Here is a 72,089-nt window from a genome sequence, read left to right on the forward strand (position 1 = left end):
AAGCCTTTTCACTTTGGGTTGTCATGAATCAGGAGGTTTTTCATTAGCATAAACAAAACTAAAAACTCTGGAATTTACATTAATAGGCTTGGAATAAATTGACGGGAATTTGGCAGTTGCTGGAATCCTAAGAGAAAGAAGAGACCACAGAGTACGGAAAACGTGAAAGAACAGGAAAATTATTCCATTGTTACAAATCAGATTTGTTGATTCCAGGGTCCACACGAAGGAAACTGCAAACTGATGCATAATTACTGGTAGTTTAGAAACTTATTATGAATGTCCTTGTACTGCTATTGTAGTGGCCCAAAGTTACTGGGGCCCCTCCAGAATGAATGTTGTATGTAGATTGTATTGTCTTGTACTTTGTCTGGTATAGCATCTTAAATGTGGGATGAATCAGCTAAATGTACTAATGTTTGCAGGAATGCGAGGGTTAACGTCTGCAAATGTGTTGTCTGTGTCTGGAAAAGTATCATTTTGTGTTGTGAGTTGGAAGTCATGTGATCATGGTTCATATATGTGGTTTCAAGGTGGAATACAAGAGAGTCAACTCTAGTCTAGCAAGAGTGAGCAGTTAGCAAGAGTCTGCAAGAGAGAGCAATGCTTTTGGACCCCCACAGACACTGATCAGTCTGTGCATGGATAATAGAAGAGGCTGAGCGTTTTTCCGAGAGTGGTCCTGGGACTACTACCCCCAGGAATTCTTCCCACTAAGCAGAGGAAAGAAGATCACAATGCAAGCACTGAGAGTGGCTGAAAGTGTGAGTGTTGACAGGTTGAGAGTCCGGTGGAGTGAGGAGATTGTTTTCTGCTGTTGTTGGAGTTATTATTGGGCCGCTCTCAGATCCGCAGACTTTTCAGCAGTAATCCTTATGTCTGCAATGCGGAACTAATGTTAATCTATGAATGTATCGATATGAGTGTTCTGTCATGGGACCAGAAAACAGAATCTCTGCCGGGATTGGATGTGTCTTATGATGTAACTGAAGGACACTGGACGGAGCGTATTGACTATACTGGGGTTCACCCGTCTTCTGTCAGGCCCTCCAGCGTTTTCCTGGACAAAACAACACATCACTTGCATTGATGCACATTCTTGTGTCCAGATTTGTTCCATTAGTCTTTAGGCTTTTTTTAAAAGCAAAAGTGCACATTTTTGGAGTATTCTCCAACAGCCACCTTCTCACAGGGAAGAATACCACACCAGCAGCAATTCCACAGGAAATTTGTGGTGTCAAAATCTGCAGAATTTAACCCCTGTATTACAAGGATTGAATGCCTCAGCAATAGAGATGAGCGAGCGTACTCGGATAAGCACTACTCGCTCGAGTAATTGGCTTTATCCGAGTATCGCTGTGCTCGGGTCTAAAGATTCGGGTGCTGGCACGCCCCTGCTCCCCGCTGCGACTCACCTGTCAGCCGCAGCGGCACCCGAATCTTTAGACCCGAGCACAGCGATACTCGGATAAAGCCAATTACTCGAGCGAGTAGTGCTTATCCGAGTACGCTCGCTCATCTCTACTCAGCAACATTTCATAGCACAAATAGACATGCTGTGTTTAAAGTGTCGCCACGGTGCCAATAACAGTGACACTGTAGTGACACATACCGTATTTTCCGGCGTATAAGTCGAGTGGGCATATAAGACGACCCCCAACTGTTGACTTATACGCTGGGAATACGGTGTAGGAAAAAAAAAATCAATACTCACCTCCTGCGGCGCTGCTGCAGGCTGTCGCTCCCTCCTACTTGCCAACAGAGCACTGCTTTCTGGAAGGGGGGTGGGGTTGAATGCCCCGCCTCCAGAAAGCTAATGCCCTGATTGGCTAACAGCACGGCGTCAGCCAATGAAAGCCGGCACTGCGTTAGCCAAACACAGCCATTCAATGAGATCATTGAATAGCTGTGATTGGCTAACGCAGCGCCAGCTTTTATTGGCTGATGCCGCACTGAGTTAGCCAATCAGAGCATTAGCTTTCTGGAGGTGGGGCATTCAAGCCCCGCATCCAGAAAGCAGTGCTCTGTCAACGAGGAGGAGGGAGCGACAGCCTGCAGCAGCGTCGCAGACCAGCGTGGGAGGTGAGTATTGTGTTTTGTTTTTTTCAACAGCTTATTCCCGGCGTATAAGACGACCCCCGACTTTGGAGAAGATTCTCCTGGGTTAAAAGCTCATCTTATACGCCGGAAAATACGGTAGTTAGCAACCTATCACTACTAGCTGCTGGGGACTAATCACAGCGATCCTGCCCTAGTGATTGCTGTGATTAGTCAGTCAGCACTGACTGACCAATCAGAGCACAGGATCCCCAGTTTGTGTTATTAAGGGCTTACTCACACAAACGCATTTATGCAGCGAATTATGTGTGCAAAATTTGCGCATAATATGCAGTGAATAGAAGACATTGATTTCAATGGCTTCGGTCACATGTGCGTATTTATCTGTATATGTACATATAATTATATATGTACAGCTGGTATACATTATAGATCATGTATATAGTGATATGGATATGCTGGTATAACCTGGATATCCTGTATATAATTATATATGCACAGCTGGTATAACTTATACATCTTGCATATAGTGATATGAATGAAGCATGCTGGTAGAAACTGGGTATCTCCTGTATATAATTATATGCAAACAGCTGGTATATGTTATACATCATGTATACAGTGATATGGACAGTGTTGTTATAGCCTGGGTATCTCCTGTATATAATTATATATTTGCAGCTGATATGTTATACATCTCCCTGTATATATTGATATGAACCATACTGGTATAACCTGGGTATCTCCTGTATATAATTATATATGTACAGCTAGTATAAGTAATACATCTCTTGTATATAGTGACATGGAGCATGCTGGTATAACCTGGGTATCTCCTGTATATAAATCTATATGTACATCCAGTATACATGATACACCTGCTGTCTATAGTGACATGGAGCATGCTGGTGTAACCTAGGTATTTTCGGTATATAATTATATATGTAAATATATAAATACTGTAGGAGAAATAGTAGAGGATGATGAGGATAAAACAAATTTATTAAATAGTTTTTTTTTCCAGTGTAGTCACAGAGGAAATGTAAACTTTCCACTAAATCACAACATTCTAAGGCCTGGCTCACACGGGTGGATTTGATTTGCAGAACCCGCGCAGGGGCACCAGCGAGGGAGATCCGCAAATCAAGCTGCCCATAGGGATACATGGGCGCCCGCATCGCAGCTTTTTAGCATGCGAATGTGAATTTTTTACAGGTGTGCGGGCCGCACATGCGGCAAGAAATTTGCAGCATGCTCTATTTTCCTTAATGGAAGCTATCCCATCCGTGGCGCACCCACAGCTGTCACAGCGGACGCGCCGCGGATCCACGAGAAAGCAGGGAATGAAAAAAAAAAGACACTGGGCATTGTAGGGCGCATCGGACAGTTTGCCCGGATGCACCCGTTGTGCTGAAGAAAGAAGATCTGGCCGCGAAAGAGGAGACCCACGTTGGATCTGGAGAAGTAAGAAGATGCCTTTTAATGTCTTTTTCTGCGGGCAGGCACGAATATGGCTGCGGGATTCAACAGCCGAATCCGTGTGTGCCCATGTGAGCCAGGCCTAACCCAGGAAGAACTGCAGAGCTGTCTTAAAAAGATTAAAATAGACAAATCACCGGGTCCTGATGACATACACCCCTGGGTTCTAAGGCAATTAAAGGGGTTGTCCCGCGAAAGCAAGTGGGGTTATACACTTCTGTATGGCCATATTAATGCACTTTGTAATGTACATTGTGCATTAAATATGAGCCAAACAGAAGTTATTCACTTACCTGTTCCGTTGCTAGCGTCCTCGTCTCCATGGTGCCGTCTAATTTTCAGCGTCTAATCGCCCGATTAGACGCGCTTGCGCAGTCCGGTCTTCTTCTTTTCTCAATGGGGCCGCTCGTGCCGGAGAGCGGCTCCTCGTAGCTCCGCCCCGTCACGTGCCGATTCCAGCCAATCAGGAGGCTGGAATCGGCAATGGACCGCACAGAAGAGCTGCGGTCCACCGAGGGAGAAGATCCCGGCGGCCATCTTCACCAGGTAAGTAAGAAGTCACCGGAGCACGGGGATTCCGGTAAGCACTGTCCGGTTTTTATTTTTAACCCCTGCATTGGGTTTGTCTCGCGCCGAACGGGGGAACTATTGAAAAAAAAAAAAACCCGTTTCGGCGCAGGACAACCCCTTTAAGTAATGTGATACATAGACCCTTGTTTTTTATATGTAGTTCTAGACAGGAGTGGGGAGAGTCACTGGATTTTGTGTATCTAGACTTTTCCAAAGCATTTGATAGTGTGCCACATAAAAAGTTTGTATACTCTTGGCAACATTAATTGGGACAATGTCCTTAAAAATAATAGTACAGATGACAAATGGGAGAAGTGTAAAAACATCCTAATTACCTCATGTGAACAGTTCATATCCTGTAAAAATAAAAGAACTACAAGCAAAAGAAAACCAATGTGTCTCAACAAGACTGTAAAGGGGGCAATAAGTGAAAAAAAAGTGTTTAAATTATTAAAACAAAAAGGCAGTGACGTAGCACTAAAAACATACAGGGAAAAAATAAATTATGTAAGGAAAAGATCAAAACTGCCAAGGAAGAGGCAGAGAGACTGATTGCCAAAGAGCAAAAATAACCCTAAACTATTTTTAAGTTAAATAAATGAGAGAAGGATTTGCACTGAAAGTACTGACCCTTTAACAAATATTGCAGGAGAAACCATAGAAAATAATGAGGGGAAGCTGAATGTATTAAATAGTTTTTTCTCAGGTGTATTCACAAAGGAAAAAGAAATGTCACATGAGATGCAGGGGGATAAAGTGACCCCCCTGCAAAATATCACCTGCCTAAGGTAGGAGGAAGTGCAGAGCTGGCTAAAAAAGATTAAAATCGACAAATCACCGGACCCAGATGGAATACACCAAAGGTTCTAAGGGAACTAAATGACATGATAGACAGACCGCTAATTCTGATATTTAGGGACTCTATTGAGACTGGGGTTGTACCACTGCATTGGCATATTGCCAATGTGGTTCCAATATACAAAAGGGGGTCTAATAGAGAGCCCAGTAACTACAGGCCGGTAAGTCTCACTTCAAAAACTAGAAAAATATTTATTAATGACCTGATGGAAGGATTGTACAGTAAAATATTGATAATTGCAGATGACACAAAACTATGTAAAGTAATAAACACAAGAGAGGACCCAAGGTGGTTGCAAGAGGATCTGGATAAGTTGGGGGCTTGGGTAGAAAAGTGGCAAATGTCGTTTAATACTGATAAATGTAAGGTTATGCACACAGGCAGGAGAAATACATGTCACCATTACACACTAAAAGGGAAACCACTATTTAACACTGACATGGAAAAGGACTTGGAGATTTTAGTTAACTGCAAGCTTAACTGGAGCAACCAGCATCAGGCAGCTGCTGCCAAGGCAAACAGGATCATGTGTTGCTTCAAAAGAGACATAGGGGCACATGATGAGAACATTGTTCTTCCAGTTTACAAGTCAGTAGCCGGACCCTTTGGGGTCAAAATTCCAGAATTGGGTTTCTTTTTTCTGTAGCATTTCGCCATCCCTATCTTTATCATGCTCATTTTCTTAATCTTCCTTAACTGGCCCTTTCTCTGTAACTGGCATTTCTTCAGGTCCTTGTGGGCAGTCAATCCTTACTGACTCTGCTTTTCTGCTCTCTGTAATTTCTTTTACATCATTTTCTTCACCGGCAGCTTTTGAGGTGTCTTTTCAGGGTGCGTGTCAAGGTTAGTGCTTCAGTCTCTTACTCACAAGCCTTTTCGTCAGCATGCTCACATTCAGTGACATATCTCACAGACCTGACCTTCTCTTCCGTAAGCCCCTGTTCACACGTCTTCTGTTTCTTCTCCAGTTTGGACTCAATCTGAAGTCGGTGACCAAGCTTCACAATAACATCTTCCTCTTCCTGCTGAAGCCTTGTTTTAAACTTCTCAAGTTTATTATAAGCCACTGCTTTTTCTTCATATCATTGATATGTAGCTTCCAACTCTTTGAATTTTTCTCTTTTCATCTTCACCAGAATCCAAGAACACAGAATTATTTTCTATTTTCTTCTCCATATCTGACACATGAGTCTGAAGTGTTGAAAATCTGCTTTGACAGGTTTCTCTTCTTTCTCTAACTGCTTGAGGAACACAATTCTCTCATCTTCTGTTCCCTTCAGGTGTGTACTAAGGCCAAGCTTCTGACTCGTCTCTGCTTGCACCATCTTCTGGGTGTCTTCAATCTGAGCTTCCATCTCCACCTGCAGTCTGTTCACCTTCTCAGACAACTCTGCCTGTACTTTGCCACCTTCAGTGATTTTTTACTTGTAGCTCTTGAAGCTGCGTCTCTACTGTGTTTCTCTTCCATTCAGACTCATGCTTGTCTTCCAACAGCACCTTCACCTCATAGGACAGCCCATTACACTCACTTTCCAACATTTCTTTCACCTTTCTGTTTGCTTTAACCATTTGGACAGTTCCCCCATAATTGGAGCATGATTCAGTTTAAGCTTTTGGATCTGGGCTTCATATTCTTCAGCTTCTTCATCCCAGCTTATCTGTAGCTGGGTCACCACTTGCTCATGCAGCACTTCTTGGGCTTCCTTGAAGTCCATATGACTTTCAAGATCTTTATTTGCTTCTCTGCCTGGTTGCAAACAGCTTTCTCCATTTTCCGCTTTTCCTTGAGCTCAGTTATCTGTGACTCCCATTCACAATTTCTCTTTGCTAACTGCATTTTCAACTCTGCAACCTGATTTTGCAAACCTGTATTTTGCATATGTACATCTGTAGAAGCTCTTTCTAACTTGCAACACATCACCTCTATCTCTTGGGTTCTTATTTGCATTTTCTTACAGTCCAGTTCATACTGCGCAGATTGCTCCTCCAGACATACTCTGTGAACAGCCTCATCTCTGGCTACATTTCTGAGGTCTTGTATCTCTTCATTGGCTTTTGAAAGATACAGTATCTCTCATATTTCTTTTTCTCACTTCTTAACTCTTTTAAGCCTTGCTCACACTGAACGGTTTTCTGTTCCAGCAACAGCCTGTGATAAGCTTCAGTTTTAGCTAATCTTATGAGGCGCTCATCCTCCTCAACCCTAACGAACACTGTCATTGCAGCATCTGCTTAATTAGGAGTAGCTTTGTCTCTTGCTCCTAGGTGTGCCTCTGAAGCAACTGTTTCAGCAGCTCCTCCATACCTGTGGGGGTTGTTTGCAACTTTTCACTTTCTTTTTTCTTCTGGATGACAGGGCCCACACTGACAACCTTTTCTATCTCACTAGAAGCAGTCTTCCTTGCACTCTTAGTATTACCTCTCATCCCAGCAGACATCTAGTTGCTACTTGCGACTATTTCAGTTTCACAGGACACTCCAGCGATAACTCCTTTCTCTGGGATTCCCGCACATATAGTACTATATGCATCATTTTCAATATTACTCCTTTCTTTCACTATAAGCATATTTGAACTCACTCCCAGATGGGCATTGGCTGCACTCCCTGTAGCAACCTGTTCACACCCTATCTTCATTTGAGGAACATTTCTATACATTCTAGTCATATCACACAGAGAACACATCCCATAATCCCTCACACATGATACTGCTGGGTAAAAAAAACTTTTTCTGTGCCACATTATCAGTAACACAGTTTTTGGACATATTTTCACCAAATACACACTGTGCCGCTTTCACTGTGTCATCCTGCACTGAAAATATTATTTCATGCAATATTTTTATCATCTTTGTGTCAATTCCTTCCAGTCCATATCGCATAGAACCACAGCAGGGCTCATTTTGGTGGCCTCCCGAAACCACTGCCATCTTGACTGTATAGTCCTATGTAGACAAACAAAAACACAGACAACCAACTTGCTTTCACGTTGTCCTCTGTATGGACCTTTGTTGCCCCCTCATGCAACCACAGTTTTGGCCTCCTGACTCTTTAACCGCTGCCTGCAATCTTTCGTCGCTGCTGCAGCAATCGCAGTATCGGCCTCCTGGCCCTTTAAACCACCGCCTGCAACCTTTTGTCACCCCGCAGCAACTGCAGATTCAGCCTCCTGGCCCTTTAAATGCTGTCTTCAGAAGCACTGCTCACAACAGACATCCTCTTTACACGCGACTTGCACTCTGCAGCTTTGTGCGTCACTCTGTGCCCGCATTCTCCACCATATTTGGCAAGCCGGGGTTACTTGCCTGTGGATCGCTGACCTGTCAGACTGGAATTGACACATGTGCATACTGATGCTCCAGAAACCGGATTTCTTTAAATCTGGCGCCTGTCAGTTTTATTCCATATCACTTCAAACATGTTCAGCATACAATAAAGTCAATTTGTACCCCACCAGGATGAGAGTTGAGGGTTGTCATCCCTGTCTGACTCAAGGCCTCCACAGATCCCCACTGGATCTCAAACTAGCAGCCCTTTCAGCTCCACTGAGCTAACATTCGCAGGGTCCCTTTCACTAACCCCACCAGGGCATCTAGAGGTCATTCTCCTCTTTCAGACACTTTTAACTTCAGGTTCTGCCACACCCACCAGTATTAACCCTTTCTGCAGGCCATCCTGTCTACTACCCTCCTTTATACACTCCTTCTAGGGGAGAAATGTAACTGACAATGTTTGTATGGTCATGTATGTATATATATTTACACTCCTCCTAGTTGGGGGGATATTACTGATGAGGGTATATATGCCTACACTCCTTCTATGGTAGGAATATTACTGACAATGACTGTATATGTATATATATGTATATATATATATATATATATATATATACACTTCTTCTAGTTGAGGGATATTGCTGGAAATGAGTGCGTGTATATATTTATATACTCCTTTTAGGGGAGCGATGTTACTAACAATGAATATAAATATATATGTAATGAATTTACTGACAACGGGTGCATGTATATTTATACACCTTCTAGGGGGGGATGTTACTGACAATGAGTGTGTGCGTATATATATATATATATATATATATATATATATATATACATATATATATATGTATATATACATAAATACACACTCCTTCTAGGGAGGGGATGTTACAGACAATGAGTATATACATTATAGGATCATAGAGTGTAGAGTTAGAAGGGATCTCCTTGGTCATCAAGTCCAACCCCCTGCTCAGTTCAAGATTCACTAAATCTTCCCAGACAGATTTCTGTCCAGCCTTTGAAGACTTCCATTGAAGGAAAGCTCACCACTTCCCATGGCAACCTGTTCCTCTAATTGCTCACCCTCACTGTCTAATATCTAACCTGTGTCTCCTCCCTTTCAGTTTCATCCCATTGCTTCTAGTCTTTCCTTGTGCAGATGAGAATAGGGCTAATCCCTCTGCACTATGACAACCCTTCAGATATTTGCAGACAGCTATTAAGTCTCCTCTCAGCTTTCTCAAGATGAAAATTCCCAGATCGTTTAACCGTTCCTCATAGGACATGATTTGCAGACCACTCACCATCCTCGTAACTCTTCTCTGAACTTGCTCCAGTTTGTCTATGTCATTTTTAAATCAGGATACCCAGAACTGGACATAGTATTCCAGATGAGCTCTGAGTAAGGAAGAGTAGAATATATACAGTATATTGTAGATATGTGTAAGGAAGAGTGCTGGAAGGAATGTACATTTCACCAAAATGCTTTGCCTGGGTGAGATAAAACAGTACGTCTTCCTTCTGGATCCCAGTGAGCTCAGCTGGACCCACAGAGGAAATCACTGAGAAATAAAAGGCTGCAAGTTCAGGCAGTCAGAGTCAGATGGAAGATATGAAGATTCAATATAGCACCAGCATTCTAAAAAAAAAATATCTCCTTTATTGAAAACACATTAAAAATGCCTATGTACACAGGAATAAAAAGTCAAGCTTACGCGTTTTAGCTGTCATGCAGCCTTACTCATAGTATGGCATCATATTGCATACCAAAACCTTAAAGGGGTTGTCCCGAGGCAGCAAGTGGGTCTATACACTTCTGTATGGCCATAATAATGCACTTTGTAATATACATTGTGCATTAATTATGAGCCATACAGAAGTTATAAAAAGTTTTTTACTTACCTGCTCCGTTGCTAGCGTCCTCGTCTCCATGGTGCCGACTAATTTTTGGCCTCCGATGGCCAAATTAGCCGCGCTTGCGCAGTCCGGGTCTTCAGCAGTCTTCTATGGAGCCGCTCGTGCCAGAGAGCGGCTCCGTGTAGCTCCGCCCCGTCACGTGCCGATTCCAGCCAATCAGGAGGCTGGAATCGGCAGTGGACCGCACAGAAGAGCTGCGGTCCACGGAGGAAGAGGTTCCCGGCGGCCATCTTCACAGGTAAGTATAGAAGTCACCGGAGCGCGGGGATTAAGGTAAGCGCTCCGGTAAGCTGTCTGTACGTCCCTGCATCGGGGTTGTCTCGCGCCGAACGGGGGGGGGGTTGAAAAAAAAAAAAACCCGTTTCGGCGCGGGACAACCCCTTTAAATAATTAAAGAGGATATGACATGGTATAGTTGTCCACCTCTCCCCCACATCTCCCAATCATAGACATTGAGATTGGTTTTTAAATTACACCAATGAATAAGTAAATATGCAGCAAGCAGACGTTGGCAGGAGTAGTCTGAGTGGGTGCGCTACCTCTGGCCTTGTCACGGTGGTTGCTACTGCACCTATGATGGTGACTTATGCAGTAGGTGGGATTGCAATAGGGTTCTTGGTGACAACAATTGGTGGTTTGTATAATGTCCGATGTGACACCAGTGCCTTTGGATAGGGTTATCACTCGCAGAGATGAAATAAAGAGATTAGTCCATGAAAGCATCAGTAAAACCGAAAGCATGGGTGCTGGGCTGCGAGGTTATTCATGGGGGAATGGAGGGGGTAGTGCAGGCTTTCCTGTGACACACTAACTTCTAACTTTGCGGGGACCAAGTAACTCACTGTTATGATGCCTGTTTCTTTTGCCGTCTCCAAGGGGTCTGCCCTGTCTCTGTTTCCTTCAGGGTTGAAAAAAGTTCTCTCTGGCCTCCTGCAATCCCCTCCTGCTGGCTCCACAATTAGGCCCCCTTCCTGACTGGGCTTCTCTTCCCCAGACTGGGTCTGCACCGCACTAGGCTAGCCTGGCTAGACCAGCCTAAGCTAGACTCTTCCTTCTCAATCCTAGCCTCTCTCTGTCTACCCTACCCCCTCTCTGTCCTTTATACTTCACCCACTAACCAATCCTGGGCTATGGGAAACCTTCCTACCCAATTCCTAGTTCTAGTTAGGGGTGATTGACAGGGGACAGAGCAGGTTAGGTTACATTCTGCAAAGTCATGCAGTGTTAGTTTGAGAAGACACTAGACATGAGCTCTTAGTGACCTAGACAAGGCCAATACATATAACAAAACATTAGTACACAGACATACATATTTATACACATATACACTCCACAAGACTTAGCTTGCGAATCTCTCGGGCTATTCGTCAGGCATTTTAGCCTGACGAAGAGCCTAAGAAGTTCGCAAGCTCGCTATTACATCATGTATTTTTGTTAGTCATTAAAAGGTATCATATCTACCATATTAATGGGTTTCTCTTGCTCGGAACAATCACATTTTAGTAAGTGAGAGTATTGGTGTTCAATAAGCGCCTTGACGGACAAGGGTTTGTTTTGTTTATTGCGAAAACTGTATTTGCTGTCAGTGATAATTGTTTTCCACTGAGTTTTCTGTCATCTCTGAATATCCAAGAAAAATAAAGTTATTTGGACTTTTACATTTGGGGGATGTGACATGTAGATGTTAGTGACATCTACACATACATATCTATATATACTCCTTCTAGGAGAGGGATGTTACTGAGAGTGGGTACACAAAATAAAATCCCCAAAATAAATATGACCAAGTAATGCTAATAAATTATTTATTTCTTCTTCTTGCCCGCAGCTCACAGACTATACAGTAATGACTCCTAATAGTGTTATAACATATAATGGACAAGACACCCACTATTATAGAGTATAATACTGAATGGCCTGTTGATGCATTAGACCGGTACTTCGCCTCAGTAATGGGCAGCACCTGCCTTGCCACGGGCAGCATCAGTGAAGTATTCTAATGGACAGGAAATCCAGTCCATGATGAGCAGCCGTCGTCCAATCTGCTCTGCCGGATAGTATAATATCCATCACAGACAACTTCCTCTGACAAGAAAAGTTATTATTTTAAGGCAAATAGTTATAAAGAACTGTTAAAACTAATTAGTAAAGATTTGTGCCGCTCTGCCACTGGCATTTCTTCTACTGGAAAGATAAGCATGAAAAATATCCCATCTAATTGTGAGCTGGAGAGTCATGATGTGAATTATGATCGTGACGCAGGAGCCGTCACAATGCTTCAGTGTTCAGCAATTTTAGAGAAAATAAATAGATCCGGTGTTAATAATGATTTCTCTTTTAATAACAGTGATATATTCACACTTATGTGTGGTGAATAAGAAGGGTCTGGCGGCTGAATACAATTACTCTGTAGTAGGTTCTCAGCAGCAAACTAACATAAAAATGAGTTCATATATGTTATCTCTCTCACTCTCCTCATAAGTGGTTCCTGGGATTCGGAATGTCAGGATACTTTTCCTCTGCTTTCATCACTTCACCACATAAGGGTTGAAGGTACTCTCTGTTACAATCGTGTGGGAAAACTAAGCACGGGGCTCACACGATTGTGACCAATAGAATGCACACGGGTTTCAGACAACTGACCCTGTGCTACAAGGGAGGATGACATGGCCTTACCTAAGCGGGGACATCGCCCCAATAAAGGGCGGCCCAGCGGTCTTCGGAACTGGGCCCTAGCTGATCCTAGGAACCGCGCCACAGAACAGGAGACATGCACATGCCACATAACGGGGACAGAACAACAGGACATACAGAGCAGAGAACACAGCATACAGAATGCAAACACTAATAGCAGATGGTAAGCTGAATATAAATACCAGGTATTAGTTGACTTTTGTACAAAACATGGAAGCTAGCGGGCCACTTCACGACTCCTGGGTATAGCGCTAGTCCCTACACTAACCAGGAGTCCAGCAGCACCAGACACAGTTCACACAGCAAGCTGCACAGGACAGGACATAGATCACAGGTCACACAGCACGCTGACACAAAACTGACAGAAAATAAACGTACAACAGACATGAACCAGCAAGACACAGATCACACTGCAAGCTGCAACAGGACAGAACAGAGCACAGGTCACAGATTACACAGCAAGCTGCAACAGGACAGAACAGTGCACAGGTCATAGATCACACAGCTCAGACTCAAACATATAGTGGAAACTAGACAGACTCCACCCAGAGCTCACATAAACACAGATGAAACTCACAGCAAGTCTGTGTCCTCATTCAGGGGGGATCGACAGTCAGCCATCGAGCTGAGATAGGGAACTGTGTCAGGAATCCATCAACTAACACAGAGCAAGACATAAGACGTTTGGAAGCCGCACCTGTACAGGGGAAGGGAAAAGGGGCACTGCATGTGCTGCAGGCTAGGACTACAGGTGTCCCAACCATCTTGGGGAAGCAGAGAGACACAACCGACCTACATGCAAACACACATCAGAGTGGGAACAAGTTGCACAGAACTGATAACAAGTTACACAGCACAGAAGTAACATGACTGCTCACCCTGGAACCCAGATAGACACTGACAGGAGCTGGGTTTATATGTGAGCTCAGACCCAGGGGATTGACTAGCAGGGGATCACCATACCCAGTTAGCTCAATCATTCACCCCACCAGTGAGATGTACTGCTGGGAAACATAGTACAACAGATCCCAGCAGCACATCCTGACACTCTCACTCCTTTCCCAACCATTGAAGATGACAGAAGACAAACACCACTTGACTAGACAAACTTGTTACTTTTTCCAGACATGTTCCAGCCACTTTCAGACATTAATCTCTTACATGCTGCAGCTGTGCAATACACATAGCAGCAGACAAGACACTTTGCACAGTGCATCCACATAAAAGACGTGACATGTATGACAATAATGGAGGGGCCAGATATATATGTTTCAGGCCACTACAGGACTATTAGGCACACTACCACTGCAGCGTTCGAGGAGCCTAGGAAATAGCGGGGTAGATGTTACCGTACGTGCGGCGGGGCACGTCCCCCCGGCTTGTTGTCCGGCTGCCGAGGGCGTGGATGGCTGGTCAGCGTGGTGCTGTTGGTGCACGCGCGCACCTGTAGTCACCCCTGTGCATTAGCACCTTTTAAATTGGTGCTGTGGTAGTGAGTGTCTCCCTCTCTCCGCCCCTGGGCGGAGGCTTGTGTTTTTAAGGCTGGCAGTGACCTGCATTCACTGCCAGTTATTTGGTTTCCTTCAGCGTGCTAGCATCCTGCCTCTGTTGGTCTCCAGCGTTGTCAGCTTGTTCTGTCATATCTGCCAGGTTCTCCCATCTGCCTTGGTCTGCTTGTATTTTTCTATTGGTTGTATCATCTGCCCATCCAGTCGGTATTCTACCTTGTTACATCTTGGTACGCCTGTGTCCCCTCTCAATCCATAGTGCGAGTAGGGACCGCCGCCCAGTTGCCCACCTGGGGTTAGCCAGGAGTGAAGGCAAGTAGGCAGGGACAAGAGGTTGCGGGTAGTTCTAGGGCAACCCGGGGTTGGCGTACCGGTGGGTAGGATACTGTAACATAGGGTAGTTCTGGCGCAACCCGGGCTGGCGTACCAGTGGGTAGGATACCGTAACATAATAACTGGCCGTTAAAAATTATCCTGTGGATTTTGTTTGGCTCTCCAGTGGAGACTATGAATGCCCTTGTTAGTCAGTTGCAGGGTCTAGTGGGCGTGATCCAAGACCTGTCTGGTCATATGGCGGCCCAGGAGCAGCGAGCGTTGGCGCAGGTTTCTGCCGCCCCGTCTATCCCTGAGCCGAAGTGTCCTCTTCCCAAGGTATTTTCAGGGAAGAGAAGCAAGTTTTTGTTTTTCAGCAGGCATGTAGACTGTATTTTCAGATGCGGCCCTGTTCCTCCGGCTCAGAATCCCAGAAAGTGGGATTGATTATGTCCCTACTGCGGGGTCCCCCCCAGACATGGGCCTACTCCTTATCCGAGAGTTCCGCTTGCTTGCAGTCAGTGGATTCGTTTTTCAGTAACTAGGAGGTATTTTTGATGAGCCGGATCGGGCGGGGTTGGCGGTGTCACAGCTCATGTCTCTACGTCAGGGGCAGCAGTGGGTATAGGGCTTTTGCTCTAGGTTTAGACAGTATGCTGGTGAAACCTCCTGGAACTATGGTGCCCTCAAAGATGTGTTTTTGTTGGGTCTTTCTGATGATGTCAAGGATCTACTTATTTCTCATCCCACTCCCGTAACACTTAATGAGGCGATGGAATTGGCAGTAAAAGCTGACAGAAGGCTGAGATCTAGAGGAACGTCAGGCATGTAAAACTAGGGAATCTTCCAGACCCGCTTCCACTTCTTCCAAGCCAATTCCTGATGCCAAGCCTATGGAAGTGGACCAGCTAAGGCCCGAGGAACGGCGACGGTTCTGGATGACTCACCGTCTTTGCTTCTACTGTGGGAAAGCCGGACATCGTGTAGCGACCTCTCCTCAGAGACATCTGCGACAGCAGTCTGGACTGGCGGAAAACTACAGATCCTAGGCGATTGTCAGGTAGATCGCCTAGAATCACAGGTACTCCCTAAGTTGTTGGTGCCTTGTCAAGTTGGCTTCCAGAATTTTAGTCAATCCGGGCAAGCCTTTATTGATTCCGGCGCTACCGCCAATTTAATTAAATTAAATTTTGTCAGACCTCTGATGACTGAATTCTCAGCGCTAAAGTCTCCCATACAATTCACTAGCATTGACTCTACCCCTCTGTCTGCAGGTGTTGTTCAATGGAGGACTTCCATTCTGCAGTTCACTGTGGGTGTTCTCCACTCTGAGAATCTGTCCTTCCTGGTTATGGAAAGGATGTCCGTAGATGTGGTGCTTGGTATGCCCTGGTTGGCATTGCACAATCCCCAAATTGATTGGTCCACCCGGTAATTGACACGTTGGTGGTTGTCCTGTTGTAATTACCTAAGTACTGTATCCATGTGCTCAGCAGATACCGTGCTTATGCCAGAATATTTGTCTGATTTTCAGGACGTATTCTCCAAGAAGCTGTCTGAGACTTTGCCTCCTCATAGGGAGTGGGACTGTGGTATTGATTTGATCCCCGACAGTCCCATCCCTAAGGCAGCCATTTTCAATTTGTCTGGGCGTGAGCACGAAGCCCTTAAAGGGGTTGTCCCGCGCCGAAACGGGTTTTTTTTTTTTTTTCAACCCCCCCCCCCCGTTCGGCGCGAGACAACCCCAATGCAGGGACTTAAAAAAAAAACCACTCAGCGCTTACCTTAATCCCCGCGCTCCGGTGACTTCTATACTTACCGGCTGAAGATGGCCGCCGGGATCCTCTTCCTCCGTGGACCGCAGCTCTTCTGTGCGGTCCATTGCCGATTCCAGCCTCCTGATTGGCTGGAATCGGCACGTGACGGGGCGGAGCTACACGGAGCTACACGGAGCCCCATTGAAGAAAGCAGAAGACCCGGACTGCGCAAGCGCGTCTAATTTGGCCATTCGACCATTTTAGACGGCGAAAATTAGACGGCAACCATGGAGACGAGGACGCTAGCAACGGAGCAGGTAAGTGAAAAACTTTTTATAACTTCTGTATGGCTCATAATTAATGCACAATGTACATTACAAAGTGCATTAATATGGCCATACAGAAGTGTATAGACCCACTTGCTGCCGTGGGACAACCCCTTTAAGTCCTATATCTCAGAGTCTCTGGCCAAACGACATATCAGGTCTTCCAGGTCCCCCGTCGGGGCAGGTCTCTTCTTTGTGGAGAAGAAGGATGGGACATTGAGGCCTTGTGTGGATTATCGGGGTTTGAATAAAATTACAGTGAAGAACCAGTGCTCCTTGCCCCTGATTCCTAACTTATTGAATCAGGTTATAGGAGCCCACTGGTTTTTCAAATTGGACTTAAGGGGCGCTTACAATCTAATTCGCATTCGAGAGGGAGATGAGTGTAAGACTGCATTCAACACCCCGTTAGGACATTTTGAATGTCTGGTCATGCCCTTTGGAATTTGTAAAACCCCCACTGTGTTCCAGGGATTTATGAACGCAGTCTTCCACGACTTCCTGGAGGTATTTATGGTCATATATCTGGATGACATTCTGGTGTACTCCCCGGACTGGGATTCCCATGTGCAGCACCTGAGGTTGGTTCTGACCCGTTTGCGTGAATACCAACTTTTTGTCAGGTTGAAAAAATGCATATTTGGTACTAAACAAGTGTCTTTCCTGGGTTATGTGATTTCACCCACGGAGATTCAAATGGAATCTGATAAAGTGGTTGCAATCTTCAATGGGTCAGACCAGACAACCTAAAAGCTCTCCAGAGTTTTTCGGGTTTCACAAATTTTTACCGCAAATTCATAAAAAATCTCAAATTAAAGCTTCCGTCTTTAAAACTGGCGCTGCGTTATGTGGGGTCCTTTGTCATCACGCGAGTAGTGAATCCTCTGGCTTATGAACTTGATTTGCCAGCTACATGGAGGGTTCACAGGGTGTTTCATAAGTCTTTATTGAAGCCCCGAATGAATGACGGGCGGGAGCTGCCTGTGATTGGCTGAGCACCTTTTTTTTTTTTTTACACTACTTTTAATTGGCTTTTCAGGGAAGGGCTTATGAAGCCCTTCCCTGAAAAGCCATTCACGGCTGCCGGGGCTCAGCGGCGACTTCTGCAGCTGTCCCCGGCTCTGTAGTACTGAGGTATCAGCAGCCGGGAATTTAAAATCCCCGCCTGCTGGTAGCTCTGATTGTGATTGGCTGAGTAGTTCAGCCAATCAAAATCAGAGCTACCAGCAGGCCGGGATTTTAAATCCCCGGCTGCTGATAATTCAGAACTACAGAGTCGGGGACAGCTGCAGAAGCTGCGGCTGAACCCCGGCAAGTGAGTACAATTTTTTTTTTGTACACTATTTTAAAGGGCTTTTCAGGGAAGGGCTTATGAAGCCCTTCCCTGAAAAGCCATTGACGGCTGCCGAGGCTCATCGGCGACTTCTGCCGCTGTCCCTGACTCTGCACTGCTGTTTTGAGCTATCAGCAGCCGGGGATTTAAAATCCCCACCTGCTGGTAGCTCTGATTGTGATTGGCTGAAGTGCTCAGCCAATCACAATCAGAGCTACCAGCAGGCGGGGATTTTTAATACCCGGCTGCTGATAGCTCAGAACTACAGTGCCGGGGACAGAAGTTGCGGCTGAGACCCGGCAGCTGAAGGGAGGTGATTTTTTTTTTTTTAATACACTTTTTTAAATGGTTTTTCAGGGAAGGGCTTATGCAGCATGATTCTCCACCACAGCTGTCATGTGTGACAGCTGCGGTTGGGAATTGAAGAATTCCCTTTGCTGCATCTGCCACAGATGTGGCAGATGTAGCAGCAGGGAATTCTTTTAACTAGTAGGGGTGAAGGAAACATCTGCCGCATGTGGCAGATGTGTTCTCCATGCCCACGGGGGTCACGGCAGCGGCGGAGAGGTACGTTTCTTTTATTTTTTTTGTTTTGCACTAAAATGTTTCTTTTTTAGGGAAGGGCTTATATGTAAAGCCCTTCCCTGAAAAAGAATGCAGAGCACCGGCAGAGCATTGCTGCCGGCGGCTCCATTGACAACAAGCACGCAGCTGTGGTCATGCGTTTTTACTCGTACCTAGGTGCGTACGTATGCACCTAAGTACGCACAAAAACACGCTCATGTGAACGCACCCTAAAAGTTATACTAGGTCTTAACCGTATCTAAGGACCCTAGGTACTACACACAAGTCTCTGTGTTATTACTCCGCCGCATTGATTAACGGTGTGTGAAAACAGCGGAGTCACAAGTGATATCTACTACAACCCCCCTCATCCCTTTATTGGCAATCCCAGCCAAAGGAGTTTTGAAGCTTGGCTTGCAGTTTACACTGGTGTTGGTTGTGTGTCATCCCTACAGGACCAAAGCATGGTAAGTGCCACCATGACATGTCAGCACTTCACCCTCCCAGCTCTTCAAGTTAGTCACGTGCCCAGGGTAACCCCTCTGGGGTGTTGCACAGGCTCCCTGAACAGTTCATCACCAGGTGAGCGTACCCCCGGGCATCCTCTGCTCTCTGGTAATGAACCGGTCAGTGAGCTCCCAGCAGTAACTTGGACAGGTCCCGTGCTGCCCCCTAGGGGAGGAGATGGTAGAGCCCAGTGACAAGGCCTCAATCTACCCCGCTATCTCCTCGGCTGTTGGCCCACTCCTCGGACGCTGCACATGCAAGTAGACTGGAAAACATTTTTAGGGGGGTGAGCAGTGTCCCGCTGTCTCCCTTACACAGGACAGCAGCTGAGAGATGATGGCCACACTAGATCCCACACCCTCCCAGACCGGTCCCTGGGGTCAGCAGCAACCCAGGCTCCACTACTTTTTTGCAGTAGGGCCTAGATCCCAGCGCTGAGCCCCTTCCCCTATCTCGTGGGACTCCTCCCAGGCCGACTCTCTCCCCTAGTGAGTGGAGCAGAAGAGGCCCTACCTGAAGGGTCCTCAGAAGGGCTCCCTAGCTGGCGGTGAACCCTCGGAACAAAATTGGGACTTAGCCTAGTTGGAGCATGTGTTCTCCTCGGTCTTCTCTCCCAGGCACCTGGTGTTTCAGACGACTTTGCGGACATCCTCAGGGCTTCAGCGATCATCCTTTGCAACCATTCGACACCCTGAACTGTCGCAGCAGCTCCTAACTGCTCCATCATCATGTCCACACCCATTGGTAAGATTTGTCTCCTCACAGCTCCTGACTCGATTCTTCTTTTTCATGCGATCTCTTCACCTCTGATGTTACTCATAGTTCTTTGCACACTATTGGCTCCGCCCCCTTCCCCCTGCGCTAGCTCCACCTCTTTTTTTTCAATTAACCCATTCGGTTCCCACTTCCCTGTTAGCCTGTCATGTCGGGCCTCCTCCAATGGCCCTACAGGCCTCTTTCTGGCCCTCACTAGAACGCAGCCTCACACACCGCAGGGACCAGAGCACATCACCAGTTTTGGAGCTCTGCATTACTGTAAGTGCAAACACACATATCTATTATAGCATTCCTGTCTGATGTATACTACAACCTGCACATAGTGCTGCTGCTCAAAGTACCTTATTCCCTAGTACAATCCATCATATATCTTCAAATGGCGTCACACAATATTGTAACAATTCCCATTATACCACTAAACATCCCACTGCGTCATCACATTCCCTGTATCACAGTCCCCGGCGAGACAGTCTTATCAGTCCGTCACTGTCCCTTCGTCATCCTTAGTACCTGGTCATTGGGTCCCTTCAGCATCTCTTGTTCCAGCGCTCCTCCAGCCGCACTCTATTCTCAGCAGCCGCCACCGTGTCCTCCGCGGCTGTCTGTTGTTGGCTGTCCTTGCTGTAGCTGGTAGCCCTTACACAGCCACCACTGCCCGCTATGTCCACCTCCAGTTGAGCAGCTAAAATTCCTAACATGGGGACAGGTCTTCTTATTCAGCCTCACCTGGGTCTGCAACAAAATGGCTCCTGCAGCACCCGACAAGCCCCGCTCCTTGGTACTGCTATGTGGCAACGGAGTGGAGAGCTTCCTCCAAAGTGCATCACAGCGCAGTGCTGCTATTATCAGCGCTCAACCAGTCTCCCTCCCAGATCGGGAGGGTGTGGGATCTAGTGTGGCCATCATCTCTCAGCTGCTGTCCTGTCTAAGGGAGGCGGCGGGGTACTGCTCACCCCCCTAAAAATGTTTTCCAGTCTACTTGCATGTGCAGCGTCCGAGGAGCGGACCAACAGCCGAAGAGATAACGGGGTAGATTGAGGCCTTTTCACTGGGCTCTACCATCTCCTCCCCTGGGGGGCAGCACAGGACCTGTCCAAGTTACTGCTGGGGGAGTTTCATAGGGTAACCCAAGAAGTGGTTTACTTTAATGTCCTTTTGTCACTCATGATGCCACCATTCCTTTGTGGTGAATCCAGATGTTTAAATAAAGCATCCAGACACAGGGATAACTTCTCAAAGCAGAACCGGGAATAGTCGGTTAAGCTCGTTTACTTGCAGAACTTTTTACAGTTCAACTTTACACACGCCAGCAAGAAAAATGGTGCAGAACACAAAAGTGGTTTGATAGGGAGGATTCACAGGTTAACATATGAGTCCACAATCCAAGTTATCTGCAGGGTTCTGTTCCCAGCCACTCTCCTTTTCTCTCTCTCCAGCTCTCTGCCAGTCAACACTCACATTTGGAAGACGGGCACTCAGCACTGCATGGCGGTTCCTACCAGGTGAATCGTGGAAAGGCCTTGGTGAATTGGGCCCAGGGCACGCACAAGGCAATCACTCAGCCCCTTCCATCTCCATGCACGAAACGATCAGTGTCTGCGGGGTTCAATCAGCAGAACTTCTCTCTTCCTTGCACTCAGAAGCACTTGCTAGACTCCTATTCCTAACTCAGACTCTCTTAGCCTAACTCCTGTAGGAAGACTCTGTTGCATACACTTTGCAATCACATATATATTACATGGTTACGACACACAACAAGATACATTTTCCAGACATAACCCAAACAGTAACCCTTTAGTAAACAGGAAGAGTAAATTCAGAGCTGCAGAGGTGCAATACACATCAAATTCATGCAACATAGAAGACACTGACAACACATAGGCACAAGACAAATGCATTCATACTTATGGAGGGGCCCTGTTAACTCTGGGCCCCTACACATGCACAGTTTGTCCCAACTAAAGGGAGGACTGCTGCTAGTGATGTAGCTGCTTCTTTGTACCATTGCAGCAAGCTGTGAAGATTCATGGGATTGTGTGCATGACGCCAGCGGAAGTGCAGGGAGGGGGGAGGGTGTCCTGTGACTATAGTCAGGTAAGTTGTGCATACTTTTAATAGTAATTCAGTTACAAAGCTGATCAATGTCACATAAATAAAGACTAGTTTGGGGACACGGACAACCCCTTTAAGAAGCTGCCCCTCCTAGGAAACACATTGCAGTAAAGTCAGCATGACATACTGGGGCTCAAATAAGCTGGATTGGTCCAAACGTCTACGGATAAGGATGTCTATACCTGAGATGCTAAACCTCAGTGATGCCTTCTTTTTACAAAGCTATGGAACATGGTGGCGCTATAGAAATAACAGCAAATCTAGCAGTAATAACATCCTTATCTGATGTCAGCAGAGGAAATGCACCTTCTGAGAGGGTCTGTAATCTGTAGCCTGCAAGGACAGAAACGTGTGCAGGAGAGCGGCTTGTGGAATAATTAGCGCCGGCGCCTGTGCTGTCCGCATGCTGCTATCTCGTAGGATCACAGCTTATCAGCAGAGGAAGCATCTTCTCCAGGCTGGACCTGATACACTACAACTTACCATAATAGTTGGCGTTTCTTTATCTCCATCTCAACGCACTACCGTCTTGTTTTCAGATGAGGAATCAAGCCAGAGATTATCTAACTAAGAAAGGGGTATCTGCTCATCTGAAGGGGTATCTGCTTATCTCATGGCGCAGCTTTGATATTCTGCAGGCCACGCTGCCTAGGAAGTCAAAGGAAAGACTGCCGGCAGCCAAAGCCGTGTGCTAATCACTGCTGGAGGCTACAGAGACTTTCTCTATGGGGTCTTTTTTGTGTGCATGTTCAGGGGGGCCATGCCCGAAAAAGCCGAATACTTTAATCACAGAACAAAACATCATTATGTGAAAAGTCTTCTTAGGAGTCATAAAGTGAGGATTCTGTGACATCGCCAAAGCGGGTGCTGGAGGCTTACACGGCAGCTCAGGCGGACCTGGAAATAACGTCTGGCTTTGCATTTCAATCTCTGAATTGTTAACAAAATTCTTGATATTTAAAGGTTTGTTTGGAGTTTTTCTGGGGTAGTTGACACTTGTGAAAATCGTGAGGCCCAGATGACGGACAGCTCCTACCCCACTTCCCTACAGTAATAATAATAATAATCACCTTTATTACATCTTATGCAGTACTCTACATCACTTTACATTACTATAATAGATATCGCCTTGCTATCTTATCATCATTTAGATTTCTGTCGTGTCGTGCCATTCCTCTGTGATTCCTCCTGGAAACATATGAATACATTGACAACTATTTGTTACTATTTCAGTTATCATTATGGCACTATCCAATCAGTGTTGACAGTGTCAGATATTATAGGGACGCAGACTATTGCTAAGCCTGGTTTAGACATAACGATTATTGCTCAAAAGAAGTCTTTTGAGCGACTTTTGAGCAATAATCGTTGTGTCATTTACAGGGCAAGGTGATCGCTCAAATGTTGAGCAATCAATCACCTTGCGCTCCGAGTGTGTATGCAGAAGACAAGCGGGGCCGCTTGTCTTCTGCATCCAGCTGTTCTCTGCTCAGAGCGCTCAGCTGGTATATAGTTGAGCGCTCCAAACGGGGTATGCAAAACACAGCTGGACCGCTGTGTTTTTCATACCCCGGCTGTGTTCACGGAACGGGATACAGCTGATACAATAGTATCAGCTGTATCCTGCTGTGAATTCCTGATAAGGCTGATCGCTGTCTTTCAGCATGCTGAAAGAGAACAATCAGCAACTGGTTAACAAAAACTGCACGATGTAAGTGCAGTTAGACACAACGATTATTGCTCAAAAGACCGCTTTCAGCGATTTTTGAGCGAGAATCGTTTCGTCTAAATCAGCCTCTAAGGAGAAGGGTACCATCCAGCTGTAAATTTATTAATGCATTTTTAGGACTAATAACAGAGGTACAATGCCATAGGATTGCAAGAAAGATGCTGTCATTTCATGGGGAATGCAAGCGTTTACTAAAACACACAGCAGAAGAATGGACAGATCCACCTTATGTGGGTTGTGCCAAGAGAGAAGTTATTTCCTATCCACAGAGATGGAATAACTTTCCAATCTGTGGGGGTACTGACCGCCGGGATCCCCACTGATCTAGAAAAAGTGGGACCCAAAGGACCCTGCATGAATGGTGTAGTGTTCGCACATTTGCACTGCTGTGCCAATCATTTCAATGGGAGCGCCAGAGATTGCAGAGCGCTTGAACTTGAATCAGTGGAGTGGTAGTGTCCATGTGATACCACCTCTCTATTCAAGCAGGGATCTTCTGGATCCCTATTTTTTGGATTGGTGTGGGTTATAGTGCTCAGAGCCCCACAGATCTCAAAGTCATCCCGTAACTTTCAATTTTGACATAACCCCTGGAAGCGGCCACATGTAGACAGATTACATTACACTACGAATTCTAGCTGCGCTGAAACATGTTGTGACATAAAGCAGCGGTACCAGAAACAGCCAAATTTCAGAGAGTACAGGAAATGGTAAAAAATAACAAAATAACTCTGTAGGAGGAATGAGGGGGGATCTCCATTCTAGCGATTATCGAGGGGCAGTGGCTCTCTGGGAGATGGGAGCAGTGAGGTGGTCTTATTACCATATTCTGCTATATCACCCCATTAACACTGTCCCTACATGGTACAATATTATAGAAGATTTGCCACAATTTACATGGTATCAGCTATCCACGGGTAATGCTAGACTGGGCGTCCCAGTGTTCAATAGGATGGAGCACCTCACTCCCTCTTTCTGTTGAGAGCTGCAGAGTGGGTGGAATGAGCGACGGTCAAGAGATATTCAAGTGAGCATGAACGGTTTGACTGAGGGTGCTTTCGCCCGTGTGAAACCATCCTTAGCCAACAAATGAGTGTTTTCTCATTTCTCAGATGTGTTTTTGTACTTTTACATGACCGATGAGCAGGTAAAGGAACACTCAGGGCTCCTTCACACTGGTGATCACGATATTGGTGCAAGAAAATTGCGGCAGAATCACAATTTTTTTCCTGTGATTTTTGAGCATCAGCGCTGCTTATTTTCACAAAAACATTGCTGACACTTGTGATTTTCTCACATTTTTTTTTTCAAATTTTGCTGCCATTTTTTAGCGCTAAAGTCGATAGGACTTTCTAATGTTAAAAACACATTGCATGAAAATTGCAAGTTGGTGCCTTACGATGCGATAAAAAGGTGGCTCCATAGGGAAACATGGAAGATAAAAAAATGCAAAACGCAGACAGATAGGGCATGCTGTGATTTTTATTTCTTGCAACATCGCATGAGTGAAAACATCGCAAATGTGAAGAAAACCATTGGAAATCATTGGTTTCATAATTCTGCGTTTTCACTCACTCTCACATTGCGCGATTTTATCGCCAGTGTGAATGTGCCCTAAGGCTAACGCTACCGAAATGTTGAGCTGTATAAAAAGTCCTCAAAACGACCCTCTAGTCCCAGACAAACAGAGATGGTAACACCTGACTGCTGTTATTGGCCAGTGCTGCCTCCTCGAGCAGCATGTAGTGTATCAGACTACCAATGCATTCTATACATGTAGTGGCCCAGCGGGTCCTATAGAACATTCACACCAACACTTGTCCTGTCTCACCTGTCTATGTGCCGTCCATGGACATAGAAGGTGTCATCTGTAGGAGAGACCCTGTTTCTCCCCTTCTCTCCACTAAGCCAAGACCTAAGCCAGATATCAGCTGCAGTCCCATTGGCTGATAGTCAGATTCAATATCACTGATGCAGAGTGCAAGGGCAGGAAAGCCACAACACAAGTCCCTATGCAAGAGTGGGAGAAGTCCAGAAAGCGTGGAAAAGAAACAGAGGAGATAAAAGGGAGTAACAGTGAGCAGTTAAACAAATGCAACCAAGAGTAAGAAAGGAGAGAGGACTGAGAGACTACAATTACTGGTTGTAGTCCAGTCGTGTCGGAGAGGAGGAGTTACCCATAATAGAGTAAGCCAACAGTTCAGCGTGTTTTCTTCCAAGGTCAAGCGAAGTCTAAACCTGTTCCCTTGGCACTCCACAGCAGAGGAAAGGAGAACCTTTCTGAGGTCCATCTTCTTCAAATAGTGAGTCATAGACACCCGGTGAATTCAAAGCCACGATTAGCCATTCAGCCATTTGTCCCTCTGCTTCATATAGAGTCAGTGAGCAGTTAGGCAGACTCAGCCAGGTGTGAGAGAGGAGACGTTGCAGTTCAGTCGTATCGGAGAAGAGGAGATACCCGTACCAGAGTAATCCAGCAGTGCAGCACGTTTCACCCAAGGTCGAGCGAGGTGTAAACCCGCTCCCTGGGCACCCCGCAGCAGAGGCAGAGAAGAACCTTTCTAATGTCGACCTTCTACAAACAGTGTGCCTTAGCTACATGATGAAGTCAAAGCCAGGATGAGCCTTCAGCCACTTGTCCCTCTGCTTCATATACACTTCACTAAACTTAAATCAACTCTTCACCTAAAGCAGCTAGTGGGGAAATTGTCTAATCAAACCAGTTCAGGAAAAAGGAAAAGGAGAGAGCATTGAAGTCAGGTCTTAATCAAATTAATATCTTTGTATTTACTCATCGTGTTCAGTTGCCTGCTTAGTACTGCATCTATTTGTATCTGTTACAAGCACCTCACCGGAGAATTGTAAATTCATTCCTGTATTTCAAAAATATCAAAGTTAGTAAATCTGTACACTACCAGATTTCTAAACTATTAATGGATTTGACTCTGATGGATTTGTTCAGCATTTCCCCCCGAGGGTCCAGTCAGAGTGTTGGCATCACCGTGACAAAAACTAGGCCTTCTGGCCACATGTGCTACAGTAAGTTCTTTGGGGCCGTTACATACACAGCGTGCACCAGGTAGTCTGAAGTCAGCCATCTTTATTTCTCCAGAACCGGAAGGGTCGCTTTAAGGACAAAAACACATGTGAGCATGAGCTAATACGCTCACCGCTACGGAGTGTATTAGCACATGAACTGGGACTTTCTTTTTTTAACTATTCAAACTCCACGCTATGGCGTGTGGGTTTGAATAGTAAACTATAGTGCCCTATAGAAAAACTACATGCAAGAAAGATAGGGCAAGTCCTATATTTTCTGGCGCGTAGTATTGATACATGAGAATCACGATATTGGGAACAAAACCATTCATATCAATGGTTTTGTTTCGGCCAGTCTTGCGGCCATGATTCTCATGACCACAAAACAGAACATAAGCATGCCCATCTGCTTAAGCCCTTACTGTACTGAGATAGTTATAAAATAGGGCTCGACAGGAAATAATAGATATTCAGTATACTTTCCAGAACCCTTACTAAAATCACTCATACATTAAGAACTGCAATGTCAGTGCAGGGAGGACAATTATTCGTTAGCTGCCTTCACTTTTATATAAACCCTACCGGTAGCACAAAAAAAAGGAAAAAGTCGTCACGCGTGTCATTTTACTGGGCTCTCGTAATTAAAGCATGAAATGCTAATTTATGTATTCCTGCTTTATCAAACACACATGTTGAAGGTTTCTTGGCTGAGGTTATGTTATTGCTGGACGGGCTGACATGGATGGTGACAGATCTCAGGTGACTGGCAGGGAGAGCATTACCATTCAAGCTATTTGAGGCAGACATCCAGAATGGCGTCCTCCAGAACTCTGCACATCACACGGCGGCACAGTGGGCGCTGCGTTTTTTTCTCTTATGGCAGAATGAAGACTTTATTTAAAGGGATTGTTCAAGAGTTTAAAAAATTAAACTGCAAAAACATTAAACCCCCCCCCCCCCCCCAAAACTTACTTGTTAGATCCCTAGGTAGATCCCTGCAGTGTATTTTCCTAGTATGATGATGTGCTACACCAGCATGTCACTGATGCTAAATTGCAGGCTGAACGCTGTGGCTAATAATTGCTTCCATCAGTCACGTCCTGTTACAGCATGTCATTACACCGGCGGGACCACCGAGCATAGGTGCTGCAGCATCAAGGGGTTTAATATGAAGGGAATTTTTCTAGAACATTTCTTGAAGCTACTTTAATTTCTTATAGGGAATGTGTCACCTACTTTCAGCCCTATGAGCTAAGCTTATGGACTGACAGGATGTGACCCACTGAGTCCAGGGTAAGTATAACACAGTGGGTCCTACTGTCAGCCCATAAGCTTAGCTCATAGGGCTAAATGTAGGTGACAGAGTCACTTTTTAACTTTCAGACAAACCCGTTAGGCCTAATACCCACGGGCGGATTTCCGCCGCGTATCACACGGCGGAAATCCGCGGCGTTGCCCCGCAGCTATTAGGTTCTATTGAACCTAATAGCGCAATGCTCACGGTGCGGAATTCCACCGTGGAATTCCGCCCCGTGAAATAACCCGTAATCACCCGCGGCATGTTCTATTTTCCGCAGGCGTACGAGCGGACGGCTTCCGTTGCAGTCAATGGAAGCTGTCAGTCACGCTATCTTCAACTGTAGCACAGCGAAAGATAGCATAAAAACGCTTCCCCACCCACTGATGCCCGCGTCATATGATGCGGCCGACGCGTCATGTGACGCTGCGGGTGTGTCACGTGACACTGCCGGCATGTCACATGAAACTGCCGGCACGTCACATGACACTGCCGGCATGTCATGCACTGTACTACGCATGCGCGCCGGCATGGGATGCGGGACGTCGGGCAGCGGATCCAGAGGGGAGTATAGGGTCACTGTGGAGGTGCCGTGACGGACTCTGCTGCGGAATTCTGCTTGCGGAACCCGTCACAGCCGTGGGCACTAGGCCTTACAGAGGATCTGTCATGTCCTCAACATGATCGGCTGCATAGCTTTTGCAGGCGCAGCCCCACTGACTCTAAGGCTGCTTTGCTTTTCTCTCTATTACTCCTAAGTCAAGTCAATTCTAATATTATCCATTAACAATAAGCGATGCAGACCATCTACCTGATAGATTCCAAGTGCGGTATCTGAATCTTATGAGACTCACAGGGGAATGGGAGGGAGTGGGAACAAAAGAAAAGCCACAATAGAGCAGCTGCAAAACTATGTAGCCAGCGCCACTGACCGAGGACAAGACAGGTTCCCTTTGAGGCTAGGTGGTGCAAAATAAAATGATTATTATCATCATCCTCTACATATACAGGGAGCACATAATATGCTGCGGTGCACCGTGGAGCTTATACAGATACTATTGCAGCTAAATTAAAGGGGTTGTCCAGTTGTAAACCATTGATGGGCTATCCTCGGGAGGGGTCATCAACAGCAGATTGATGTGTCTGTTGTTTTGGACTCCCACTGATCAGCTGTCCTCTGGGCCACTGAAACTATCTCTGCAGGAAGCGGACTGCTCCGGTCCCACTGTATTGTTCCTGATTGTTATTGCGTAGTGGCCCAGTACATGCTTTCCTGGCCCCCTCCATAATGTCATACATGTAGGTTTGCGGGTGCCTACCCACTAGTGTTTTTTTCCGCTGCGAATTCGCTCCATTTTTTTTTCCAATTGTCAATGGGACTTTCTAATGTTAAAAACACAACGCACCAAAAACGCAAAAACAGCAACTTGCATTTTTGGTGCGTTGCGTTTTTCACATTAGAAAGTCCCATTGACAATTGGAAAAAAAAACGCAGCGAATTCTCAGCGGAAAAGAAAACATAGTGGGTAGGCACCCTTATGTAGATGTTCTGTGCAAAACTGTCATTCTGTTATGTGTATAGCACAGCTGCAGCAAATGTTGGGTTAATGTCTGCAAAGTGTGAGCTGACTGTCTGTAAGTGTATCAATTTATGTCCTGTCACATGGTATGAATGAGGCTATAAATGTGAGTGCTTGAGAGCAGGAAAGGGCTTCCATCCTGTGTCCCATCTTCAGTTCCAGCTGAGAGAGCAAAGCACAGAGACACATGAGGGCGCCTTCGCTCTCATGTGTTGAAGATGGAAGAGAAGGAGAGGTTTCCTGGAGTGCTTGTTTCTGTGATGAGAATGCAGTGAACCCCCAAGAGAGAGAGTGAGTAACTAGTGAGTAAGACGTTCTCAAGGATTAGTGCAGAGGTACTCTTCTTTTCTCAATTGTTCACGCCCAAGCGTCCTGAAGTCTGGGACGACTGGGTGGAGGTACGCGTCTACAATTGTCACACACAAAGGCATCTTGAAGTCTGGGATTGCTGTGTGGAGGTACTCATCTTCAAGTCTGTCTGTATATAGCCATAACTCTACCTGCACTTGGAATACTGTCTATTCTTGCCTTGTATTTGTGGAGTTGCTACTCAGTAAAGTTATTCCAGGCCCTGATCGTTCCCAGGGACCTTCAGTACTCTATTTCTATCTGCGGCTCATTTATTCTCTACCCATGTTCATGCCGGTGGATACCGGAATGGTGGCATCACCCGTGACAACTGCAATCCCTGTTCCACCATCTATTGGGCATCTCTATGCCGGTAGTGTCCGGAAGAGGCCCAGCGCTGCCCTGGCCTCGGCTGTGTGCATTCCTACGGGAGGGAGCGTGGTAAGTTCCACCATGACAAGCCAGCATCTTGCCCTCCCAGCTCCTTAGCGTATGCCATGTGTCTGGGATCACCCTACAGGACGCTGCAATTGCAGGCTACATTCACATACATTTTGATGGGAACTTTGCCTGCAATACCACACTTTGCCACTGCAGTAGTAACAGAGCTGTCTGCTTCCTGTAGAGATCAGCTCAGTGCATAAGTGCACAGGCCCAGAGAACAGGTGATCAGTGGGAGTCCAATTTACTGTTGATCACCTATCCTGAGAACACTCCATCAATTGTTCACAATTGAACAACCCCTTTAATGTAGAGATAAATGCATGAACAGCTACCTTAGAATCTGGTAAATCATGGCCGGGTTTCTTCTGACTACATTACACACATAAACCTCAGCTGGATGCTGAGCAAGTAGAAATAACTTGTGGCTCAAATAAAGAATGATGAGACTGAGCAATAATTGGCATCAAATATGTTAATTCTGGCCTAAAAAGGGACAGATCATGTGGGTGAGCACGGCATATCTGAGAATGCCCAGATTACAAAGGAATGACCTTAGTCATCACACTAGATAAGAGCTTGGGCTACTATGGGTGTTTCACATCAGATATAACACTAACTTCTAAAGTGGGGAGCTTTAACAGAAAACGTTCCACCAAAAATGCCAGTTTTCTTATTCAAGTTGGGGCCTCTAATAAAGGGGCTCGGAGTCTAATAAAGAAGCGGGGGCTCTAATACAGGGGCTTGGAGTCTAATAAGGGTTTGGGGGCCCTAATAAAGGGACAAGGGGCTATAATAAAGGGGCCTTGGGCTCTCATAAAGGAGGGGGGCTCAAACAAAGGGGTCGGGGGCTCTAAAAAAGGAGCTAGGGCGCTAAAAAAGGAGCTAGGGCTCTAATAAAAGGGGGGCTCTAATAAAGGGGTGAAGGACTCTAATAAAGGTGCTAGGGGCTCTAATAAAGGGACTGGGGGCTCTAATAAAGGAGCTGGGGGCTCTAATAAAGGAGCCATTTAGTGTATATTTGCCTTTCCTTATGAATTTTCTTCTGGCTTTTTCCAGAAATCTCCTTGCCTCACTACATCCATTTGATATTAGTGCAGACGCTGGTAGTCTATACTGGCTGGTGGATCTAGAAGAATCATACATATTGCTGATGTTTCACATTCTCTGCTGTCTGACTTCATGCTGTGCATTACCTAAATTGCTGAATAAAAGTGCATAACCTTATTAGCATTGTGTGGACAGTGGGGAGTGATCACCTTAATTCACCAAATCCTACATGGTAAGAAGTCAGGAGAATTTACTAAGTCCTATTAGTCTGGAGCGTTCCTGGCAGATGCTGGGTACCTGGTGCTGAGGCTCACCTGCTCTGATGGATTAGTGTCTTACCCCAGCTCAAACCTAGTGAGATTATTCCCCATGACACTGAAACTAGACGGCTGCACTGCACTATGTTACTCTATCTCCCCCAAAGGCAGAGCCAAGCTTCCCTGCCTGATTCTAACCACAAGCCTGAGGGCACATGCAACTGTTTTTCAATTACTGGGATAAACGCAGACTTACACATAACTTAATTACCTCCTTCCGCAAAAAAACTGTAGTACTCAAGCTGGGTTCACATGTTCTATTAGAGCTGAGCCTGCAATACTATACCAAAGCCACTGCACAATGTACAGCACTATCTGCTTCTTGCTCTGTACACTGATTAACAGCTAATGGGTGTCCTGAGTGGTGGACTAAAATCAGCTACTGATGACCTATCCTGAATGAAGGTAATCAATTTTTAGAGCTGGCAAATCCCTTTGAGGAATTCAGTACAAGTAAATGATACTCTTTTCTATGGCAGTTCAATAATCTTGTTTTGATCAGTGTCCTTGACTGGTGGCCCCCTTTCCTTCAGCTGGCTGTAGTCCCCAATTTCCTCTATCTGTGATGTGCAGCAGACACAGCACTATGCCCTGAGTTAGGACATCTGTCACTGCGGCTGGTAGGGTGCATGTACATGCTCAACCTGCCACTTAAAGCGCCATTTTGCACACATAGTTTTCTCATCCCTATTTAAGGCACCTTTCCTTGCTGGAGGGTGCCTGAGCAATTCTGTTTAGGTGCTATTGTATTCTGATTGCCTCATGGTTTGACCTGTGCCCAGCTTTCCTGTATTCTCCTGTCCTTATATCAGCTTGTACTTTGACCACAATAAACTTGTTTGCAGCCTGCCCTGACCCAAAAGGCCCATTTACACACAACGATTATTGCTTAAATGGCCGAACGACTGAACAAATTGAGGACTTTTTTGCATAAAATTACACGTACAGATAATGGCTTGTAATCATCTCTATTTCCCTCATTAGCAAAACTAAACTTTAATAGAAGTAAAACTAGTTGTTGGTTCAGATGGGCGTGTGTTTATGTGAGGGATTCTGGCCAGCAGGATTTCATTGTCTTCTCCAGGCAGAGTAAGCAATGTATTCATTGTGTATGCAAGGCAAACAAAAACACCTCCCTCAAGTCATTAAGCTGCTCAACAGACTGAATGATTTCCATTCAAATGGAACGAATTTTGAACTGCCTGATGACTATTTTTATGCTGGCTAAAAATCAGTGCTAAATGACAAGTGAACGAATAGAGCACAACTGCCAGCATTTACATGCAACAATTATCGCTCACTTTCAGGTGTTTGAACAAATTTTGAGCAATAATCGCTACATGTAGAAGGGCCTTAAGCCTGTCTCACCGTTATACAAGAACTGCTCCTGTCTGCACCTTTGCTTTGCATATGGACTGTGTCTCTGCCTGTCCATCTGGTACCACACTGTGGTGCTTCTGATTTCTCTGTCTCAGCTGCCACTAAATTGAGACGACTCCTGGGGTAACAGCCTAGTAGCCCATGCAGTGAAGACCCTAGGTCAGTGGTGGCGAACCTGCTGGCACGTGTCACCATCGGCCACTCACCACATTAGTGAATGCAGGCATTCACTCAGCGCTGCTATCTGCGCTGATCCTGGCGCACACTGTGACGTCAGTGTGCAGCCGGGATCCTCCTCACCCGTCCCCCGATGTCTCCTACTTGGTTCCGCGAGAGCAAGGGGGAGGAGGCGTCCGACAGCACACTGACGTCAGTGTGCACCAGCGATCAGGCAGAAGAGGAGCAGCGCTTCCACGAGGAGGAGGTGTAAGTATATGGGGCTGGGGGGCATAAGAGCGCTGGGAGAACCGCTGGGGGGGGGGAGGGGGTCACTATTACTGCTGGGGGAACCGCTGGGGGGAGGTGGGCATTATTACTGTTGGGGGGCTGCTAGGGGGGGCATTATTACTGCTGCGGGAACCGCTGTGGGGGGGGGCGCATTATTACTGCTGGGGGACCCCTGGGGGCATTATTACTGCTGGGGGGACCACTGGGGGACGGGGGCATTATTACTGTGGGGGTACCGCTGGGGGGGCATTATTACTGCTTGGGGACTGCTGGGGGAACCACTGGGGGGAAGGGGGGCGTTATTACTACTGTGGGACCCCTGGGGGAGCATTATTACTGCCAGGGGACCATTGGGGGGCATTATTACTGCTGGGGGGCCACTAGGGGATGTCACTATTATTACTGCTGGGTGACCGCTAGGGGGGTGTCACTATTATTACTGCTGGGGCTGTCACTATTATTACTGCTGGGTGGCCGCTGGAGGGGGGTCTCACTATTATTACTGCTGGGGGGCCGCTCTGGGGGGGTATCACTAATATTACTGCTGGGGGGCTGCTCTGGGGGGTGTCACTATTACTGCTGGGGGGGTCAGTATTATACTGGAGGCCGCTGTGGGATGTCACTATTATTGCTGGGGGGTCACTATTACCGCTGGGGTATGTTTACATGCGGCAGAAATGGACAGGGCCGCTTCAAAATAGACAGCATGCAGATTTTGACTGCTTTTTGGATGCAGAAATGCTGCATAATTTTCCACAGCATTTTTCGCTGAGGACATTCTGCAGTATTTCCACATCCAAAAAGCAGTTAAAATCTGCATGCTGTCTATTTTGAAGCAGCCCGATCCTTTTTAGAACGATGGGGTAAAATCATACGTTGTGATAAGCCCCGCCCCCTGACATGTTGGCATCTTGCGATAAATAAGTGGGTTTTGGGTTGCAGTTTGGGCACTCGGTCTCTAAAAGGTTCGCCATCACTGCCCTAGGTGCTGACCTCTGGAGTAGTGCAGTGGCGCGGTGGGTCCACTCCTGCTGTTTGACAAATCTGATCCACTCCTCAGGCTTAGGGCCCTTTTACACGGGACAACTAGTTCCCGGTATAGCGCTGAAACATTAACTTTGTGTGTGTGGGGTCTTTATTGACACCTTCTATATCCACCGCAGAGGACGGAACGGGGGCATCACACGTGAAAAAGACTTAAGGTAAACCACAGGTTGGGTTACCCCTTGAAAGGCCTGCCCTCGGTTACTTGGACGGGTCCTGGGCTGAACTGAGGGTGGGAGATGGTAGAGCCCCATTATAAGTCCCAAACTCTACTCCACTGTCTCCTAGGCTGGGGCCCGCTCCTCGGACACTGCACTAGCATTGCTCAGTGAATGGAGGCGGAGTGGGTCGAGGATCCTTCCGGCTCCCCCATCTCACAGTAAACGGACTGTCGTTTATAAGTAACCGTCTGTCTGCTTACACGGACGATCCATCATTCAGTTTTATGCATGCAGAAACTGAACGACGAACGAGAAGCAAATAAATTGCCATTCGTAGTTCAGTCGGGGGAGCATTTAGATTCCCACTGGACGCAGTCTAAACAATTTATAAGCCGTGTAGAAGGCTCTTACTGAAGCCGCAATAAAGGAATTTTGCTGTATTTTATCATATTAGATATTCACCAAAACTATCGTCATCACGCTTGTGTTTGGAATGCGGCGTGACTCCTGAACAGGCAACGTTTTGACTCATCAAAGTCATTTTGACCTAAACAGCCTCCCTGTTTATCTCTCTGCTCTTTTTTCCACTCTCAGCACGATCATAAAATATTTTTTAAAGGCAGCGGAGACAAAGAAAATTAATTTGTTTTGCATTGGGAACATTCTCTGGCTTCCATAAAGCTATTTTGACCCGTATTTTTCGATGCACTCCGCCACTCTTAAATGTTCACCATGCAAGGAAATTAAAAATTAATCTTTATTTCCATCTTGGGGTGAAGAAAAACGTTAATTCTCCACGCCGAAATTATACGGGTAATGGCTCGCAATAAATTGTAGGTTTCACACGCAGCTAATCACAGTCGGCTCGGCTGAGACACCTTTCATTTTTTCTCACGTCACTCGGCTCCTGTAAAAAGGTAATTTATATGGCAATCTTTTTACGTTATGATAATGTAAAATCTGTCTTATGAGAATGTAAAGTCAGCAGCTGGGAAAGAGGGAAAAATATAGATTTAACCCCTTTTACATCTAACGACAGCGAAACGGCTAACACTGCAGCGAAGTGATGATAATCTTGGAAATGCATTTTGGCGTGGATTTACATTAACATAGATATTGTCAGAGAGGAAGGACGCCAGAAGGAGCGGATATAAGCCCCATGCACCGCTCTACAATAACATACTCTCCCTCAAGTTAAACCACCGCTTTTGAGGTCACCTTAGAATATTGGGCTACCGGGCATCATGGTGGTCAGTGGTCGGCACTGCTGGGGTCCTGGCGACAAATCTGACTACAGACAACATCTGCATGGAGTTTGTATGTTCTACCTGTGTTTGTGTGAATTGCCTCTGGCACTCCAAGAACACACTAAGGCCTCAATCACATGGAGATAGTACAGACAGCATACAGAAAATGCCCTAATATATAAATTGCAATTTTTTTAAAGAATTTTTGGTGATTTTTTTTTTAAATTTTCAGTCAAAATCTGTATTTTTTTCAAAATCCTGAAATCCTGCATTTTTCACAATGACCACTAGCTATCGTAATAGCTTGGCATAGCTCACCTCCTGCCCTCACTGTAATCCTGCCTGTGATGATAATGAGATGACAGCTGAGAAGTTTTCTCTACAAAGAATTCAGACTATTATTAGGCTTATTGGTCAGTGTGCAGGGAGGGGGAGGAGGTGAGCTGTGACATTGCCTATTATGAATGATTGATCCTGTGTTATCTATATATAGGTGTCATCTCTCAGTGTAGCACTGCCTGTAATTGGCCAAATACTGACATGTATGTACGCGATACAAAAGAATAGAAATACGGAGGCAAATATGCAAAAAACAGATTGTGCTGTGTTTTTGAAGAACAGTCGTAAAAATACGGCCATGGGATTAGCCCCATAGATGATCATTAGCTCCGTATTACAGTCCCCTCAACACGGACCTAATATGGAGCAGAAATACAGTTGTCTGAAAGCAATCTATGAGTTAAACACTATGCTAACTCATGCCATGTGGAGAAAAGGAGAAGAAAGCGAATTACAATTCTGGAAATGTGGAGAAACCGCAGCGGATGTGGCCGATACACGTGTCGCTTGCTGAGCTGCTCCTGAATTGAGGAAGGACAGACAGCAATTAATTGCTAGATAGTTTTGTTTTCTAAAATGAACTCATCCCTGCGGCTAACCAGCAGCAAATACGTCCTGTGCCGCAGAGCCAAGAGAACTTCATGCAAGCCCAACTGTGGAAGGACCTAGCAAAGATCGCTTCTCCGTACAGAAAACGCAGCGAGAAGGCAGAGCTGAAGTCGGCCATAGTAATAATCACTGCAGACAACGCTTTATAGCTACATGGTATAATAAGTGGAAACTCTGGCCACAAACTGAAATTTCAGCTTCTTACCCTGTAATCTGTCAGGCTTCTGCAGGGGCATCTTGGGGATTTCTCTCCGTTTTCTTCTCGGCCACAACTGAAGATTGTGCTGTGTAATGAACAGGTGTGTCCGACTTGCAATTTCCTTCCATGTTCTACACATGGACATCCCAGCTACAGCCGCAGGGCTCTTTCACACGAGCGCAGATACGGCGCGTTTTCACGCTCGGGCATATATACGCGCCCATGAGAGACATTGATTTTCAGTGCATCCATTCACGCGAGCGAATATACGGTGCGTAAATACGCCGGCAGCGTGAAAATTAGAACATTTACGCATCCGGCGTATATGCGCTCAGCCAAAAGATAGTTCTGGAACTATGTTTTGGCCAATATACCGTATTTTTCGCTTTATAAGATGCACTTTTTCCGCCTCCAAAGCGGGGTGGGGGCAAAGTTCCTGCGTCTTATAAAGCGTATGTGCCGAAAATTCGTTCCGATCACCATTTTTAGCGCGATCACGAATTTAAAGCGCGGACGCAATTTATTTAGCGCAATTGCGTGTTAAATTCGCGATCGCACGAACAAATGTGCGATCAGTTAGAAGATTTCTCTCCTCCTGTCAAAAAAAAAATCATTACTCACCTCCCTCCTGGTCCCCGGCAGAGCATTGCTTTCTGGACTCGGGGCTTGTAATTCCCCGCCTCCAGAAAGCTAATACTGTGATTGGCTAACACACGTGCACCTTCAGCCAATCACAGCCATTCAATGATGTCATTGAATGGCTGTGATTGGCTGACGGCGTGTGTTAGTCAATCACAGTATTAGCTTTCTGGAGGCAGGGATTTCAAGCCCTGCGTCCAGAAAGCAATGCTCTGCCGGGAACCAGGAGCGAGCGACAGCCTGCAGCAGCGCCGCAGAACGCAGGGGGAGGTGAGTAATGATTTTTTCCCCCCTATTTTCCTGCTCTAAAACGGGGGTGCGTTTTATAGACCGGTGCGTCTTATAAGGCGAAAAATATGGTACGCCGGCGGGTCCTATAGACTCCTATGGGAGCAGGGAGAGAGATGTGAGGGGGAGGCTTTTTTGCAGCGTTCAATGCTGCGTAAAGCTTACAGGTGCCTCTATATAAGCACTGGAAGGCATCCCGAGGATTTTGTCAGAGCAAGGGATTTCTAGGGTACGGTGCATTTTTCCGCTAAAAGCGACGCTCACAGTCGCGTGAATGGAAAAGAAAACGCTGTCCATGATCGCGGAAAAATGCCAATTCAGGCGCTTATGCGGAGTGGGCGTGAAAACGTAAAAACACTGTCACAGTATATGTGCTCATGTGAAAGAGCCCTAGCATAGTAACATAGCATGTTAGGCTGAAAGAAGGCAATGTCCATCTAGTTCAGCCTGTTTCCTCTTATTGATCCAGAGGAAAGCAAAAAGAAGCCCAACAAGCTAATTTAGCTCACTTGAAGGAAAAAAATTTCTGACTCCATATGCTAGTGAGAATAATCCTTGGATCAGTGCTTGAAAGTTCCTGCCTGACTCCAAGACTCGGATCAACAACCCCACTGGTTATTTACTGTCTATATCCTGTACTATCATAGCGCTCTAAAAAGACATCTAGTCCCCTCTTAAACTCCTCTATCGATTTTGCCATCACCATGTCCCCAGGCAGCGTTCCACAGTCTCACTGCTCTTACAGTAAAGAACCCCCTTCTATGTTGGTGATGAAACGTGCTTTCCTCTAAACGCAGAGGATGTCCTCTTGTTGCCGTCGCAGTCCTGGGTGTAAACAGGGTAAATAATCCCAGTTTTGATCCCAGCCCCTCTGGGTATTCCAGTCCTCTCATTCCATTTATTAGTTTAGTTGCCCTACTTTGAACCCCCTCCAGCACTGTAACATCTTTCCTGAGCAGCGGTGTCCAGAACTATACACAGTATTCCATGTGGGGCCTGACAAGTGTCTTATATAGTGGAAGAATAATGTTCTAATCCCTCTTCCCTATACCTCTTTTAATGCACCCCAAGAGTTTATTTGCTTTTGAAGTAGTTGACTGGCATTGATTGCTCCAGTTAAGCCTACAGTCCACTAGTACCCCCAGGTCTTTTTCCATCTCACTTTTCCCTAGCAGAACCCCTTTTAGTGTATATTGGTGACATGACATCCTTTTTTGCTGCCCATGTTCATAACCTTACATTTATCAACATTGAACTTCATTTGCCATTTTTCTGCCCAAGCCCCCAGCTTATCTAGGTCCTTTTGTAGCCGTACCTTGTCCTCCGTTGCATTAATTATCTTGTATAATTTTGTGTCATCTGCAAATATTGATATTTTGCTGTGCAGTCCCTCTATCAGGTCATTGATAAATATATTGAACAGAATGGGGCCTAATACTGAACCCTGTGGCACCCCACTAGTGACTGTGGTCCAATCAGAGTACGAACCATTTATTACCACCCTCTGCTTTCTATCATTGAGCCAATTCTTTACCCAATTACACACGTTTTCACCCAATCCGAGCTGTCTCATTTTGTATATTAGCCTAGTTCAAAGAAGAGCAACTAAACTGATACATGGAATGACGGGACTGGAATACCCAGAGAGGCTGTCAAAACTGGGATTATTTACTCTAGAAAAAAGACGGCTAAGGGGTGATCAAATAACTATGTATAAATACATGACGGGACAATACAAGGATCTCTCCCATGATTTGTTTATACCCAGGACTACGAGTAACAAGAGGGCATCCGCTACGTTTAGAGGAAAGCAGGTTTCATCACCAACATAGAAAGGGGTTCTTTACTGTAAGAGCAGTTAGACTGTGGAACTCTCTGCCTGAGGAAGTGGTGATGGCAAAATCTATAGAGGAGTTTAAAAGGGGACTTCATGTCTTTTTGGAGAGGAAGGATATTATAGGTTATAAATCTTAGGTTAATTGTTAATCCGGGTATACAGGCAGGTAGGAACTATTAGGGGTTGATCCAGGGAACAGTCTGATTGCCATTAGGGAGTCGGGAAGGAATTTTTTCCCCAAAAGGGCTAATTGGCTTCTGCTCTTGGGGTTTTTTGCCTTCCTCTGGATCAACACAGGAGGATAAAAGGCTGGACTAGATGGACATTGTCTTCATTCAGCCTAACGAACTATGTTACCATGTTACTATGAACCCATGTAGATAAGGAGTTACACTGTTGTTTTACTTGAAGTATTCCAGGAAGGCATCTCTCTAAAATCACTCAAATATTTTTCCAATTATTGAAGTGAGACTTACTGGCCTGTAGTTACCAGGCTCTTTTTTCTCTAAAGGCTTCCTCACATGGCTGTATGCGCAACTACGCTCGGCGCTATGGAGCGTAGTTGTGCAGGAGTGTTTTTTTTTCTTAGAGTATTCAAACTCCGGAAATCCGCGACATAGAGCCCATTGTTTTCTATGGTCGCAGATATACCAACAGCCCATACACAATTACATTGTGTATGGGCTGTGGGTATCCACATCATTGCTAAGTGACGGTGTGGGAAATACAAACAAACAAAAAAAAAGGTGTACTGCGCATGACCGTCTGCGTGAGTACGCGGTCATGCACAGTACAATTAAACGGCCAGACGCAGAGTTACGGACAGGCTCACAGCTAGAATCCGCTTACGGTCATGTGAGTCCGGCCTAAATAATACAATGCTGTGACTTCAAGACGTGGAGCAGCATCAGTGAGAGAACGGAGCAAGGGATGTATAGGAGGCGGCATGTGGCGTTATGTAAAGGCCATTTCCTGTGAAAACAGTTGTTGTCCGGCAGATGGGAAGTGCGCAAATGTACTGGCAGTGTGGGAGAGCCATCTGGTGGCCAAGTTGTCCCCGAATGCTGAGCGACACCCCTGAAGTGTCACCTGACACAAATGTCTTGAGCCCAAGTGAGCCTGCGCCCACTTTCAGCACCCCAAGACTCTGTTTTGTCTCAAGAATGTGACCTCAGTTGTCTTACTTCTTGGTCCGCCCATCTAAAGAAGGTGGCCCAACGAGTCCCCTGCTATTCCTGAATGCCTGAAGGAACCTGTGCCTGAGCCTTCTTTTAGGGTTTTACAGCCAGACCAACAATACCCTGACGTAGGACTGTCTTGAGCCATCAGGGCATATTTGTATTTACTTTCGCACTCAGAAGCAGCAAAGGATTGCAAACCCCCCAAAGAATAGAAGCTGGAACATTTTCTACATGTAGGTGCAATACCTGAGACTGACCACTGTCCTTTAGGGCAGATAGTTCACCCTCTAAGCCTCAGAACGACATTACTTGTGACCTGCAATCTGCAAAACTAGCTATCCGGAAACTCGTACGGTTAACCTCTTCCGCAGTCACTTCTGTCTTTATGCAGGATCTGGTCCAGGATTCCACCCTCGAGGTCTCTCATTGCTGTGTGCTTTGCCTACAGAATCAGCTCTGCTTTGCCTACAGAATCAGCTCGTATGAACACACAGTGAACCTGTAGTCTGCACTGCCAGCTCTTCCCAGTAGAGGTCCCTCTTGCTCAGTCAGAATCTGCAGCGTCTTTCTTTTGGGTACTCAAAGTCCAGCTGCAGGTCTTTCTCTTTTCCACCTTCTGTAAAACTGCTGACACACCAGAGCCCTACAGCCAGTCAGCATGTCGTCAGCCCATGTGACCTCCCTCTGAAGGTCCTGGTACAAGAGTGATACATATTTATTCCCTTACACAGGTCATGATCTTGTGCTGCCCCAAGCTGACCATACACATTAGACAGAAGTAGGTTGATGGATGAACAATCGATGTTAAGAAATGACACAGTAAGTATGTAAACCCCTGAAGGTCGCACAAGAAACCCTGTAGTTTTTCCTGCATTAATAAAAGCCTTATACAACCATGCGAATGAAAAAATGAAAGAGCTGCAGAGAGGTACGAAGATTTGTGGCATTATGGCCCAAATAGGTCTGTCATTAAAGGGATTTTCCATTCCACAACTACTGCTCAATAGCAGATCAGAGGGGACTACTGCCTGATACTCCTGCCGATCAGTAGATTTGAAGGACTTGTGGGCTGGCCAGTAGGCTCAAAATGTGTAGCGTAGTTGAATGGGAGCAGTACCATACTGGACCTCTGTTCTGAGCCTCCTGGCCGGATCGTGGCCACTTAACATCAAATGATCTGCAGACATTTTGAAAGCCTCCTGGTCAACCTGCTACTGATGAGCCTGAGGATAGGTCATCATTAGTACTGAATAGGTAAACCTCTTCAGAGGGTTAAGGCCCCTTTACACTCAAAGATAATCACTTAAACGGCAAAACAACAGAACAAACTGGCAATATTTTTGCATAAAATAACACGTGCAGTTAATGGCTTTAATCATCTGTTTTTCTCTATGAGTTGTTTGCTCAGCTGGGTGTCTGTTTTAGCGATTGTTATTGCATAAACACTTTGCCCAGCTGAGCAAACATCTGGTCTACACATTCCATTGTTCTGAGGCTGAGTAAGCATTGTCCTCATTAAAAGTACAAAACAAAGCCATCACTTAGCCACTGGAAAGACTGAAGGAACTGCATTCAAACTGAACGAATTTCTAGCCACCAAAGAATGGGTTTTATGCCAGCTTAAAAACCTTGGCGTTTATATGTAACGTTTATCGCTCATTTTCGGCCATTTGAATGAATTTTGAGTGATAATCGTTGCATGTAAAAGGACCTTAATTCTCACCCTAGGCATTTGTGCCCCCAGTTTTTGATGGATGTGTGCCCACCTCTGGGTCCCCCAACTCTAATCACGTCCATTAAGACAGCTGCTGAGTACAGCATCCAGGCGCATAATGAAAGACCGCGTGTGTGCGCACCGAAACAGAGCAGCTCCCCTATTCAATCTCCATTTGGATCAAGGTCCAAGCGCCTGTGGATATGTCATAGATATCTACGGTGGGAATACCCCTTTAGGTGGAGAAATCAACCCAAGTATAATTCAGTGCATGAGTACAGTGTCTTATTAGTCGGCTATTATCACCCCGTATACTGAATAACGCGCCAAGAGGAAAGACAACTCTTGGCTGTGGGCAGTGGCAGTACAAGCAGGCACAGAATTGCCCGTGGCCAGTCTCGCTATACCAGCTGCCCTACAGACACACAGATATTTTTTTACTCTTTACATTTGGCATAAGTACTAAAAGCCTGGAATAAGCTGGGAATGACAAGTAACTCTCAGCCTGCTTGGTATTAATGTCCCTCCTTCACACCCAGACCTCTCTGTCGTGCTTCCAATTGTAAAATGTGCCCAAGGTAAGAATTTTCGGATCAAAAGGTCTGTAATTAGCTGCGGGTAGCAGGCAGCCTCCTTCTGAAAGCTGACACTCTTCACCTACTTCCCCAGCCGCACTTTACACACAAATGCCATCATAAAAAGGATGTAATTATTTTCATTTTTGAAGCTCGCTTCTAATGAGAAGATTTTTCCTGCGGCATGTCTGTTTCATGTAATGCTACCATTTGAATTGCGCAGGAGTGTGGCATCGGTGATAAGGCGATGACATTCTTACATTCAACCAGCTGGGCTGTGGACCAACAGGGCTCGGTGGTGTCCAGTGCACAGGAGCTTACACTCTAATGCTATAAGCCACCTGATAAGGGACTTGTGGAGACGTTGGAATGGCTTCGTACATCTGATGATGATCTAATGCATTCCTCCCAGGAATATTGGGTCATTATTTGCTGCTCTCTGAGTGGCACATGCCATTCAGGATTGGATTTTTTTCCTGGAGTTGTCGCCTCCTGTACGCACTTACAATAAATGCCAAGACCAAGATATCACATCTGACCTGGTAGAACACTTCACATTCTACTCTTATCTTTTAATAGAAATAATATTATTTTTTGACATACACAAACGCACATGTACACTATATTAAAGGTATTGTCCAAACTCCAAACTGCCATTTATTTAAAGGAGATGTCCATTAAACTTGATGACCTAGCCTTAGGGCAGGCCATCAGTAGTAGATCAGCAGGGGTCTGCCAACTTGGATCCCCGCTAATCAGCTGTTCGCTGGCCAAGTGTACTTGTGCACTGAAGTGAATTCCGCAGGAAGCAGATAGCTCTATTTGTACTGTAGTGGCCAGGCTTGTTATTATACCCATTCATGTTAATGGGAAATTTGCCTGTAATACCACGCCTGGCCACTGCAGTAAGAATGGAGCTGCCTGCTTCCTGCAGAAATCAGCTCAGTGTACAAACACCCTGGCCTGACAAACAGCTCATTAGTCAGGGTCTGAGATGGCAGACTCCCACTGGTTGTACTATTAATGACCAATCCTACTAATAAGCCATCAATAGTTTAAGTGTGCGGTAAGAAAAAATAGAGCTCACCCTTTATAGCGGGGACCCCACAGCCAGGCGATGATAGTAGATGGAGCCCAAACCAGAAAAAACGTCAGCTTCAGCGGACAACAAGGCAAATGTAAAAAAGAGGTAAATAGGCTTCTACGTCTAAAATCTTCTTTATTTTCAGGCAACAGACATCATGAAAGGCAAGTTGTCAAGGAGCTGCATGCATTTCGGCTAGTCCTGCAGCCTCTTACAACTAGACAACACCTTTAACTTTGTTACACTGAACAAATTTCCAATTTACTCGTATTTGCACAATTCTTCAGTTTTTTGGAATCAGGACTATGGTCACATGATGCCGCCATGATATCCAAGCAAGTTTTGCTGATGTGCTGTACAAGGACCCAATGAGCCTTTGTGGCTCAGTATATGGGTACATTATCAACTACATCAATATCAGGGGGCTGTCGTTTCATTGGCCTGTACTGCACATAATCCGATCCAGACTAAAGAACATCGGCACATGTGCAGTAAGCGGGCACAGACCTTACCGGGCGAGGGAGACAGCAGGGTTTGGTAGCTAGCTGTCACGGGTGGGTCTGCTGCTCCGCTACGTAGGTTGGCTGCGGCCTGGCTCAGCTACTTGCAGGTAGCAAATAGCCATAGACAGTTGATCATGACGACAATACCCTTTCGTGTAATTATGTTGATGACGATGATAGAAACAGTCCAGACCACAGAAGATATGGTAAACCAAGGCTATGAAGTTTACTCAACTCTTCAACAAAGTCATTAACAGTTTCTATGATAACAGGCAAAATGTTGATTCTTCAGCTGATATTTAATAGGGCTTCTCTTAGGCCTCATGTCCACGGGGAAAATCAGATCCGCTACGGATTCTCCATGTAGAATCCGTAGCGGGTCCCTCCTGCCCCGCGGACATGAGGGCTGAAAATACGAATAAATGAGAATAAACTTACCTCCCATCCGCTCCGTTTCTTCTCTTCGCTGCGGCGTCATCTTCTCTCGTCGCGGCCGGATCTGCTTTCTTCGGCCCGGCGGATGTGCATGATGACGTCGGTGACGTGCCCCGCGCATGCGCCGGGCCGAAGCAAAATGATCCGGCCGCGACTGAGAGAAGATGGCGCGGCGCCGAAGAGAAGAACCGGAGCGTGTGAGTAAAATATGATATTTGTCTCCCGCGGATCCGGACGGCTTCCATAGGCTTCAATAGAAGCCCGCGGGAGCCGTCCCCGCGGGAGACCCGCATGAAAATGGAGCATGGTCCAGATTTTTTCATGCTCCATTTTTTTTTAAATCACTTTTATTGACGATCCGCGGGTATTTATCTACCCGCGGGTGGTCAATGCATCCCTATGGGATGCGGATCCGCGGGCAGGAGAAGAGTTAAAATCCGCTGCGGATTTTAATTCTTATTTTCCCCGTGGACATGAGGCCTTAGACACTCCACAAACATAAGTGAACCAGATGTAACGTTATCTGTGGAGGAATGAAGGGAACTTAAAGGGGTTGTCCCGCGAAAGCAAGTGGGGTTATACACTTCTGTATGGCCATATTAATGCACTTTGTAATGTACATTGTGCATTAAATATGAGCCAAACAGAAGTTATTCACTTACCTGTTCCGTTGCTAGCGTCCTCGTCTCCATGGTGCCGTCTAATTTTCAGCGTCTAATCGCCCGATTAGACGCGCTTGCGCAGTCCGGTCTTCTTCTTTTCTCAATGGGGCCGCTCGTGCCGGAGAGCGGCTCCTCGTAGCTCCGCCCCGTCACGTGCCGATTCCAGCCAATCAGGAGGCTGGAATCGACAATGGACCGCACAGAAGACCTGCGGTCCACCGAGGGAGAAGATCCCGGCGGCCATCTTCACCAGGTAAGTAAGAAGTCACCGGAGCGCGGGGATTCAGGTAAGCACTGTCCTGTTTTTATTTTTAACCCCTGCATCGGGTTTGTCTCGCGCCGAACGGGGGGGCTATTGAAAAAAAAAAAAACCCGTTTTGGCGCGGGACAACCCCTTTAAGATGGCACTTCTGTGGCTCCTATCCTGCTGCTCCTCAGCGGTAGTGTTACGGTTGACACTGGCCACTTGCTCCCGGGACACGTGAGGTCTTACCCGCACTGGGCATGCTTCCTCCAGCGGAGTGGAAATAGACTCTCTGGTTACGGGGGCTCTCCTTCTCAGACTCCCTTTCCTTAGTCTAGGCTTTAGACTGGGCACAAGCTTTTCTTTTTTTCTTTTTCTCATTCTCTCATAGGCTGCCTGTCCACGGGCATTGCGGTATCCAGCGGTGGAGATCCGCCGCGGGATACAGCCGCCCGGGAGCAGCAGACGGATCTCCGCTGTCAGCCTATCTGACAGATAGGCTAACCGCGGAGAATCGCGGTAAATTTGCAGCATGCTGCGATTTGCCGCCCGCGAGCGGAGAATCACAATGACTCTTTACAATGCACAAAACCACCACCTGTCTCCTCTATTACGCAACACAGACAGACAATCACAAATACAATTACAAACACCACATGAGGTTATTAAAGTGCTGAGTAGCTCTAAATTCTGGGACACTACACATGTGCAATGCATCTGACTGCAAGGAAGCCCCCTTTAAACTGGTGTGGTTGATGATGTATCTGTACACCAAACTGCAGAGGCTGATGAGGGACTGCGTGCAGGAAGGATGTCAGTGCAACTTGCTTGGATTTCACAACAGCATCATGTGACTATAGTACCCATTGGGAAAATGGGAGACTTCTTCAAAAGTGATGAAATTGGAAATTTATTCAGTGTAAAATAAAGAGTGGAATAAATGGTGGTTTGGGGGTTTTGCACAACCAGGGCTGTGGAGTCAGAAGAAATGTACCAACTCTGACTTATAAAAAAAATTACATTATAAATATGGTCTAGTTAAATAAATGCAGATCTGTTTCATGGACAACTCACAGAAAAAAGAAGACAGATAAAAGATACATACTACAGGGAAGGCTCAATCGCCATATACCCTAATAGCATGTGGCAAAACGTATTGAGTATACCGCGGGGCAGAATCTCCAGTAAACACAGACCACCGTTTGCTTGTTGCCGAAATAGCAGTTCCACTCTGCCCGCCCCATAAGACCAGATCACAACCTTCATTAAATGTTGATGCCCTGAGGGAAAATCTAGCACTCGGATGTCAATACAATATCGCAATCGAAAACCGGTTCCACGCTCTGGGCAATCTTTCAGATGAACCAGAGGCAGCTTGGAATGTCACAAGAGACGCTATCCGTGAAACCGCAAAGACCGTTCTCGGATACCGGCGTCCCCGTAGGCAGCCCTGGCTAACGGACGACACTATGCAGGTCCCTGAAGCGAAGGCGAAAGCCCGCCTTAAAAATGACTAAACGGAATGTAAGAGGCTGAAGGGCGTGTCCCGGGCAAAGGCCAAGAAAGACAGGGAGTGGTACTATAATGCTCTGGCTGATGAAGCTAAGGAAGGTTTGAAGTCAAACAATCTAAGAGCAGCATACGAAGCAGTCACCAGAATCCGAGGGTCCTCAGCATATGCCAATCCACAACTCTGATGGCAGTCCTAGTACCAACCATGACGAGACTCTTCAACGCTGGCATGAACATTTCTCATCCGCCCTAAACCATTAACCGGCTAATCCGTGCCATGACCTCGCATCCGTTGCTGTGGATGACCATTCTGTGCCTACGGAGGCTCCGTCACGGAAAGAGGTCTGTTCTGCTATTCAGAAAATTAGATATGGACGCGCCGCCAGCTCAGATGGCATTCCACCTGAGCTGCTAAAATGTGCAATTGAGCTGATAAGCACTGCTTTACATCACCTATTTCTGCGCATCTGGTCTTGTGGGAAAGTCCCCGTTGAATGGAAGGAGGCCATCATCTTCGCCCTGTACAAGGCGAAGGGTCCTAAAACAGCATACACTAGCTACAGGCTGATAACGCTCCTTTCGGTTCCCGGCAAGGTCTTCAAGCACATTCTACTCTCAAGGATACAACCACTTCTGACCTCCAAGCGGAGACCCCAGCAGTCAGGCTTCACGGCAGGCCGCTCCACCATGGATGCCATACTCACTCTTAGGCTTCTCTCAGAGATACATAGAGAATTTAACAAACTGCTCCTCGTCGCGTATGTCGATCTCAAGGCAACATTCGACTCAGTCGACAGAAAAGCCCTCTGGAAGGCCTTGCGTGGCATTGGCGTCCCCACATCCCTTCTAAACCTACTAAAAGACAGGCATCAGGGCACATCCGCCAAAGTCCGTATCAACAGTTCAACCTTTGCTAGTTTTGAGACCTCGTCTGGTGTTCGACAAGGTTGCATCTTGGCTCCCGCACTCTTCTGCAGGGCCATGGACTGGATTCTTCAACATATTGTCCAATGCAATGGGGTCACTCTTCCAGAGTACCACTTCACAGACCTGGCTACGCCGACGATTTTGTACTCTTGGATGTCGCATCCAATAATCTGAGACATTCATTAGAACAGTTCTAATTTGGGGCATCCTGTCTTGGGCTTCACATCTCCTGGCAAAAAAACAAGCTGCAGAATCTAGAAGCCGTCGCAATCCCTCCGGACCTAAATGTAAACAGCCAGTGAGTTCGTTTACCTCGGAAGCATTCAGCACACAGATGGGAGGGCGCTTCTAGACATCCTGTGGAGAATAGCGTTGGCAGCCTCGCCGATGAGGTTGCTGAATAAACCCTGGTGTAGGTAGAACATAAGACCTAAGATTCGATTTTACCAGACTTACGTAATGCCAATATTATTGGACATCTCGGAGACCTGCACCTTACTGTCACAAACCACTGAGCGTCTGGAGTCCTTTCACATGCGATGCCAACGCCAGATTCTCCGTGGCTGTTGGTTTGACTTAATCAGAAACAGTGAGATACAGGCTTGCACAGGGCTTGAGTCAATCACAAAAACAATAACAAGGAGACGACTTGCACTTTTTGGTCATGTTGCACGCTTGTCAGAAGCTGTCCCGGCCCACGGTGCTCAAACCGGAGCAATTGCTAGGAAAATTGAGAGACGACTCCCTGCTGGATGACGGAGGCCTCCTCGTTGTCCGTGGCGCTCGTGGGTATCAGATAGGCAATGGTACCTCCTCCGACATCAACACTGAATGGAACAATGCTCTTGGTCGTGGTCATTCTAGATCGGCGCTATGGACCCTTGTCGTCCAAGCGAGATAACTAACTAACATGCGGCAAGCCAGATTGCAATATAGAGGAGCAAAAGTGTTTATCTGCAGACTAATGAGCAGCTACCCAACTCAACACAATTCTGTAAAGTTTTGAAATGTCCTACAAATGAAGGATCTGTTCATCGAACAGTAGATAATTTATAGGACATAAAACGTCACTAAATTCCTGTGGAAGGAAACCTGAAATAAATCTGCAAATTACATATTTACAAGTTAGGAAAGGTTTGTGTTCTGAAATTGTATTCCAGATTTCTGGGTGATAATATTACATTGCTGCTGAGAAGCCGGATGTCACCTTATCAATACAGTAAGGGCGCCAACCCACTGGCGTTTGCGATTTTCGTGCGTGAAAAACGCAGCGTTTTCCGCGGCTTTTTCGCGGCATTTTCGCGGCTTTTTCGCGCCTTTTCCGTTAATTTCCATTGACATTCATGGGTGCATTAAGAGAAAAATAAGGACACATATGCAACTGACAGTTCCTATGTTAAAAATTGCAACGGACCGAAAAAAAAAACGCAAGTGGAGAAGAACACATTCTATCCTAATTGCTCTTCAGAAAAAACGCAAAACGCAAAGGAAAAAAAATCGCAAGTGGGTAGGCGCCCTAAGGCTGCCTGTCCACGGGCGGATTTTCATTGCTTTCCTCGCAGTGATAATCCAGCCGCGGGGAACGCAGTGAAAGCTTTCCACAGCGTTGCTATGGAAAGCTCTTCCCCCTGTCCACGAGCGGACAATCATAGTGATTCTCCGCTCGCGGGCGGCAATTCACAGCATGCTGCGAATTACTGCAATTCTCCGTGGTCAGCCTATCTGTCAGATAGGCTGACAGCGGAGATCCGTCTGCTAGCTCTTGCTCCCGGGCGGCAGCTCTCGCGGCGGAGAAGCGCCGCGTGATACCACAACGCCCGTGGACAGGCAGCCTTAATGCACTACTTAAAGGGGTTGTCCCGCGCCGAAACGGGTTTTTTTTTTTTTCAATAGGCCCCCCGTTCGGCGCGAGACAAACCCAATGCATGTGTTAAAAATAAAACGTTTAGTACTTACCCGAATCCCCGCGCTGTGGCGACTTCTTCCTTACCTTAGCAAGATGGCCGCCGGGATCTTCACCCACGATGCACCGCGGCTCTTCTCCCATGGTGCACCGTGGGCTCTGTGCAGTCCATTGCCGATTCCAGCCTCCTGATTGGCTGGAATCGGCACATGTGACGGGGCGGAGCTACGAGGACCAGCTCTCCGGCACGAGCGACCCCATTCACCAGGGAGAAGACGGGACTGTGCAAGCGCGTCTAATCGGGCGATTAGACGCTGAAATTAGACGGCACCATGGAGACGAGGACGCTAGCAACGGAACAGGTAAGTGAATAACTTCTGTATGGCTCATAATTAATGCACGATGTACATTACAAAGTGCATTAATATGGCCATACAGAAGTGTATAACCCCACTTGCTTTCGCGGGACAACCCCTTTAAGTCATATATGAAGGAGTCAGAGGTTTGGCTTACCACCTCCACAGCCCTGCGGACCACCTCTGTAACCTACAATTATTCTAAAGTTAGTGTCAGAAGTTCCTCTTTTACTCCTCCTGAAAATTTATGAATAAGTTGATAACTGGGTGTACCACTCCCCTATGTCATGTCACTTTCACATTACAGTTAAACTTGTGCAAGGTCTGTCCTGTACAACACGGCAAGAACTCACATGGAAAACAAGACCAATGAGTTGCATAGGTTAATTCACAGGAGCCGCAAGTCCTATTTTCTTGCAAGTCTCAAAGAAAATGGGATATGTAACATGCAGTGTTTTTCACATCATGCAGCACATGGAGGAAGTGTCCGTGTGCTGTGTGATGCCAGTTGCCACACGATCATATGTACGTGCCTCAGCGCAACATATTTGTTCCGTGAATGGGCCTTTTTTCCGAGCGTATTGGCTTATTTTACTGTACTTTTTCTGCCCACAGGACATTTGTATTTGTGCGAGGGGCACAAACACAACCTTATTTAAATGGCTACTTAGCCTAATGAGTAATACATGTGTTCGTTTTCTAGTGCAATGGTGCAGCGTATTGTACATCTCCTTGCGTATTGCATGCGCGTTTGTACCCCACATAGACTTCTGTGGGTAATTTTGGTGCGCAAAAAAGTAGAGCATACTGCTTTTTTCTTTTTTTTTTTTTTTACAGAAATGAGTACGAATCTATTGACATCAATGGGTTTTATTCTCTGCTTATTGCATGTGTAACTTTTGTGCGTGCAAAAGAACGCACAAACATGCCCGTGTGGAGGAGCCTGTATTAATGTGTGTCCCTACTCAGTGTAATCCGTGCTGACTTTATCAGGCTGTGTAGGGAGACACACGATAATGGTAGCCTTAGATGACCTTATACACAATTGCACTCACTTCAGTGCAACATATTTATACCGTGAACGAGGTTTGCAGGCGTATCAGCGCATACTACTATACTTTTTGTCCTTGCAGGGTCTGTTCATATGCATGTGTAGTGGCCCAGGGATAGCAGGGCCCCTCCATAATGTCAAGTGTTTGTCTCGCGCTAATTGTATTGTCAGTGTCTTCTGTGTTGTATGCATTTGATGTGTATAGCACCTTTGCAGCACTGAATGGGTTAACGTTTGGGTTATGAGAAATGTATCATGTTGTATTTCATGTGACTGTGTTTTATATATGTGTTTGCAAGGGGGATGGAAGTAAGGCCGCCTGCAGACGCCCGGGTCGGATTCGGCTGCGAGAATTCTCACAGCGGGACCCGAACTGAGCGTCTGCAGAGAACAGCGTGACACTTACCTGCTCCCGAGCTTCCGACTCTTTCATGTGCCGGCATGCCGGCGCATGCGCAGAGCTGGGCTGGTGGCCGGTGAGTGACGTTTCTGTGCGGGGTTCGGCGAGCCCCGCACAGAAATAGAACATGCTGCGATTTGTTTGCCGTGCAACATTTTGCACGGCCATCTGCATAGGATTGCGTTTGTTAACGCAATCCTATGGCAGCATCCAGGGGCGGAAATTCCGCGGGAAATCCCGCTGCGGAATTTCCGCCTGTCTGCAGGCGGCCTAAGTCTGCAAGTTAGCAAGCGAGAAGTGGTCGGTCTGTGTGTGGAAGCATAGAATAGGCCGAGCGATTTCCTGTTGTGCGACCCAGGATTATTCTGCCTGGGACGTACCGGTGCTACTTCTGAGCACTGAGTGAGGAGAGGGAGGAGTACGGAACAAGAAGCGTGAGTGTGGACCGGTAGAGAGTTAGAGAGTGAGAGAGAGAAAGTCGCCAGGAGTGGGATCTCACACATAACTAGCCTGTGGATTGTCCAGAATCATCCTCCCTGTCACACCACCTTCTAAGAGGATTTGTGTCCGTACCTTGGTGTTTATTGAAACTGTTCTGAAGTTGAAGTAAACGGACACTACCAACCATTCCCGGTTTGCGTGTGAACTCTTTTATTACATCATCCAGCTTCACCGCAGAGGATGGAACAGTGACATCACGAGTGACAAAAGAGACTCAAGGTAATTTTCAATTGCCTTTCCCAGTGACCTCCCCCAGCAGTGACTTGGTGGAGTCCCGAGCTACCCCTAGGGGGGAGATGGTAGAGGCACCAGTGACAAGTCTTTATCTTCCCCGCCATCTCCTCAGCTGTGGGCCCGCTCCTCGGACGCTGCACGTGCACGATCCCAGCCGTGATTTTATTTAATAGAGTCTAGATGTGTTCCTTTTTATTCCACGGAATTGCGTGCGAAAAAAATGCAGCACGCTCTGCTTTTGTGTGAATAGAAGTCTATAGGAGGTGCGCAAATGTGCACCCAATGCAGGTGCAAATGTGCAGCACACTGCACAATTCCGTGAATAAAAAAACAAACACATCTGGACTTCATTAGACGAAATAGCAATTTTAATCTGTGCGTGTTCGGCTGCCATGCTCAAAAAATACACCAATCTGCAAAAAAGCCTAGTTCATAGGGCAAATATGTTTCCCTGGGATATGTGTCATTATGCATACGCTCGTGTGAAGGAGCCCTTATTCAAAAAATTAAGTGATTGTGCGAATTTGAACAATAACACTGTGCAACACAATTTTAGTAACAGATAAGCGGCTCATAGTAACTTTAGTGCGCTGAATTCAAATATGATGGTGATTTTTTTCTGCCAGATAAGGTTTTCCAATTATGGGGAATAATGTAATCCAATTGCTGTTGTACATTATTGCTTGGAAATCTGCCTATACAATTAATCCAGTCGGCTCGCCATTAACCTTGCTTAAAAAAAAAAAAGCAAATGTGATTGTGCAACTATTCTGCAATCGCCGTTACACACCACGTGCTGACTGAACACTATAAGGGTAGGTTTATGTAACACATAGGGTATGTTTCAACGTGGTGGAAATGCTGCGGATCATCCACTAGTAAGTTGTAATTAATCAACTGTGTTTTTACAGCTCATTGGTTAGACTGGGGCTATTTTTCAAAATGTAATAACAATATGGCTGAGTGGTGCGGATGTCTGAGGGACCCAGACAATTTCTGCTATGTCTGCGGACAGTTCACAATGAAGAGACAATGGAGGAAAATAACATCCTTGGTAAAGTGGGCCTATCACAAGTATTTGGGAATAAAGCTTGGTGACCAAGATAAGAAGTAGCATTGTGCATCCTCTGTGTGTCATGTAACACTCATCTCACACAGTGGCTGAAAGCCAAGGGTAGATCACCATTCCGATAGTATGGCAAGAACAAAGAGACCACCATACTGACTGTTAATTCTGCTCGACAAATACCAAAGGTGTCTCCAGTAAATGGAAAGATAAAATTCTGTATCCAATTATACCATCTGCAATACAACCTGTGCCCCACGACGCCAGATTACCTATTCCCGATCCAATGGGAGGGTTGCTATTGGCCTCTGGCTGAGCAGCATCTCTGGGACTACTATTGCACCCAATGCAGGTGCAAATGTGCAGCACACTGCACAATTCCGTGAATAAAAAAACAAACACATCTGGACTTCATTAGACGAAATAGCAATTTTAATCTGTGCGTGTTCGGCTGCCATGCTCAAAAAATACACCAATCTGCAAAAAAGCCTAGTTCATAGGGCAAATATGTTTCCCTGGGATATGTGTCATTATGCATACGCTCGTGTGAAGGAGCCCTTATTCAAAAAATTAAGTGATTGTGCGAATTTGAACAATAACACTGTGCAACACAATTTTAGTAACAGATAAGCGGCTCATAGTAACTTTAGTGCGCTGAATTCAAATATGATGGTGATTTTTTTCTGCCAGATAAGGTTTTCCAATTATGGGGAATAATGTAATCCAATTGCTGTTGTACATTATTGCTTGGAAATCTGCCTATACAATTAATCCAGTCGGCTCGCCATTAACCTTGCTTAAAAAAAAAAAAGCAAATGTGATTGTGCAACTATTCTGCAATCGCCGTTACACACCACGTGCTGACTGAACACTATAAGGGTAGGTTTATGTAACACATAGGGTATGTTTCAACGTGGTGGAAATGCTGCGGATCATCCACTAGTAAGTTGTAATTAATCAACTGTGTTTTTACAGCTCATTGGTTAGACTGGGGCTATTTTTCAAAATGTAATAACAATATGGCTGAGTGGTGCGGATGTCTGAGGGACCCAGACAATTTCTGCTATGTCTGCGGACAGTTCACAATGAAGAGACAATGGAGGAAAATAACATCCTTGGTAAAGTGGGCCTATCACAAGTATTTGGGAATAAAGCTTGGTGACCAAGATAAGAAGTAGCATTGTGCATCCTCTGTGTGTCATGTAACACTCATCTCACACAGTGGCTGAAAGCCAAGGGTAGATCACCATTCCGATAGTATGGCAAGAACAAAGAGACCACCATACTGACTGTTAATTCTGCTCGACAAATACCAAAGGTGTCTCCAGTAAATGGAAAGATAAAATTCTGTATCCAATTATACCATCTGCAATACAACCTGTGCCCCACGACGCCAGATTACCTATTCCCGATCCAATGGGAGGGTTGCTATTGGCCTCTGGCTGAGCAGCATCTCTGGGACTACTATGGTGGTCACTATTACTACTCGGGCCAATATAGGGGACACTGTTACTACTGTGGACACTATGGGGGTCACTTACTACTGAGGCCACTGTGGGGGGTCACTATTACTTCTGAGGCCACTGTGGGGGTCAGTATTACTACTGGAGCTTCTATAGGGGTTACTATTGGGGCTCAATCCCATGGACGTAAGTGCATTTAAGTCGTGCAAATACATATTGCATTTGCACGACCAAAAATCGCTTACGCCAGCATTCTTTTGCCTGCTCTGGCATGTTTTTAAGTGCACAAATACACTGCATATTTGCACGTACAAAAAAGAATGGAGATGGGCTCATTGAAATGGTGGGCAAATAGGCAGGTTTCCTGTGTACTCACTGCATATTTCTGCCCACCCATTCACTTCAATGGCTTATTACAGTGTGTAATACACCCCAACAAGGCCATCTTGCGGAAAAATACGCTCATGTGAATGAGCCCATTGAAATCAATGGGTTCTATTCACTGCAAGACAGCTCAGTCATTGAAGACCGTTACAAAGGGAAGTACAATCCAAATATGATGGGCGACTTTTGCTGGTTTTTACAGAGGGAAAGTAATCTTTCTTACAGGAGGAAAATATGATTGTTTTCAGTAAGAGAAGCTAAGTAATCTTGTAGATATGATACCTGTTAATGACTAACAAATATACCTGGTGTTAATGCGAGCCTTAGTTGGAAAGCTTGCTATAACATCATGTATTTTTGTTAGGCATTAAAAAGTATCATATCTACAAGATTACTTGGTTTCTCTTACTAAGAACAATCACACTTTGCAATAATAGCTAACACCATACCAAATTTTTTCTTTCTTTTTAGTTTTGCAGGAGGAAGTCAAGATTCAAGTGTCATTTCCCACCAAAAACAGTTGAATAGTAATATTATGGCACGTCCAAACTATTATCACCTTAATTAAAGGAAATGGTTTGAAACTTGAAAATGAGACATGCAGCTAGTATTTAATGTTACCAGTGCAATCAGCAGGCTTTAATTTTACAGAAATACATCATTACTTTCTGTTAGGGTGCATTCACACGAACGTATATCGGCTCGGTTTTCACGCCGAGCCGATATACGTTGTCCTCGTGTGAGGGGGGGGGGGGGGAGGATGGAAGAGCCAGGAGCAGGAACTGAGCTCCCGCCCCCTCTCTGCCTCCTCTCCGCCCCTCTACACTATTTGCACTAGTTCCTGCCCTGGCTCTTCCATCTTCCCCCCCCCCTGCAGATGAGGACGACGTATATCGGCTCGGCGTGAAAACCAAGCCGATATACGTTCGTGGGAACGCACCCTTATGAAAAGTTACTTTCTTGTTAGTTGTTCATTTTCTGCAAGCATAATAATAATAGTTTGCTCATTCACATGTTGTTGTGTGCGAACAGCGATTGTTTAATTGTTGGTACAGTGAATGTGAATGAACAATATCCGAATGTAAATTAGGGAACTCTTGACATCATTTGCTCGTGTGAATGATTTATCCCTCCGTGTAAAAGGAGACAACCCCTTTATGGCAGCTTCATGTGGGCGTATGCATTTTTGTGAGCAACATATTTGTGCTGAACGCATATCAGCGTATTTTACTGCACTTTTTGCGCTTGAGTATGTTCATTAGCGCATGGGACACAAACATGGGATTTAAATGGTTATATAGCCTGAGTTCCAGATGTGTCCTTTTTTTTAAGGAAATGCACAGCACATTGCACATCTCCTTTGCGTATTGTTCTCGCATGTGCCACCGCCTTTTAACTTCTATGGGGAACTTTGGTGCATAAATATGCAGAAAGATAGAGCATGTTCTATACTTTTGCGCGCATGCAGCAGCCATGCGCCTGGCGGGTTGTGGACGATGAGAAAGGTAGTTTTTACTTTCATCCACTGGCGTAACTATAGGGGATACAGAGGGTGAGGTTGCACCTTGGCCCAGATCCCTTAAGGGGCCCATAAGGATTTAAAATCCCTGCCTGCTGAAAGGGCTATATCTGATTGGCTGAGCGCTCAGCCAATCACAAGCAACGCTCAGCCATTCATTGAATGACAGCTGAGCGCTGCCTGTGATTGGTCAATGTTGCCTTGTCAATCCCATAGTTGGTCATTTTTTTTATTAAGGAAGGTATGAGATACTGTGTCAAATGCTTTACTAAAGTCAAGATACACTATATCCACCGCATTTCCCTGATTAACCCAGTCAGTGATTCTGTCATAGAAAGAAATTAGATCAGTCTGGCATGACTTGTTTGTTATAAACCCATGCTGTAATCTGTTTAATTACTCCTTTTTCATCCAGGTACTTGCTTACATGCTGTTTAATAATCTATTCAGAGATCTTTCCCAGTATAGAAGTCAGGCTCACATGCCTGTAGTTTCCTGGGTCCACCTTCTTCCCTTTTATGAAGATAGAGACAATATGAGCCCTTCTCCAATGTTTTTGAACTTCTCCTGTTCTCCAGGATTTTTTACATATTCTGGCGAGTGGTTCAGCAATTACCTTTGATGCTTTCTTCAGTATCCTAGAATGTAATTCATCTGGAACTGGAGACTTGAATTAATTTAGGTTAGCTAAGTGTTCCTTTGCCTCCCTGCTTATAGATAGCCTCCATTCTTTTATTCCCCCAATAGCACAGGGATGATCAGCTGATGTTACATTTGAAAGAAAACAGATACAAAATAGGAATTTAAAACTTCAGCCATCTCAACATCATTTTTAATCAATTCACCATTTTTATCCTGTAAACAACCTACAGCATGTTTGACTTTTCTTTTGCTTTTGACCCCGAAAAAACCTTTTTAATTTTAGCCTTTGTTGCAAGCCTCAATTCATTATCACCTTTAACCCTTTGCAATCCAATTTTGGATTCAGGACTTCCTAGGGGACTTTCTCTTTCTGCCATTATACAATGTCGCCATTTGCTGGCTAGAGCCAGTACTGCGGTATGTGACATGCTGGAGAGGCTCTCGACAACAGAGCGGCCAGTAATCAACAGAAAGAATACCCTGCCGGACGTCTTCCGACATCGGAGCTGTACAGCCTTCAATCAGAATGTCTTTAGAGGTCAGACAGTGGATTGGAAAGGGTTAACTTGTCTGACACTTGTCCTACAGTTTGTGCAGACCGCATTATATTCTTTTTTAGATATTCCCCCTACTTTCCATTTGATAAACATATTTTTTCCCAGGCCCTCCCCGACTTCTGCACTTGCGTCCGCCATTTTGCAGAGAGGTACATGCGCAAAAGCTGGGGAAAGGTCGGCGGATAAAGATCCCATCGGGGGACAACGTTGGAGGCCTTACTTAAGTAATTTTACGTCCCTCATGGATCCAATCTGTGATGGGAGGTGAAACATTAACTTTTTTAAATTTTACATGATCGGCAATATGCATTGGATAACGGCGATCACGTGACCAGGAAATACATACGGCAGCCCCCCGTTAAATCTCTAGGCTCTCAGCTACCTTCAGAAGCCAGGAGCAGGGAGATTTTAAATTTCCCAGCCAATCCTCAGGTTTTGTGCATGCGTCTGCCATTTTGCCGACCTGGGCATGCGCAGAAGCCAGGGTAAGGTCCACAGATAAAGATCCTGTCGCGGGACAAATCCGAGGGCTTTAGTTATGTAATTTCATCTCCCCTCATGGATACGATCCATGTGGGGAGATGAAACTTTAACTTTTATAACTTTTTTTATACTTTACATGATTGCCGTTATCCATTGGCGTGGACCCCGGTGATATCTCCCTGCTCTCAGCTATATTTGGAGCAGGGAGATTTTAAATTTCCCGGGCTCCCCAGGCTTCTGCACTCAACATTTTATGTCTGGTGTGCATGCGCAGAAGACGGCGTCAGGTCCTTGCAGGACCAGAACCCTGTGGGACATCCCGGAGAACGGAGGTGAGTAGTTTCAGCTCCCCTCATGAATTCGATCCGTGAGGGAAGATAAAAAGGTTAACTTTCTTTTTTTAAACTTTTATGCTAACGATGATTGCGTGACCAGGGGTCACACACTGTGGCCACCCATGACAGCTCCAGGTTATCTGTTACCTCCGGCACCCAATATCAGGGAGCTGTCACACTTGCAGAGCCCGCGGGTTCAGTCCACAGGGCTGGTGTGTGTTTACAGCCCTGGGGATTAAAGCCCAGACACCCAGGACGTGGTCACTAAGGGGTTAAAATCTGTTTTTCTGAAATCCAACCTTGAGGTCTGAGTATTCTCAGCTGTTCCTCCCCTTGTTTTCCAAAATTCAAGGATAGCATGATCATTGCCTCCCCCACCATTACTGCACCTCCAGCAGCCTGACAGGAAGGGGTAATCGATTTATGCGGTTTCGGCAAATTCTGACCTCCCAACAAAAATCTGGATCCATCTGACCAGGCAATGTTTTACTGCTGCTCAGTGATATAGGTTTTGCGCTCTCTTGCCTGCTGGAGTCTCACCTTTCTGTTTCTCTTAGACACAATGGCGCTGAAACTGGTCATCTGCTGTTATTTCCCATCCATGCTGAGGAATAGCGAGTTGTACATTCGGACACGTTAGTTGGAGCACCAGTGTTGCATTTGGCTGACTGTGCAGCACCTCTTGGTCAGAACGATTCCTGACACCCTGCCCTGACCCCTTTCAGTGACTAGTTGTTTCCATCCACAGGATCCCCTTTCTCTAGATGTTTCTCCTTGATCATGCCATTCTCAGTATACTCTCCACACTGTTACACGAGAAAACCACACACGGTTGGCAGTGAGGCCCCGGTTAGTCTAGCATCGATGATCAGGCCTTGTTGGAAGTCGTCCAGATTGCTGGATTCCATCTAATGTGGATTCACACTGAAACTTATCCATGGAAAACGTGCCACGTGATTTTATGCCTCACTCCAGGGTCACAGGGATCATTTTTGCACAGGGAAGCATCAATTGTGAAAAAGCTCGGGTCAGGGGCCCTAATAAAGGGGTCACGTGCTCTAATAAAGGGCCGGGGGCTCTAATAAAGGGGCTAGGGGTCTAATAAATGGCCGAGGGCTCTAATAAATGGGCTGGGGGCTCTAAGAAAGGGCCGGGGGCTCTAATAAAGGGGCTAGGAGCTCTAATAAAGGAGCCGGATGCTCTTACGGTAGAAAGGGCTGGGGCTTCTGATAAAGGGCCGGGGGCTCTAATAAAAGGACCGGAGGCTCTAATAAAGGGGTCGAGAGCTGTAATAAGGGCCCATTTAGTGTACGGCAAGTACAAATGTAAATGTGATGTTTCAGTGACTTTGCTCCGGCTCCCCACTTTCTGACAAATGAAGGGTGAACATGTGATTCTGCGTCCCGCAGGCGTCATATAGGGAGGACACTTTGTATCTTATATAGTAAGTAAGTATGACTACGGTACATCTGAGCGTCTTCACTACTTCACTACAAGGTCCTAGAAGGAGTCGGACACAAAAGCTTTTTCAGGGGTTGAATGACATTGCCACGGAGCTGCATGCAGCAAATGGGTCAGAATGAAGGTTTCCTCCCCGGGAAGGAATGACAAGGTGCGAGAGACATGCAGGCTAAGTGTGGGATACAGTTTCAGTCAAACTCCAGGCTACTGAATGAAACCGACAACTTGACATTAACCCTTCAGATGCTACTGGCATGTCTCCAGAAGAGAAGACATTTCTGCTGCTAAATAGGGGCAAATCTAATTCTGATTTTTTAGCCTTAATTACTAATCATGGAGCATCTGGTGGCTTCTGAGGGTGTTGCAGTAATCTCATCTTTCATGTCTTCACCTCTGAAGAAGATGCTCCTGTGGCTGATATTTTAGTATCTCCATCCATTCAATCTTGCTGTTTTGGAGTGTTTTTTTCAATAACCCAGTGCTCAACTTCCAACTGAGATCTGCAGTTGGCAACCCAAAACATGTTACATTGGACCCTTTGATACAACTAAAATCCCAGTGTGTGCTCAGAGGATACGTGGGCCTCTCTCCAATACATTTAGGGCCCATTCACATGAATGTATTTGCACGCGCAATAAGCGAAGAGTAGATATCATTTATATCAATGGTTTTGTTCTCATTTTCATTTTTTGCTCAATTATCCTGCACATTTGTACACCAAAGGTCCCCACAGAAGTCTACGGGAGGTGAAGTCTACAATTCAGTGAAAAAAAGAACACATTTGGACCTCATTAGGCTAAATAGCCTTTTAAATCACAGTGAGGATGTCCTACGCCCGTCAATATGCACTGCATGCACAAAAAGTGTAGTAAGACATGCACATTTGCGCATAAATGCGCTTATGCACATGTGACATCGGCCTTATCCTGCAGTTATGGAACGCATTTATTTCATCTGTCCCAAACTTCTTGAAGACACACATCTGGTAAATTAGCAAAAATGTCATTTCATGCCATCTCATCTAAAACAGATCCCTTAGGGCGCCTTCACACTGGCGAGAAAATCGGGCGATTTTCTCGCACTGTGAGAGTGAGTGAAAATGCTGGATTATGAGCCAATGAATTTCAATGGTTTCATTCTCATTTGCGATGTTTTCACTCCTGCGGTGCTGCATGAAAAAAAAATTGCAGCATGCCCTATCTCTGTGATCTCCCCCAGAAGTAACGTGGTCAGGTCCCGAGCTACCCCCAGGGGAGATGGTAGAGTCCTGTGACAAGGTCTTTCTCTACCCCGCTGTCTCCTCGGCTGTGTGCCTGCTCCTCGGACGCTGCACCATTGACTTCAATTGCCCCGATGGCAGCAGTGTCGGCCCCATCGAAAGCAATACGAGAAGATTGTGATTCCCTGCTTCAGCAGGAGTGTGAGGCTGTCACATCCAGGGGTTTAACCTTGCCCTCAATGGGGCCGGCGCCACTGAAAACATAGGGAGAACATCGCGATCCTCTGTTTTCAAAATGCACGTGCAAAATCCGTTCATAAGAGTGAACACATTGACATCCATTGGTTCTGTTCTCTGCAAATCGTGCGCAGAAACGATCATCTGAAGCAACCCTAAGAATCATCCTAGTTTTTCTGCAGTGAAAGCAGCAATGGAAATCATTGGCTTTTCCTCCAAGTATGCTACTATGGACAGCCGGCAGGTAGGATGGACACAACCCCTATGATAGCGCCATTTATTCCACCTTGCTAGCTGATATATAACGTGCTGGCTCTGAGTGTGAGACCGCACAACTTGAGACACAGTTATGGAAACCAAACTACGTTGGCTGTATTTACTGGGCCAAGAAAATCGCCCAAGTTTTGTGCATTTACCTGACACACAGAACTCATGCAATTTATTAACCTATTGTTTTCAATGGATTAATTAACACAGGCGTTTTTTCTCTCGTAACAACATCCCAAGATGAAAAAACGAAAGCATTTCCCATTTTCGTACGTGAGAATAAGACTTATAATGTGGGTTGTCCGTCTGCTATGTGATGCAACATGCGTCTGGGGTTCTCAGGTGCAACTCGCTATCAGACGTGTAGATGTGATCTTATGTGTGTCTATTCCGTATGCTACCCCATGAGTAAGAACACCTCTGTTGTACCCCTATATAAGTCACGCTTCACCCTCAAGACACTATAAGTGTTAAATTATGGAAGTGCATTTTGGGCAATTCCCTTGTAGTGGCCCAGAGTTAACGGGGCCCCTCCATAAGTATGAATGCATTTGTCTTGTGCCTATGTATTGTCGGTGTCTTCTATGTTGCATGAATTTGATGTCGATTGCACCTCTGCAGCACTGAATGGGCTAACGTCTGGGTTATGTCTGGAAAATGTATCTTGTCGTGTGTCCCATAATCCAGTTTCCTATATGTGTATGCAAGGATGCTAGAGTGAGCAGTTGATTCCATTCAAAATCAGTCTAAGAGAGTCTGAGTTTGGAGTCTAGTCTAGCAAGTACTTCTGAGTTCAAGGAAGAAAGAAGTTCTGCTGATTGAACCCCACAGAAACTGATCGGTCTGTGCGTGGAGATGGAAGAGGCTGAGTGATTGCCTTGTATGTGTCCTGGGCCCAATTCATCCAGGCCTTTCTGCTATTAACTTCGAGGACTGAGGGAGTAAGAGGAACTATCCTGCAGCTCTGAGTTCCCTTTCCTAAATGTGAGTGTTGACCAGTAGAGAGTGAAGGAAAGTGGCCGGGAACAAAACCCAGCAGATAACTTGGACTTTGGACTTGTCTGTCATCCTGTGATTTCTCCTTGTCACACCACTAATTTTGCCTGCACCAGTGTGCTGATGGTTAATGTACGGAGTTTTGACTGTTAACTGTTATTTCAAGTAAACGAGCTTAACCGCTATTCCTGGTTCTGCTCTGAAAATGTTATCCCTGTGTGTGGACTCTTTACTGACAACGTCTGGATTAACCACAGAGGACAGAATGGTGGCGTCACGAGTGACAAAAGGACCTTAAGGTAAACCTCTACTTGGGTTACCCTGTGAAACTCCCTCAGCAGTAATTTGGACGGGTCCTGTGCTTCCCCCAGGGGAGGAGATAGTAGAGCCCTGTGACAAGGCCGCAATGTACCCCGCCATCTCCTTGGCTGTGGGCCCGCTCCTCAGACACTGCATCCTAGTATACACTGAAAAGCCCCTTTATTAGCCCCAGCACTCTCACAGTTGGTGCTTCCCTGTATGGAAATTCTCCCCGTGCAGCATAAAATTGTGGATCAGTTTTCCGTGGATCAGTTTCAGTGTGAATCTAGATAGGAAAATCCAGCGATCTTAGTGACTTCCAACGAGACCTGGTCATCGGTGCTGGACTAGCTGGGGCCTCACTGCCAACTGCTGGGGATTTTCTCATGTAATGGTTTAGAGAGTGTACTGAGAATGGCGTGATCGAGGAAAATATCCAGAGAGAGTGAATCCTGTGGATGAAAACAAATCATCACTGAAAGGGGTCAGAGGAGGATGTCAGGCGCTGCACAGTCAGCCGAATACAATACCGGAGCTCCAACTAACATGTTCAAACGCACAACTTGCCATTCCTTAGCATGCATGGCCTATAACAGCAGATGACCAGTTCCAGCGCCATTGTGTGTAAGAGAAACAGAAAAGCTCCAGCGAGCAAAAGAGCGCAAAACTTGTATCACTGAGCAGTGGAAAAATATCTTCTGGTCAGATGGATCCAGATTTCTTTTGCACCATGCTGATGGGAGGCCAGAATTTGGTGCAAGCAGCACGAATCGATGACCCCTTCCTGCAGCTGGGCAGAACATGTCAGCACCTCCATCTAATCTGCAGCAAGTACAAGGAGTTTCCTGTCCGCAGGGGCCAATATTCCTGTAGTACAATTTCATCACCTAGCGGAATCTACGCCTAAAGAAATTGCTGCAGTTCTAAGGCGCTAGTAGATGGGGGCTAATAAAGGGGCTGTTTGGTGTGTGTTCACATTTGAGAGTAACCTGAATAGTATAATAATAAAGTGTAACAATGTCTACCCTTGTGGTGCACGGATTGCATAGCATAGAAAACAAAGATGTTGTGAAATTGATATCAGAACGTATGGGTTCCCAGAATTCCCTGGGCGATTTTGTTAAATTCATTGTATTTCCGTATATAATGCAATCAAAACCTGCAATTAGATGGTGGCATTATGGGTGCAGCGCAGGATCCATCTGTCACTCATAAATGGTCGATGACGCTGTGTCTACATGAGAGATGCGGCGCAAAGACGAGATTTTGAAGACTGAAATCTTCATTTTACTGTCAGTTTTATTAGAGCCACAGGGTTATCGCGGACACGGGATGCCTGGAAGTAATCACTATAGTAGTTTGTTTCACTGGCAGCGAGAGGGTTACAAAGAAATGGCCATTTGTGGTTTTGTAACCAGGGCATTTCATTACTTGAGATTCCCCCCGGCTGTCATGTCTTGTTGCTCCTATATTTCATGTCCTCACAGACCGTGCCTGCAGCGTGCTTGGCGTGTGGTCTCTGCTTTCTGACAGCTCTTGCGCGGTTCTGGATGTTGAGAGCTACTATTATGTTGCTGGAAAATAAACTTGTGTTTTGAACTTTCCATTACTGAGCGGCTTGTCTCCCTGCTGGACTGAGGTTACAGATGAGCGGTGGGCACGCGGTTTGTGGAGGTGCCTGCGCTCAGGTTATCTACAACGAGTAGTACTGTACTGAGCGAATGTGGCTCTCAAAAAGTTTGTTAAACTTTGCAATAAACGCTTATGGAATTGCTGCAGAAGCCATGTGGAGTTTTCTTAAAAATCTCCTTCATGTGGTTTGGGAATTTTCTGCGACCAATCCACAGTGTTGTTAAAAAAACGCAGTGGATTCTAAAGCTCCAGCATGTCTACTGTTGCTGCAGATTTCTGTTGCTGAATTCAACCCTTGAAATAAATGGGTTAACTTCCACAGCTTTTCTGCAGTTAAAATGTGGCCGAATTGGCAACCAAATGGCCTGAACTTAGCCAACACAGTTGCAGAATGCCCCCCCTCCCTCGCCTTCCCTTTAGGGCGCCTATCCACTGGCGATTTTTTTCCTGCGATGCTAAATTGCGTTTTGCGTTTTTTCTGAAGAGCAATTAGTATAGAATGTGTTCTTGTCCATTGGGGGTTTTTTTTCTGGTCCGTTGCAATTTTTAACATAGGAACTGTCAGTTGCATATGTCTCCTTATTTTTCTCTTAAAGGGGTTGTCCCGCGGCAGCAAGTGGGTCTATACACTTCTGTATGGCCATATTAATGCAGCCATACAGAAGTTATAAGAAGTTTTTCACTTACCTGCTCCATTGCTAGCGTCTTCGTTTCCATGGAGCCGACTAATTTTCGCCGTCTAATGGCCAAATTAGCCGCACTTGCGCAGTCCGGGTCTTCTTCTTATCTCAATGGGGCTCCGTGTAGCTCCGTGTAGCTCCGCCCCGTCACGTGCCGATTCCAGCCAATCAGGAGGCTGGAATCGGCAATGGACCGCACAGAAGCCCTGCGGTCCACCGAGGGAGAAGATGCCGGCGGCCATCTTCAGCCGGTAAGTAAGAAGTCACCGGAGCGCGGGGATTCAGGTAAGCGCTGTGCGGATTTTTCTTTAGGTCCCTGCATCGGGGTTGTCTCGCGCCGAACGGGGGGGGGGGGGTTGAAAAAAAAAAAAACCCGTTTCGGCGCGGGACAACCCCTTTAATGCACCCATGATTGTCAATGGAAATTAACGAAAAAACCGCGAAAACGCACGGAAAACGCTGCGTTTTTCACGCACGAAAATCGGCAACACCAGTGGGTAGGTGCCCTAAGGCTGCACGCAGATTCTCCTGTCAGATGGGTTTTCATTGGCTGCATTGACAGCTGCCATTTTATGCTCTTTTTGGACGACCCCATAAAAGCAAATATTGCAAAAGCCCATTATATTTATTCACATATTTTATTATATTTATATATTTTATAGCATTCATTCCAGTTCTGATTATCAGGTCTGTCTGCATTCTGTTTTCATGATATGTCACCAATCAGAAGTCTGTCCTGCTTCTGTGACATCATGAGCCTGCCCACAGGATAGATGGTAACCATCTGATGGCTGGAGGTCCTATCGCAGTGACCACCAGCCATACCAAAAACTGTGCGCCATGTGATAGCGGTGCATGTGCATGACCATCGCACCATGACCCGGCTATAACACAGCCGTTCCTGCTATAGTCTCACAGTGTAATACCTTTTCCAACTTACACCTCAATAACCTAATTATTGGCAGACTCTCCTTAATTTTGGATAGCCATTTTATTACAAACATATATTTACATAAATTAAACCTTTCCACCCCAGGCAAGAGGGAGGTCCTTGGAGCCCCAAACAATTCTGTCACCTCACCAACCAGGAAAATATACCGTAATGCCTTCCACCGCATACCACCTGATTCGGGAGACCCAATTTCCTAACAACTGCCTCCCGCCGCAACCCAACCAACTCAGGGAATCCAATATCACCACTTGCCTCCAGTCACCTACCTCTCGACTCAGAGACACTCCCCCATCTCTACAGGGACTCCGGCCTGTCAGAGACAAGAGGCGACAGACCCACCATAATCTTTAATCAATAAAGGGGAAGATGGCTATCCAGCCTGTGCCTTATCCCTGTTTACTTTTCTCCAACTCCATGGCCCAACCGCCACAGCAAGCATGGCTTGACCCCCTCAAGCCTGCGCTGCACCCCTACAAAACCATCACTTGCCCGATCCCCACCTGAATCTTTACCATTGCTCAAAGCCTACATCATTGACATGCACTCCGCCCTAAATTCAAAATCCCTAAATCTAAATAGCGAACCTCCACTCCTCCATTACAACCTACAACAGTAAAACTACCTTAATTAATTTTATCTGAGCCTTGTTCAAAGCCTTTATTGACACATTTGACGTGGTACACCAATCAAACAATTATCAACCACTGATATGACGTTAGCAGCTTAAGCATGCCATACCTAATATTACTCAATAAATCATCCGTGGTGGGGGTGACCCCCGCCTACTTTCTTCTTAGCCTTGGCGGGAATAGTTTGGCAGGGAGTTTTCATGGGCCTGGAACTTAATGATGAGGAACATGAAGGCTGGGTCCACAAAAAGAACAGTTGGTGGTTCGCCATGTAATGCGGGCAACTCCACCCTGTCTAGTAAGATGACACAGATCTGTCTCAGCATGTAGCGCATTCTATCAACATACAACAGGGATGAATCAGACCTGATTTTCTGTATTCTGCCCGCCATAGACTCAGGTTTTTCTTTGACCACTCTGGTTGACAACTTCAGGCTCAAAGAATCCGCAATATATTTTTAGAGTTGGCGGGATCTTGTCTTGGACTTGTAGAGAATTCCCAGAGGGCCCTGAACCAGAACTGACTCTAAAAGCACTCGGACACGGTCAAAAATCTTCAGCAAACGGAAAATGGCGAGGATGTGTTTCTTCTGCGGTTTCTGGAGAACAGGCACAAAGGAATAATCCCTGCAGCGTCCGTGGAGCAGGCCCTAGCCTAAGAGACAGCAGGGATGAGTTGTAGGTCTTGTCACGGTGACACTACTGTCTCCTACCCGGAAGGTAGCTAGGGGCATGTTCACCAGGGCCAAGGGCAGGCTATTAAAATAAAGGGTAACCAGGAGCAGGTTCACCTTAGTTCTTTCCTTGTGTTGTCATGGGGGACGTCACCGTTCCTTCCTCCATGGCGAATGCGAACAATGGATAATAAAGGATCCACACACTGGGAAGTCTTTTTAAGAGTCACACCGGGAACGGTCGGTAAAACCCTTTACTAACAGTCCAATTAAAGCATTACAAGTTTGGCAGCTGAGTACAACTTCCACCGCTCCACATGAGAGGGCAGGGAGGCATGCACGAAATTCACAGGATATTTCACAGTCAAAGTTATCTGTGGGGTCCCGGACACATATTTCCACTTTCTTTCTCTCTCCCTGTTCACACTCACGATTGCAGAAAAGACGACGGACACTCAACTCTGCAGAACGTCTTCTCTCTCTCACAGGGGCTTGCAGCTACCCCACGGTCTCCTAGGATAAGCGATATCCAGGGAAGACGGGTGATACCTTTCGGCTTCTTCCATTCTCACTTCCACAGCACAGGGAAATTCTGTATACAGCGCTTCAAAGACTCATCGACAGATAGTCCAACTGTCTTGGCTCTGGTTCAGTCTAGACTAGACCACGAACTGACTGACTTTTTCCTTTTTTTGTTTCTCTCATGCACCTTACAAAAACATATGTACCCCAAAGCACAGTCACATGACACACAAAATGATACACTGCTAGACATCTCACATACCAGACAGTTAACACTTTCAGCGCTGCAGAGGTGCACCACATGCACTTCATGCATACAGAAATTACTGACAACATGAATGCACATGACAAACATGAAAGACATTTGCATCAATCTCCCTCTGTCCCATAGAAGTGATTGGAGCGCAGCATCATTCCATTCACATGGGCATGCAAAGTGTGCCGCTCCTGGGATCAGTCGGGGTTCCAGCAGTTGGACCCCCAGCAATCAGACATTTATCCTCCCTGTTGACAGGGACAAATGTTATTGGTTGGAAAACCCCTTGAAAGTCACAATCAGATGTGGTGGATGGTGTGGATTTGGGGTGATGGTTGTGCGGAGACTCCTTGTTCTGTATTTCTTAAAGCTCTTTGTAACAAAATCTGCTTGGAATGGAAAAAGGAAGCCGGGATGTAAGTGTGACAGAGCGGCGGGTGGCACCAACGGCCTTCAGGAGTCTTTAATTGTCAGAATTCGTAAAAGAAGAATGACAACCCCTGCGGATGATTTAGTAATGGCAAAAAATGTGCTGCCAAATGAATGGAACACATAGAACAAACAAGCGTTCCACGCAGTACTTACTAGTTGGAGAAGCAGACCGTAGCCCTCCGACCCTCAGACTGTAGTCTGTACAGTACTTTAAGGCCTCCTTCACACAAGCATGTTAGCGCACATAAAATATGGGCGCTGAACACAGAGAATAGAACCCATTCATTTCAATGGATTTATTCTCGTAAGCATGTTTTGCAGGGGGCATTTGTGTGCGCACAAAAAATAGGACCTACTCTATTTTCTTGTGTTTTGCACAGCCAAAGTACCATAGTTTATGGCAGTTGCACAATTACAAAAGGGAAAGGGTAAAACACTGCGCAAAACGCAGGAAAAGAAGACAGCTGAATCCCATTAGGCCTTAATAGCCAATCAATTCCATGGAAAGGAAGTGTCACGTGCGTGAACTTGTCCTGCACGCACAAAAGTTACAGTAACATGCGCAGACATGCGTGCAACACGCTTATTGTAACCCTCTTTAAACCTCGCTCATGTGCAAATACGCTCATGTGAAGCTATCCTAAAAATATTCATAATTTTTGAACACTATAAAATCTATTAAATTCCTGCATCCAGAACTCAGAGCGTGAATGCATTTATCAGAATCACCCCTATGGAGGGTCCACGCAGGCCGGTGTCCTGCAGATGTCATGGGGGGGGGGGGGGGTGAATCGTAAAAATGCAACTATGCAAAGCATCGAATTTAAATGGGTTCATTCAGTCGATCGATTTTTCTTGCCCCGTGAAATTATTGCGCCTATAAAAATAGGACCTACGTGACCGTTTTTGGTCACCAGTTTTATATGCTGCATGAAAATATAGGCCTTGCCCCATCTTTCGACGTGATACGCAGCAAGCTCCCATAGACTTTTATGGCAGCTGGAAAAAAAGAGAAAGGGAAGGAGCTATCCAGGGTGCAATGCTGGGAAAAGAAGACAGCTCACTGCAATTAGGCATTCATTTTCATTCCCAGCATTGTCTTCAGATCGTTGCTTGCCTTCGCTTTTGCTTATTATGTAACAGACACGCAGCAGCGCCCTATGTGAATGGCTTGAAATATACGAAATAAAGACAGGGACTTGATTGCATCAAATCTTGATTCATGTAATTATACGGTGCGTAGGGGCGAACCTAAAAACTCATACGGTCATGTGAAGAAGGCCTATACTAGTGATCCATAATTTTAGGTTATAGGGGTGCTCTGAGGTGACGCATTCCCTTCAGGGCCCCTTCATACAAGCATACGCACAAAAGTCGTGAACAATACCTTTTTGTGTGGGTTCTTATGCATATTACTGTACTTTTTGTGCTCGTAGGACCAGTTCACCTAGGCCTGGGACACCGCTGCCATGATTTTAAGGGCTAATTTGTGATAGACATGATGATTGGTTGGTGTAAAATGTCTATCGATTTGCACTAGACGTATTATGTGTGTTTTGTGACTTCAGCCTAATGTGGAACTCTGCTGCATAAGGAAAGAGTTAAATCACAGTGTTATGTTATTGCTTGAGTGTTTTCCCAGTCCTCCCCATCCCCCACACACAGAATCTTCTTGAACAAAGGGATATCTACTTTCACTTTCAGATTTGGACACATGTTAAAGACAAAGGCTTCTACTTGAGAGAGGTGGGGAGAAGGGGAGGCGGGGGGTTCTATATGATCCGACAAATGAGAATCCTATATGTTACTGATGTAACCTGTTGCACGCCCATTGTGTGTCTGTACAATAAAAGGCCCTGTCTGGCTGTTTCTGGGCAGAGAGCCATTTTGAGCATGAGACTGATACCTCGTGTTTGACTTGGTCAGTGTGCGCATACTGCTTCTACACAATTAGGAAGCTGCAAAATACCCCGAAACCTGCTGGAGAAAACTATAATCCAGTTCAGTGGAGTCCCTGGGTGGGCCGAGTTAAGAGATTTTGATTTCTTTCATTCTGGA

Source organism: Eleutherodactylus coqui, chromosome 3, assembly GCF_035609145.1.
Source record: "Eleutherodactylus coqui strain aEleCoq1 chromosome 3, aEleCoq1.hap1, whole genome shotgun sequence".
Lineage (NCBI taxonomy): Eukaryota > Metazoa > Chordata > Amphibia > Anura > Eleutherodactylidae > Eleutherodactylus > Eleutherodactylus coqui.